The sequence below is a fragment of the Eptesicus fuscus genome, chromosome 9 (genome assembly GCF_027574615.1).
Source record: "Eptesicus fuscus isolate TK198812 chromosome 9, DD_ASM_mEF_20220401, whole genome shotgun sequence".
Taxonomy (NCBI): Eukaryota; Metazoa; Chordata; class Mammalia; order Chiroptera; family Vespertilionidae; genus Eptesicus; species Eptesicus fuscus.
The window spans coordinates 56,992,953-57,065,041 of NC_072481.1; the positions used below are offsets into that span (position 1 = coordinate 56,992,953).

Genomic DNA, 72,089 nt, shown 5'->3' on the forward strand with positions numbered 1-72,089 from the left:
CTGGTTAGGGAGAAGAGGTATAAACCATTTGCTCTCAAGTGTCCTTGGTTAGGGAAGATAAAACCTTGCGATTCCCTAGCTGGCTGTAAGTTGTTCAAATTGTTTGGCCTTGTTTAATTATCTTGTCCCAGTTTCCTCATTCCACTTGTCCAGGAATTTTCCCAGCTTCTTACTATCCTGACACATTGAGAAGGTACTCTTTCCTCTTCTTATTATGTTGCCAGCACTAATTCCTCATTGAACAGCTCAACTCTGGGTTATGCAAGCACACTTAATGCCTTATTTAGAAGGTAGACCACATTTAATAAGACTTTAGAAAGAGATCTAAAGAAGTTTAAAAAATTATGGTGGTGTTTTATTTCCTATAGGAATTCAGGATGTTAAAGGCTACATATGGAGGATAACAGGAGTCGCACAGTAAGTTGGACTATCTAATTACTCATTTCATCCTATCTAATAAAGAGAGAATATGCTAATTGACCCTCACATTGTTGCAAAGATGGCAGCGCCCACAGCCAATAAGGAGGGAAAATGCTAATTGACTGCCCCACCATTAAAGATGGTGGCACCTACAGTCAATAAGGAGGGAATAGGCTAATTGACTGCCATGCTCTCAGAGGTGGTGGTGCCCACAGCCACAAGATGGCAGTGCCCAGTCCCCTTAGCCCCCCAGCCACCCAAGGCCAGCCTGAGGTTCAGGCAAGCCTCAGATGGCAGCTGTCCAGCTGTGCAGGGCTCCTGAGGCCTAGGTAACCAGGGCCGGCCAAGGCTTGCGCTGACGACATTGGCAGCAGCAGAGGTGTGATGGGCATCACCTTCCCCTGATCGCCGGGTCACCTCCTGCCCCTGAGGGCTCACAGACTGTGAGAGGGTCAGGCCAGGCTGAGGGACCTCCCCTCCAATGCATGAATTTTTATGCACTGGGCCTCTAGTTTAGAATAATTGTATATATGGCACTACTAAAGAATTATCAAAATAAAAATCACTTGGAGTGATAAAAATGAATTATGATGTTATGGACATAATATGTTCAATGCAGTTTAGAACAATAACAACAAAAACAAAACGTGACCAATTGTAGGCAACTTTAAAAAGTTGATGACAATTTAACTTCAGGTTTTACTTTTGACCTATAATATTCAAAGTTTTCTAGACAAAGTATAGATGACTATTTTAGACAATGTCTCTGAAATTTTTTTATGTGAATAAAGTTTTTGGAGAATGTCAGTAAATTTTCAAAACCAAAGCATCTTTCCCCAATTATAGGTAAATATCTCTGCATTGCATATATTTTATTTTTATTTCTTTTTAATATAATATTATTACTGAAAATAATAATGCATTTTCACTGTTGTTGATATTTCTTATAGATGTATGTGGTCTAAAGCTAATAATTTGACAATGATTTGATTGCTGGTCAATGTTTAGTCAGATATAGACAAATGCATTTTCTTCAAGCACAAAGTACATAACCTAGACCATTCAAATCATATGATAGAAGATGTTAACATAAACATAATAACTAAGTAATTAAGACTTTTTTTAAATTGGAGTCAAGAAACTCTGGAAGAATTGTGCTGTTCTTTATGGAAGTTTGGCTGTTGTATTTAACCACCATATTTTAACAGGTACAGAAATGGGCTCCTAGCAGAGCTCAGAGCCTACAAACCCTATGCAGATTTGGTTTCAGAAATTAATATTCTCTTGCTGGGTCCAGTTGGGTCTGGAAAGTCCAGTTTTTTCAATTCAGTGAAGTCTGTTTTCCGAGGCCATGTGACTCGCCAAGCCGCAGTGGGGTCTGATGTCACTAGCATTACTGAACTGGTAAGTTATCTCTGAATTTCCTGAGGACTTTTATAAATTACAGTTATTAGGTTTGTTGATTTTTTTTCCCATTTTCTCTCAGACAAATAATCTCCTTTTAATCTACAAACATATAAATGCTAAATCAACTGTACCTCCATGAAGTTATATTATACAGCAAGGCTTTCCGTTTTTATGGATGCAAGAAGTAGTTATATGAAGAATGATTTTGGGGACTTGCACAAAACAGCAACAAAACTGTAAAAACTTTGTGTAAATCTTCAGTCATTATATTTAATGTGTATTTTTGCTCATGTCCTACCTGGCTTTATCTGGATTGAAATGATTTTCTCTTTTTATAAAAAATAAAATAAATGAGAATTATGTAATACAGAATTTCCCATTACATAACATCATTATATAAGAAATAATAATGAGCAACAAAATAGCAATTCCCTTTGGTGGGTCAACCTTCAAAGGGTAAATCTATAAATTTTCCTACAAACACCATCTTATTTATAAACAAATATGTTTAAGGAAATAAATACTAATACCATTTAAAAACTGTTACTCTAAAGATCTTCAAATTATGATGCAATATTTACTTAGAAACTCCCATTTTATGTTTGTCAAAATATTATCATACAATCAAACAAAGAATAATAAAAAAGAATAAATAGGAAATTTCATAACCAAGCTGTGTTCATCTATAATCACTACAACCTAATATTGTTATCTTCTGATCGCTTATATGCTCTGCACTGCCAGTGCAAAATTTATCATAAAACAGTAATGGCCCATTTCAGTGCCATATTTAATAACTGAAAGCATTTTCTAGGATTTTCAAGAATCACAATTTGTTTTTTGAAGTTGTCTAGATCCTATCCATGTGAGTGGTTTTATTTTATACTAGTGGCGGAGTGAATGAAATTCGTACACTTCGGGTATGGGTCCCTCAGCCTGGCCTGCGCCCTCTCATAGTCTGGGAGCCCCTCAATCTTGATCTCACCCCACAGAAGGAGGCCCCGCCCACCTTCCACAGCCTGCTGGTCGGTGGCCTGGGCCTCCCTTTGCAGGACAATCATATCATGGGGTGATGGCTGGGCCCCCGACCAATCACATTGTATCTGCCTTGGCTGACATGGTGCTAGTGGGTGTCATAGCGTGGTTGTTGGCATGGTTATTCCGCTGTTCAGCCCTTCGATCGATTTGCATATTACACTTTTATTATTATAGATATCAGCCTAGTAACAGAAGCTAGGGCATGATACTGCAAAAGCAATTGAATAAGTTAAATATTTGATTGAAATGTTTCTGTTTGCTAAATATGTATTATGTTGACAATAGAGACCTAAGTATAAATAATACTTAGTCCCTTTGCTAAAGGATCTTAGATGTAAGTAATAACAAGTAAGTATCATTCAATATAAAAATGCTCTAAAAGAGGTACTCATCAGGACAGAATTTCTCTCCCTTTTATGTTGAAAACTCCAAAGGCATTGCTTTAAATTAAAGCATAGATCCTGAACTCCAAATGAAGTGCAAATACTATATAAACTGAAGGAATACAGGACAGAATGTTTGTAAATAATATTTTATTGCTAAGAGACCCTTCTCTTTGAAGAATTGAAGTTCCCAGTAAAAATCAAGGAAACAAATTAATGGTCAATGAAACCATGAATGTGCATATTGATCTTAAAATACAGATGTACTTAAATACGTAACTCTAATGGTTTGTGTAATTCTTTTCACGTTGAGATACCAGTAAGTTCCATTCACTTAGAACAAAATTCCAATGGGACCACTCCTAGAGATTTATTGACCTATTGGAGTTCTTGATTTTGTCACGCTTTGCAATAGGTCATAGAAGGGTTCTAAATTTCCTGGTTTGAAATGGGAGAATTGTAATCAAAGTGTATCTGGTGTCTTTAAGACCCCCTTTTGCTCTTTCCATTGGGAATAATTCTTCCCCAAGCTTCCATAGTTGTGTCTATATTAGAAATGCATTTGACCAGTAAATAAATTTTTTCAGAGTGCTATTGAAAAATTCTTTTGGGTACATTTTACCAGAATATAGTGCTCTTCAAAATGAGGTTTGTGGACCCCTGAGGGTTCCTGAGACCCTTTTAGAGGATCTGTGAGTTTAAAACTATTTTGATAACAAAAGATACCTTTTGCCTTTTTCTAGTGTGTTGATAATTGAACTGACCATACAATCTTAGTTTTATTAATTGGCACCTTAGCACTAATCAAGTAATGGCGCCAAACACTGCTAGCAGTCACTGTATTCTTCCTTACTACTGAGCTCGCATTAAAAACAAACAGAATGTGTTTCACACAAGAATAAGATTATCCTTAATAAATCAGTAACAATTTTTATTTCGTTTAAACTTAATTTTTAAGTATATGTCATCTTAATACTTTGTGTAATGAAATGAGAAGTATATATAAAGCTCTTCCAATGCATATTAAAGTATGGTGGTTGTTGGGCAAAGGCATGGGTGTGATTGAGTTGTGAGCTGAAATTTTCTCATGTAACAAATTTTTAATCAAAAAGAAACTGAAAGACTTGCTTGTTCACACTGTATACTTGGTAGTTTTTTTTTTTTTATTTGTTTGTTTTTGGAAAATGCACAAAGCAAGCCTATCACTTCAAGGAAACCAACAGTGCTTGTTTCCAATGATAACCTTTTAGGTGTAAACAAAAATATTAGAACTTTAAGAAACGTATATCCACCACTCTGAGCTTGATAACTTTCTAACAGTTACCTGATCAGATTAATAGTGGTTTTAAGAGATATGATGTTTTAATATTGTACAATGAAATGTGCTAATATTTGGAAAATCTAGGTAAGCCAGCCAGTGAACTGATATTTTAAATGACCAATGCATCAGGTTACAAAATTATCTGTGGATAAAATATATTTCACAGTGTAAGGTCAGTGAATTTAATGTAACAGAGTATGAAAATGTCACAAATTCCATATTGCAGCTAATCTTTGAGAACTTACCACTTGTTGAACTTTCATGTATATGAATGAGGAATATACAAAATTCTCTGAAAGATGTTAAATTAAATACTCCTTCTCTTTCCTACTACATGTGTATGAGGTGTGATTTTTATATACTTCAACCAAAACAATATATTACAACAGATTGAATGCAGAGGTAGATATGAAAATCCAACTACCTTTTATTAATCCAAACACTAAAAGAATTGCAAAAAATAAATCAATCCCACTCTTTATAATAATATTTTTTGAAAGTAATTTTATTTTTTTCATAGAAATCTTGTTTAGGTTAACATGTTATAAGTTAATAATTACATTTTAAAATTGTTTAAGAAATATTTAAAATTCTTTCAGTTTTAATTTATGTCAAGTATTAATAAATATAACTCATATAAATTATCTGTGGAATTCTCAATAATTTTTAAGAGTCTAAGGTAATTCTGAGACCAAAATGTTTGAGGACAGCAGTGTTCAAATAATCAGTCTCTGGTCTTTCTACTGTCATGAATTCTAGTTGAAGAATGCAATTTTACACCTGCCCCTTTTTTTGCAGTATAGGATATATTCTATTAAAGATGGAAATGATGGAAAATCTCTGCCATTTATGTTGTGTGACACCATGGGGCTGGATGAGAAAGAGGGAGTAGGATTGCATATGGATGACATACCCCAGATCTTAAAAGGCTGTGTGCCGGACAGATATCACGTAAGAACTCTTTAGTATTCTAAAACATTTCAAATAATTTTATTATGCTTTTTGTTGAATTTTTACTCCATAAGGAATTTTTAACTACCATAAGGTGATTTCAACATTAAACAACACTTCTGTACTTTAAATGAGTAAGTATTCATATAAGTGGAGTTACTGCTCTTCTTTTCTTTAGTATTATGAGATATATGCAAAAGGCAGGGTTCTACTTCCAGTAAAAGGTCAGGAGGATATTGTGTTTATATCACTCTTTATTATGACATGTATTTATAGTAAAGTGCCACATCCTTTTATGGCTAGGGTTCAGGATTTGAAGAAGGGGCCGCACACAAATGAAAACACTGACAAGAAATATGAATTTAGAAGGCATGGGGGCCAGGTGGTAACCTCTCTCTTGGAGAGGCACACCAACTTCTGGCTGGTCTGCTTTTTATTCACTTTTTAGATACACATCTTGCCACAGGTAGCAGACAGACCGTGTCAAAGTAAACATTTACTTTGAGGCTATCAGGTCAGGAAATTGCTTCGAGCCACCACTATCTCAACACACCCCTGCTAAGTCCAAGGTCCGTTGGCCTTCCATGTTCCTTGGTGCACTCTTATGACAGTATTGGGAAAGCGGTGGCTTCCCACAGTAAAGCAGTAGTTTAATCTCACATTTTTTTGATCACTTAGACAAAACATTGGAACAACTAAATTTTTTTTTGTTGAAGCATGATGTTATACAATAAATACTTAGTATTCATTACTTAAATACTATTTAAATACCCAAATCTAAAGGTTGGCTTTGCCACTAACTAGATGTGTACTCATAAGCACGTCATATACTTGACTCTGTAAGTCTTAGTTTTTTCATGTGTGAAATGTATTGTAGGTAATAATAATAATGCCCATCTCATAGGGTGGCTGAAAGGATAAATGAGATGATGTACTCTAAATTGTCAAAAAGTTAACCATCATTATCATCTTTCTTTTAGGTATTGGGTGTAATACAATTAGCCTCAATTTCTAAACAGTGATTTCTTTTGCCTCTCAATTGCACTTGATTGAAAACCGTAACCATGTACTCAGATAGGGTATCCCCAAAAATGTATGCAAACACTTTGAATAATTATAAAGGCAGTGTTTATTAAAATACATTTCATTTTCAAAATTGAGGTATCAGCTGTTAATGCGTATGTATATATTTGGGACACACTATTTTAAAAACTATTTATTTAAAACCTAAGTTGTGTCAGACACTATGCTAGTTACTAGAAACATACACTTGAATAAGAACATAATTCTTATCTTCATGGAGATCACAATTTAAGAAGACATAAAGACATAGGGAGGAAGAACAGAGCAGAAAAAAAAAAATCATGAGCATACTAATACCTTCATTTTTACGGGGGAGAAAAATGAACCAATTCAGTCCAACAATGAAACATATAGTTAAAGCTATGTGTAGAGGGGCAGAAGGGACCAATGGAGAGAAAAAGGGAGACATCTGTAATACTTTCAGCAATAAAGATAAATTTAAAACATAATGAATCAATCTTTTACTATGTTTTGTCATCTATTTTCCTAATCCTAGAAAGATTATTGTCTTATGGTAAGGCAATATTAACATTAATTTGAAATTTGGTATTTCTTCTGTTTTACTATAGATTTTTTTCCTTCTGGAAAATGAAAAGAAATGATAATATTTTACTTTTAATGGGATTTTCAGTGTATTTTCTCTCTCCTTTTCTCTCTATTCATTAGTAAATATGTAAAATGCTTAGAGAGGAGTCTTAAATGGTGTTTAACATTAATAATGGTAGTTTCTCTGGATAATGTGAATTATGGATAATTATAATTTTTTTACCAAAATAACAAAGTGTTTTTTTATAACAAAGATAGAATGCGTTATGCACTCAGTGGAAAGGAAATATGGAAGAGGCAACATTAATAAATCTGGGGGAGGAGGAGCTGTGGGGAGGGAAAATTACGGGTTGGAGGTTAATGGTGGTCACATTTGGAACATGAATTTTGTCTTAAAGAATTCAGCAGAGACTCTCTAAATGTTACATTATGTTCCTCTAACAGTTTAGACCCCAGCAACCAATTACCTCCAGACATCCTACCTTCATCACCTCTCCATCACTGAAGGACAGGATTCACTGTGTGGCTTATGTTTTAGATATCAACTGTATCAACAGTCTCTCCTCTGAAATGGTGGAAAAATTCAAACAAGTTCACAAAATAGTGTTAAACTGTGGTGAGTCTCATTTCACTTAAGATTTTTTATTTTGAAATAATTATAGATTGATATAGGCAGTTGCAAAGGTAATACAGAGAGCTTCCATGTACGCTTCATCCATTTCCTAAGCCATGGGTTGATTGGTGCACACCCTTGACTGAAGGAAAGGCCCTAAATCCTACTCTTCAATCCTGAAAGACTAAAATGGCCATAGCTTTTTGTCTTGTGTGGTTTTCCTGTGGCTTGATAGGGGAATCATCTCACCACATTATGTGACTATACCAGGATGATCAAAACCAGAAAATTGACATTGTTTTAATTTGTGTATATAGCTCTATGCTGTTTTATCACGTGTAGATTCATGTGACCTAGTACTACAATCAAGATACAGAAAATCCCCCTTACGATACCTCCTAATCACCATAAAAATCCCCCTTACGATACCTCCTAATCCCCCGCCATCCCTAATTCTTGACAATCACCAATCTCTTCTCTCATTCCATAATTTTGTTATTTAAGAATATTATATAAATTGAATTATACAGTATGTCACTTTTGACAATTTTTTTCACCCAGTCTCATGTTCTTTGAGGTCCATGAGAAATTGTTGCGTATATCTATTGTTCATTTCTTTTTATTGTTTAGTAGCATTCCATGGTATAGATATACCACAGTTCAAACATTCTCTATCAAAGGATATTTTGATTACTTCTAGTATTTGGCTATTGGAAATAAAGCTTCAATGAACATTAGTATATGAGTTTTTTTATAGTTGTTCTTTATTAAGATGAGGAAGTTCTTTATTTCTAATTCTCTGCGTTTTGATTTTTATCATGAATGGGTGTTGAAATAGTTTTTTTTCCATAGGTTGACATAATGATGGGATGTTTTTTTCTTCTTTAGCCTGATAATATGTTGGATCATATTGATTGATTTTGAACCTTAAGTCAGCCTGGTTTCCTTAGAATAAAACCCATGTATTCATGGCATATAATTCTTTTTATATATTGATGAATCCTATTTGATAATATTTTATTAAAAATTTTTACATTTATATTCATAAGGGATATTGGTCTGTAGTTTCTTTTTTGGTTTTGTCAGGCTTTGATATCAGGGTAATACCGGCCTTATAAAATGAGTTGGAAAGTGTTCCTTCCTCTTCTATTTCTGAAAGAGATTGTGTAGCATTGGTGTTAATTTCTCTTTAAATATTTAGGAGGATTCTCTAATGAAACTATCTGGGCCTGGAGATTTCTTTTTCAGGAGTTTTAAAATTGAAAATTCAATTTAAAAATAGTTATAGAGCTACTAGAATGATCTACTTTATATTAGGCGAGTTGTGGTAGTTGTTGGGAACTTAGATGACTGATTATGGACTTTTCCTGTTTTCAACTCCAAGCATTGAGTGCTAAATATTTTCCTACCAACACTTGTTTAGTAATGTCCCACAAATTTTGGTATGTTATATTTTAAATTATCATCCTATTTAATACATTTTTAAATTTTCCTTGGGACATCCTCTTGACTCTTGAATTACTTAGAGTATATTGCTTAGCTTTCAAGTGCTTGGAGTTTTTCCTGTTACCCTTCTGTTACTGACTTTGAGATTGATTCCATTTTGTTTAAAGGACATACTCAGATTTAAATTGTTTAAAATTTTTTGAAGTTTGATTTATGTCTCAGGATATAGTATATCTTGATAAATGTTCCATAGGTGCTTAAACATAATGTGTATGCTGCTGATTTTTGGCATGTCCTACAAATGTCAATCAGATTAGATTTTCTTCTTTTTGGTATAAGTAATTCTTGATTACATCATGGATGTTTTGGGTACTGTACTATGAGACTCTGGATCTTGTTTAAATCTTGTGTTTTAGCACAACTCTCCTGACCTTGTGCTTGTAGGAGTGAAAGTACAGGCTTCCTACTAAGCTTTGTCTGACACCTTTAAGGAGGAAGAACATTTTTATATTGATCCCATATGGCTTACACTTATACCACAGGAGGATAGGAGTCTCATTAAGGCTGGGTAAATGAATGGTGGTTAAAGTTTCAGTTTCTTTTATTTATTTATTTATTTATTTATTTATTTATTTATTTATTTATTTATTTATTTTCAGTCTTCTCAGCTCAATTTTTATTTTTCAGAACACAAAAATTGCCTAAGAGGGAGATGGGGTCAAACCTGCCCATTACCTTTTTTTTTTAATGTCTTTATTGATTAAGGTATTACATATGTGTCCTTATCCCCCCATTACCTCCCCGATCCCCCACTCATGCCCTCAGTCCATTGGTTAGGCTTATATGTATGCATACAAGTTCTTTGGTTGATCTCTCCCCCCTTTCCCCACCCTCCCCTACCTCCCTCTGAGGTTTGACGGTCTGATCGATGCTTCTCTGTCTCTGGATCTGTTTTTGTTCATCAGTTTATGTTGTTCATTATATTCTCACTTGGCTTCCTCTGACACTGGTACTTTGGTTTAGGTGGAAGTCCTGGATTCCCAAGTAGCCTCCATTGAAACCATTAAGGGGAACCTAGTACGTGGTCTTCTTCTATGATACTACCCTAGCAGAGGGTGGAGGGTTTACAAGGGAGGAGATGCTTCCATGGATGGGACTGAAGTTACTTTCTGTGGTGTTTCACTGGGATAGTGTAGCTGTTGTCTGAAAGTTTTATGTCTTGCTAAGTTGTGCCTTTTCTCATGCTTTGGCTAGAAAGAACAGACTTCCCTTCCCTCCCCTCCTACTTTTCTCCTCCCCTTTCCTCTATTTTTTTTCTTTTCTTTTGCCAGCTCCAATTGGCATTTTCTAGTTGCAAGCTTCTCCAGCAGTTAATATGGGATACATGAAGTAGAAAGAAAGACTGGAGAGCTCACCACCACATTGTTCCTTGGATCCCAAGGTGCCTAGCGAGTCTGTCTTCTTCTCTCCACCTTTCCATCTTTGCATTCAACTTACATATAATCCAGTGCTTTTAGCTGTACTTAGTGGAAAGAATTGTTTGTCTTTTCTATTTGGTCCAGAACTGGATGGAAGTATTCTCACTGAACTTTCCAAAAATTTTAGTGTAAAGACTTTTGTTTGAGCACTTATACTCCAAAGCCTCACTATTTAGTATATCAATAAAAAGATGACATATTTAGGTTCTGAAAAATAAATCTGTGCAATTTAATGTACTACCATAGTCTTAGTGGCTAATTAAACCTAGATTTTTTTAAACAGTCAGAATTTTTTATCTTTGGAAAGTTAACTCAAGTGCACTGAATTTATAGTCTCTCTTCGGTAAAATGGGAATGGTAAATTCTGCATTTACAGATTGTAGTAAACATTAAATATACTCAATGTAAATATGTAAACATTTAACAGATCTAAAAGCATAGTGGATTTGGAATAAGACTGAGTTACAGAAGTGTTAAGATTTGAAATTAGATTTTTAAGGGCCTATAGCAGCATACCATGTTGGGTGGCAATACTTAATGCATGTAACTGTGCTGACTTACAGTCTCTAAGAAGATACTGCATTAATTTGGAAAAAGAAGAATTGCATTGTAACAGAAGTTGGAAAAAATTTATACCTGTAAATTGAGTCCTGCTCTCTATTAGAGGCCAGGTTTTAATTAGCCAACTTTACTAGTTATTCATCAGGGACATGAATGAAGAGAAGATAGTAAAGACCTTCATTTTATAATAAGAAATTATAAACTCAAGGTTTCTATAAGGAGGAAATTCTAAAAAGCTCTACAAAAGCAGTATCAGAGGCAGCCTGGAAATCTCAATTTTATAATATTTTTTTTTTCTGGGGAAGCAATTGTTACTAAAGGAGAGCTTTGATTAGGTTATGAGATTTACTAATCTCTGTGGTATGAGGGAGAGGGCAAGAGGTCCTTAGAAATATGAAAACAGTGTATTTTGCTTTTATAAATGTAGGCATACAACCCTCCTCACTTTATCTCTTTCTTGGGTTCCTTTTAGTTGTCAAGGTCCATCAGCCACTCCCCCCAAAACACTTTAAAATACACTATTTGAATGGAACAGTAGATGATTACAACATAGTGTAAATTTAGTTGCATTTAAAAATGATTTCTCATGTTGGAAGAAAACTATTATTTCTCCTAATAAAAAAATTCAGGTCCCATATTGAGATGTATAGGGGATAATTCATTCTCCAAATCTTTTTTTTTAAATTGTCTTAAGTTTTACATATGTCTCCTTTTTTCCCAATTGACTCCACACCCCCAACCATTCCCCCCCGGGAAAGCCCCCACAACCTCAGTGTCTGTGTCCATTGGTTATGCTAATATGCATGCATACAAGTCCTTTGATTGCTCTCTAACCCCCCCTTCCCTGCCATTTGTCTCTGGATCTATTTTTGTTCATCAAATTATGTTGATCATTATATCCCACATATGAGTGAGATCATGTGATATTTATCTTTCTCTGGCTTATTTAGTTTAGCATAATGCTCTCCAGTTCCATCCATGCTGTTGCAAATAGTAAAAGTTCTTTCTTTTTTATAGCAGCGTAGTATTCCATTGTGTAGATGTACCACCGTTTTTTAATCTACTCATCTGCTGATGGTCACTTAGGTTGTTTTCAAATCTTAACTATTGTAAATTGTGCTGCTATGAACATGGGGGTGCATATATCCTTTCTGATTGGTGTTTCTGATTTCTTGGGATATAGTCTTAGAAGTGGGATTACTGGGTCAAATGGGTGTTCCATTTTTAACTTTTTGAGAAAACTCCATACTGTCTTCCATAGTGTCTGCACCAGTCTGCATTCCCACCAGCAGTGCACAAGGATTCCTTTTTCTCCACATCCTCACCAGAACTAGTCGTTTAGTTCTCCAAATCTTAAAACCATCCTACAGAGAACTGATTTTATACATATTTAATTACTTTGTTGACACATTACTGATTATGATATAAAATAACTGATTTATCTACTTGATCTAGGTATACAACAGGTAGCCTTGCTGACTAAAGTGAAAAATTACCATGGAGTTCTTCAAAAAGACTTTTTAAACATGAATAATTCTATGACTTCTCAAAGCCAGGTAAAGAACATGGTTTGTAACCAGCTATTGTCATAATAATATTATACTTTGTGTGTGTGTGTGTGTGTGTGTGTTTGTGTGTGCTCACACTACATATTCACAGGTAAGTAAAGAAATGATCAATTCCCTGGTTAAATCTCATTTTAAAACTATAATTATCTGAATTATAATTATATTCTGAAGATAATTTATTAAGTCATTGTTTTTTTTTTTGTTTTTTGAATTACATTTAAATTCAGTCAAATTTTAGATGTAAGACTGATCCTTATAAAATAATTTTTCCATAGATAATGAAAATCCAAAAAATGCTAAAAATTCCTATTTCTAAAATTCTGATGGTTGAAAATTATGCTCCGGAGTGGGAGCAGGACCCTTTAAAGGACATTCTGATCCTCTCTGCACTGAGGCAGATGTTACGAGCTGCAGATGACTACTTAGAGGATTTGCCTCTTGGAGTAACAGGTAATCTGGCCCCATTCATGCTCCTCTCATTAAACCCTGATTCTTTTTGAAAAACCCTAAGCTATACCTCAGTTAGATGGCTGTTGTCCTTCTGCCTGCCCTAGTACTAACATGTGTGCTTTGTTTGGACTCTTTTTTGTTTTGTTTTCAGATGAAGTTGCAGGAATGTCCCAGCTCGACATGTGCGATCAGTTGCCTTGTTTCTGACACTTGTCCCAGGCCTGGATTGGCCTGCCTCACTTAGAGTCAGTCTCCGCGGACAGCCTCCTTGGGACTTTGTGTTCATCGTACTTTTCCTTCTGTCCCTGACAGCATCTAACTGATGGTTCATTCGAGGATCAGTCAGACCTCAAGCTCTAAGGCCAACTCTGAGCAGTGGTGGACAAAGATATCCCTACTGCAAACCACCCTTCATATTTCTGCACCACTTACAATTTAATTTTTGTGACATGTTCCTAAACCTCCCCAGCAAAACTATTCTCTTATCTATTCATCTATAACACTTCATTTAAAACTTCATGTGCATGGTAATCATATTGAATAATAATTATACAATGACTACTGCTTCCCTAAATAAACAGTGAATTCTTTAAAAAGCCAGGTTTGGATTTTACTTATCTTGTATTTGCAGAGCTTAACACAGTGTCTGGCAGGAAGCAAGCATACCCATCATTATGCATCTCTTTCAACCTCTCCCGAGTGATAGCATTTGCTTAAATTTTTTTCTCATTATAAAAGGAAAGACTATAAAAGAATGAAACACCAGAAAGAAGAAATGGAAATAAAACAGGGAGAATATTTCACTTACCTCTGAATGACAATATGAATTTCAATTAATTGAAAAAAGCAAATATTTTTTAAGGACTTTTTCTTTCTGTGAAAAAAATAAAACTTCTTCCTCTAAAGGATCCATGCCTGATATTCACTAATTGAGTCCTGCAAACCACTCTAACCATGTCTCCAAAGCAGAGCATTAAAATAAGATTACTAGTGCAAGTCAATAAGAGGTTTGTATTATACAAGTGCTCCCAAATGATTCTGACATCCTTCAGGCAGCTGTAGAAGTTAGGACTATAGATAAGTAAATTAAATAACTTAAAAATATATGTTTCAATTTTTTTACCCCTAAAGCCTTCTTCACTATTTCCTCCAAATTTCTTAGCCTTTTCAAATGAATATGCTTTGCTTCAGTAGTTATTTATATTAAAGCAGATTAATTTATGTTTACTCAGAATTATTTTCTTCTTTGAGAAGTCCTGGGTATTATAAAGGCAAGAATTCCTTAGAGATGTTATGGAAAAATATTTTTTCCTAAAGTAAAACTACAGGTGAAGCTGTGCTCAAATGAATGTCAAGGAGCCATGATTCAATGGAAAAGGTAAAGGGGGTCTTCAGATATAGAAATAGAGTCATCACAGATATTGAGGAGTAGAGCCAGAAGTAGATATTAGGAATGAAAGTAAAGTATCAGGATGGTTATAACATGGATCTAGGAAGCAACAGATCAATAAATAAGGTATGTTTGTCTCCATAAAATTCAGAGGAAAATAGCCAAAACCATTGTTCTTTGGGAAAGATTGAAGAGCCACCATTCTTCTCACCAATTATGGGGTCATAATTAATCCATTTCCAGAGTAGATTCAGCAAAAATCTTGGCAGAGGAAAATTTTGCTAGATGCAAAATTTGATTCAAGGTGGAATTTCTTATTTGAAGGGGTAACATACAGTAACATTATGAAGAAGATGAAGATTCTGAAAAAAGGAGTAATGAAAAGATCAATAGACAAAGAATAAGGGACTGACCAGGTGAATCAACATTGAGGTTACCAAGAGTTTCCTTTTTTAGTACTAAAATGTACAGTGTTAGACAAATGATATCACAATTTCTAATCCTATGGCTGTGTACATTGGGAATATTTAAAAATCCAGTGGAATTAAATGTATATTTGGAATTTTGGTTGGAAAAGATGCCTGGAGGGTAGTCTCAAAAAGGGAGAAAATAAATAAGTGGGACTATGTCATATTAAAAAGCTTCTGCACAGCAAAGGAAACCATCAACAAAATGAAAGGGAAACCTACTGAATAGGAGAAAATACTTGCAAATCATATATCTGATAAGGGACTAATACACAAAATATATAAAGAACTCATGCATCTCAATAGCAGAAAAACAATCTGATTTAAAAATGAGCGGGGCAGCTCATTATTGATGTATAAAAATGTCACCAATTTATTAATATTTTGTATCCTGCTACTTCACTGAATTCATTTATCAGTTCTAGTAGTTTTTTAGTGGGATCTTTAGTGTTTTCTATATACTAGAGGCCTGGTGCACGAAATTCGTGCACAAAATTCACCCGGCCTGCATCCTCTCCAATCTGGGACATCCCTCTCACAATGCAGGACTGCTGGCTCCCAATCACTCACCTGCCTGCCTGCCTGATTGCCCCTAACTGCTTCTGCCTGTCAGCCTGATCACCCCCTAACCACTCCTCTGACAGCCTGATCGATGCCTAACTGCTCCCCTGCTGGCCTGATTGCCCCCAACTGCCCTCCCCTGCCAGCCTGGTTGCCCCCAACTGCCCTCCCATGCAGGCCAGGTTGCCTCTAACTGTCCTCCCCTGCAGGCCTGGTCACCCCAACTGCCCTCCCCTGCAGGCCTGGTCCCCCCAAACTGCCCTCCCCTGCAGGACTGGTCCCCCCACAACTGCCCTCCCCTGCAGGCCTGGTAACCTCCAACTTCCCTCCCCTGCTGGCCCGGTCACACGCAACTGGCCTCCCTTGCCAGCCTGGTTGCCCCTAACTGCTCTCCCCTGCTGGTCTGGTTGCCCCCAACTGCCTTCCCCTGCAGGCCGTGTCACCCGTAACTGTCCTCACCTGCAGGCCTGGTTGCCCTCAACTGCCCTCCCCTGCTGGCTTGGTTCCCCCCAACTGCCCACCTCTGCAGGCCCAGTCACCCTTAACTGCCCTGCCCTGCTGGCCTGGTCGCCCTTAACTGTTCTCCCTGCTGGCCTGGTGACCCCCAACTGCCATCCCCTGCTGGCCTGGTGCCCCCAACTGCCCTCCCCTGCAGGCCTGGTCCTCCCAAACTGCCCTCCCCTGTAGGTCTGGTCCCCCAACAACTTCCCTCCACTGCAGGCCTGGTCACCTCCAACTGCCCTCCCCTGCTGGCCCAGTCACTCCCAACTGCCCTCCCCTGCAGGCCTAGTTGCCTCTAACTGCCCTCCCCTGCAGGCCCTGGGTTCTCTTCAACTGACTTCCCCTGCAGGCCTAATTGCCCCGAACTGCCCTCCTCTACCAGCCTGTTCACCCCTAACTGCCCTCCCCTGCTGGCCTGGTGCCCCCCAACTGCCCTCCCCTGCAGGCCTGGTCACCCCTAACTGCCCTCCCCTGCAGGCCTGGTCACCCCCAACAGCCCTCCCCTGCTGGCCCAGTCACCCCTAACTTCCCTCCCTTGCCAGCCTGGTCACCCCTAACTGCCCTCCCTGCAGGCCTGATCGCCCCCAACTGCCCTCCCTTTCAGGCTTGGTCGCTCCCAACTGCCTCCGCTGCTGGCCATCTTGTGGCGGCCATCTTGTGTCCATATGGGGGCGACCATCTTGTGTGTTGGAGTGATGATCAATTTGCATATTACCTCTTTATTATATAGAATGGTAGCATGTCATCTGCAAATAATGACAGTTTTACTTCTTCCTTTCCAATTTGGATGTCTTTTATTTCTTCTTGTCTGATTGCTGAGGCTAGAACTTTTAGTACTATATTGAATAAGAGTAGCGAAAGCAGACTTCCTGTATTGTTCTTGATCTTAAGAGGAGCACCATATCACATGATTTCACTAATATGTGGAATCTAATGAACAAAATAAACAAAATAGAAACAGACTAATAGAAACAGAGAACAGACTGACAGCTGTGGGGAATGTGGTTGGGGGCTGGGTAAAGTAAGGGAAAGGATTGATACTTATAATTTTTTTTCTTAATCCTTTCCCTTACTTTACCCAACCCCCAACCACATTCCCCACAGCTGTCAGTCTGTTCTCTGTTTCTATTAGTCTGTTTCTATTTTGTTTATTTTGTTCATTAGATTCCACATATTAGTGAAATCATGTGATATGGTGCTCCTCTTAAGATCAAGAACAATACAGGAAGTCTGCTTTCACTACTCTTATTCAATACTAGCATTCCCATTGCAGGAAAAATCCTGCAATAGGGTTTTCTGCTGCACTCTACCCCGCCCTGCCTGCTCTCCTCCTTTGTCCCCTGCCCCGCCTTCTCCGCCAGCCCGCCCACTCTTCTTCCTTCTCCCCTGGCCCCGCCTCCGCTCCTCCCTTCTCCTCCGGCCCTGCCTGCGCTCCTCCCTTCTCCCACCGCCCGCCTTCTCCGCCAGCCCACCTGCTGTTCCCTTCTCCCCCGGCCCCGCCTCTGCTCCTCCCTTCTCCTCCGCCCCCGCCTCCGCTCCTCCCTTCTCCTCCTCCCCCCTCCGCCCCGCCCCCCCCTCCCCCTCCCCCCCCGCTTGCTTGTTTCTCTGCAGCTTTGCTCCCTTCTGCAGCTCTTGGCTTCTTTCTACGCTGTCTTGATATATAAATTATCCGCCATCTTTGTTGGGGTAATTTGCATACTTGTCCTGATTGGTTGGTGGACGTGGCTTGGATGGTGGGCGTAGCTTGGGCGTAGCGAAGGTGTGGTCAATTTGTACATTTTTCTATTATTAGGTAGGATAGTACTAAAAGTTCTAGCCACAGCAATCAGACAAGAAGAAATAAAAGACATCCAAATTGGAAAGGAAGAAATAAAACTGTCATTATTTGCAGATGACATGCTACCATTCTATATAATAAAGAGGCACATAAGGAACTGTTTGACATTGAAATTGGGTCTCAAAAGAACTGTTGGCCCAGAAAGAAGCTCACTACAGACTAATTCATTTGCCTTTCAGCATAACCATTATTGCTTGTCTCATTTTCGTTTCTTATAAGTGTATTTCTAGTAGCACATGATCTCACTCATCTAGAGGAAATGATGAACAACATAGACTGATGAAGAAGAACAGACCCAGAAACAAGGAGGAATGGATCAGACTGTCGGGCCTCAGAGGGAGTGTAGGGGAGGGTGGGGATATAGGGGAGAGATCAACCAAAGGACTTGTGTGCATGCATATGAGCCTAACCAGTGGTTAAGGACAACAGGGGGTTGGGGGCATGTGTGGGGAGGGGTGTGGGATGGGAATGGGGTGATGAGGACAAATATGTGATACCTTAATAAATAAAGAATTAAAAAAAATAAAAATAAGTATCAGTATGGTGATTATCAGAGGGAAGAGGGGTAGGGGCAGGTAGAAGAGGGTAAAGGAGGGATAAATGGGGATGGAATAAGACTTGGCTTTTGGTGATGAACACACAATACAATATACAGATGATGTATTTTAGAACTGTACACCTGAAACTTACATAATTTTATTAACCAATGTCACCCCAATAAATTCAATAAAAATATATGTTAAAAATGATCGGGAGATCTGAACAGATATTTCTCTAAAGAAGGCATACAAATGGACAACAAATATATGAAAAGATGCTTTACATCATTAATCATAAGGAAAATGCAAATCAAAACCATGATACCACCTCATACCTGTTAGAATGGTTAATATCAAAAAGACAAAAACTAAGTGTTGGTGAGGATTAAGAGAAAAGGGAACCATTGTCTACTCTTAGTGGGAATACAAATTGCTATATAGCCACAGTGGAAAACAATATGGTGGTTCTTCAAAAATAAAAAATAGGGGTACCATATAATCCAGCAATTCCGCTTTGGGGCATTTAATGTGAAAATAAAAGAAAATACAAATTCAAAAATATATATGTATTCCCAATTCACAATAATATTCATGGCAGCATTATTTATAGTAGCCAATAAATGGAAACAATCTAAGTGTCCATTGAATAGATAAAGAATATGAGATACATGTGCATACATACAAATGGAATTTGTATTCAACCATAAAAAGGAATGGAATCTTTCCATTTGTGACAACATAAATGGACCTGACAACATCCTGCTAAGTGAAGTAAGCTCAAAAACACATTTTAAAACTTTTCCTCTCGACAACCATCTCACTTCAGTGTGAAATAGCAGAGCATCGTTCGGCGCATCCAACTTGTTGAACAGTTGTGAAAACAGTCGACTGTTTAAAGTGCTCGCCTTTACAAAATTGACAGAACTTATGACGCTTTTCATTACTTCTTGTAACTCTTGTGGCAGCGTCTTCATTGCTAATATTTGCCGATGAATCATACAGTGAGTCCAGATGACTTTTGGTGACTCATTCAGTACCAAACGTTGAAATCCAGATCGACATCCTAGCATAGCTGGAGCACCATCTGTGCAAACACCACAAACCTTTTCCCAAGAGATCTTATGCTCTTTCAGAAATGAACCAAAACTGTGTCAAATACATCACGTGCAGTACTTGTCGTTTCAAGAGATTTGCAAAAAAGAAACTCATCTTTAAAGTCGCCATCATTAATATACCTCACGTAAACCAGTAACTGTGAATGGTTTGCAACGTCTGTAGATTCATCAAGCTGGATACTAAATATTAGAAGTGGAGCAGATTTAATTTCCTGGATTACCTGATCAAGAATATCAGCAGACATGTCATCTATTCTTCTGCAGACAGTGTCGTTAGATAAGGAAATTGCACTCAATTTCGTAACAAATTCGTCTCCGATCATAACTCGAACAATGTCTTTGGCCACTGGCAACAGTAAATCCTCAGCAATGGTGTGAGGATTCATAACTCTGGTGATTCTGAGTGCCACCAAATATGAAGCTTCAACGGCTGCTACGTTTTTTTTGTGGTACTTGCCACCAGTGTCAAGTCTGTCTTTCTTGAGTCCATCAGCTTTGCTTCTAAAATAGTTGGTATCCTTGCCGGCAAAGCTCAGATGCTTGCTATCAAAATGGCTTTTTAGTTTGTTTGGCTTCATAGATTTGGCTGATAGAACTTCACAACAAATAACACATTACGGTTTCTCAATTTCTGCTGTAATTATTGAGGTAAAACCATACTGTAAAAAATCCTCACTATATTTTCTTTTCTTAACATTCTTCTCTACACGATCCATTGTCATGGGATGGTTTGCTAATGAAAATAATATATAACAATAGCTTTAATAATACAAAAGATGATGCATGGCATAGTTCAGTCAATACAGTTCATTAAAGTTTCCTATGATTTACCATTCCCTGTGTTGTTGTTTTTTTTTTTTACATACCTGTTACTATCACAAGGGGGCAGTATTCACATCAACCACAGCTGAATATAAAAAGATGGATCAGCATCCAGATTAAGTTCCCATGGTACAGATTTTTTTTTTTTGCAGTAGTTGATGATTTTACAGTACATAATTTTACACTTACCCAGTAATTATAATTCATGAAGTGTCGTTTTTACCTCCAATACTGCTGCTTTCAACACAGTAGCTGCTTTTAACAGAGTAGCTGCTTTCAACACAGCAGCTGCTTTCTACACAGTAGCTGCTCTCTACACGTGTATGACTGGTCCGCATAAGTACATTATGGCGCCAACCCTGTCACATACACCTATATTTGTACGAGGTGTATGTGATGGGGTTGGCGCGATGATGTCATCATCCCGGGTACTCATATGTGGGCGTATCTGCATGTGGGCGGACTTGCCTGGAAACGGATAGAGGAGCGGTGTCTCGGTTCCTAAGACCATCGGAAATATGCATTTTCCGATAGTCTTAGGCTCGTGAGTCACATGTGGCTCTTTGGCCCCTTAAGTGTGGGCTCTTCCACAAAATACCACGGCCTGGGCGAGTCTATTTTGAAGAAGTGGCGCTAGAAGTTTAAGTTTAAAAAATTTGGCTCTCAAAAGAAATTTCAGTCGTTGTACTATTGATATTTGGCTCTGTTGACTAATGAGTTTGCCGACCACTGTCTTAGGCGACCCCTGTGAAAGGGTCATTTGACCCCCAAAGGGGTTGTGACCCATAGGTTGAGAACCCCTGAGTTAGAGAAAGACAAATATCATATGATCTCATTTATATGTAGAATTTACAAAAGGTGAACTCATAGAAACAGAGAGTAGAATGGTTGTTTTCAGGGCCTGGGGGGGTGGGGGGGAAGGGAAGATGTTGGTCAAAGCATGCAAATTTGCAGTTTTAAGCTGAATAAGTTCTGGGATCTAATATACAGCATGGTGACTATACTTAACACTGTATTATATTGAAAGTTGCTAAGAAAGTAGATCTTCAATGTTCTCAACACACATATAAAAAAGGTAATTATTTCAGGTGATGTATGTGTTAACTTACCTTATTATGGTAATGATTTCACAATGTATATATGAATCAAATCATCATGCTGAAAATTTTAAACTGCATGATGTTATATATCAATTATCTTAATATATAAAAACCCAGGGTCCATAACAACTGACCGAAGGCTTGACCAAACACTGGAAGTCAGACTGCCAAGGGGACTGCAGATCAGGCCCAGAGAGTGGCCTGGAGAGAGAGGCAGGGTCTTATCTTCAGCCTCCATGGCAGCTGTTGATCAGCTGTTGCCTCTATCTTTCTTTCCTGGCTTCACCAGTAGCCGCGCCTGTTTCTCTCTGGACCTCCTCGGGGGCTGCTGATCTGCCCCACCTCTCTGATCAGGCCCGGAGATAGGCCCGGAGATGCTGACTGGCATAGAAACCAACCAATCAGAACCAAATTGGCTTGCAGGAGAGGGCAGTTGGGGGCGAGATCAGGCCTGCAGAGGAGGGCAGTTGGGAGTGAGATCAGGCTGGCAGGGGAGGGCTGTTGGGGGCGAGATCAGGTCAGCAGGGAAGGGCAGTTGGGGGCAACCAGGCCAGCAGGGGAGGGCAGTTGGGGTGAGATCAGGCCAGCAGGGGAGGGCAGTTGGGGGCAAGATCAGGCCAGCAGGGGAGGGCAGTTAGGGGCAACCAGGCTGGCAGGGGAGGGCAGTTAGGGGTGAGATCAGGCCAGCAGGGGCAGGCCATTGGTGGTGAGATCAGGCCAGCAGGGGAGGGCAGTTGGGGGCGAGATCAGGCTGGCAGGGGAGGGCCATTGGGGGCGAGATCAGGTCGGCACGGTAGGGCAGTTAGGGGCGGTCAGGCAGGCAGAGGCAGTTAGGGGGGATCAGGCTGGCAGGGGAGAGCAGTTAGGAGTGAGATCAGGCCAGCAGGGGAGGGCAGTTGGGGACGAGATCAGGCTGGCAGGGGAGGGCAGTTAAGGTTGATCAGGCAGGCAGGCAGAGAGGTTAGGAGCAATCAGGCAGGCAGGTAGAGGCAGTTAGGGGCAATCAGGCAGGCAGGCAGGTGAGCAGTTAGGAGCCAGCAGTGACAGATTGCAAGAGGGCTGTCTGACTGCCAGTTTAGGCCTGATCCCACTGGCAGTCGGACATCCCCAAGGGGTCCCTGATTGAAGAGGGTGCAGGCTGGGCTGAGGGAAACCCCCACTCCGTTCATGAATTTCATACACCAGGCCACTAGTATCTTAATAAAGCCGGAAAAAAGTTAAAAAAAAAAAACAAAACAAAAACAAACCATAAGTGGCTGTTTCTGACAGAAGTTTATAGCATTTTACAAATTCACCCAGCATCCACCTTAATGAAATATCAAGATGAATAGTTATGGTGGGTGATGTGTCTTCTTTAAAAAAACAACCCAAAATTAATTTAAAATTATGTTGCTTCTTCATAAAAAAGGCAAGTTCATAACTAAAATGACAAAATTGATTGGAGGGCTCAAGTAAGTCCCAGATGCTTTAGAGACTAGCTGATGAGTAATCATCTTATAGGGACAAAACTCAATCTTATGTTAAAGTAGCCACTTCATAGCAAGACTGATAGAAACCTAAAAGCTGTGGGAATTCCCATCCTTAATGTGAAGAGTCTCTGGGCCAATTTATGGAGGATAGTAGACTGTTGATCTGCTTTTTGCTATCAACATAAGCAAGATGAAAACGTACACACCAGTTGTAAACCCCTGCAAAATCTTTCTCTGGTTTTGAAGAAAATGCAGGGCACTGAGAGAGCCAGACTATAGAGTTAGGATTATAGCCAATATACAGCTACATGGCCCCACAAATAGATTTAAGATGTTCCAGGCACTGAGATAGAAATGACATTGTAAGCAAAACTTCAAGTAGAGATTGCAGGAATGGGAGTGTGGGTGGGGGAGAAAGCTAACAAGCTATGCTTAACACTGGTGCGTAAATAATTATAATATTTTTTAGCTTTTTAAACAATTAATTTCTTTTACACATTTAATAATGCTTATCTGACATTAATTAAAAATGCAAGGAAACATATATTTAACATATATTTAAGCCATTGAACTCATTTGTCTTTCATTTGGTGTTGTGTTGTGGAGGTAATTCAAATGTGGGTGAATTACTACTATTTAAATAAGCATCTACCTAATAAAAGAGTAGCATGCTAATTGACTGCACCTTTGCAATGCCCACCAGCCAATCAGGAGTGAGTATGCAAATTAACCCAACAAAGATGGTGGGCTAATTTGCATACACAGATACCCAGCAGCTGGGGGCGGGGCAGGATGCTTGCATCATAGCCATGGCAATGATGCAGGCATTCCACACCACTCAGCTGCTCTGGGCCTCTGGGCAGCGTTGGAAGGCAGAAAGGCGGCTCCAGGCCGGAGCAGAAAGGTGGCTCCTGTCAGAGTAAAGGGGCTGCCCGTAGCCAGGGGAAGGAAGGCCCATTCTTGCACGAATCTTTGTGCATCGAGCCTCTAGTACTGATATATATGCTTATGTGGTATTCAAAGATATGAGACCCTGTTCTTCCTGGTATATAATCAGTAGTTCTATTCTCAGTGTTAGATTTATAGAGAGGAGATTCTCAAAATCCCCATGACTGAGGAGTACAGGGAAAAAGAAAAGGTAATTCATCTGCATGGTATGATTTCATATATTTCAAATGGACACTGAATATAGCTAGACAATTTCTTAAAATAGTAACTTTTATATTTTTTCTGTACTTCTTTGTATACAGTTCTTTCATCATTTCCCAGTCAGTCACATTATCCTCATAGAATTAGATTGTTTAAACCAGAGAATTATATATATTATTATGACCACCTGACCTTTGTAGGCAAGTTAGCCATACACTGCATCGTATGGGATATGGAAGCCAAAGGTCTGTTTGAACACCTTTGCTGTCTGCAGTTACCAAGATAAAACGTCTCCAATTCGCACAGGAACACAGGGATTGGACAGTCGAGCATTGGAAAAAAGTCATGTGGTCCAATGAATCACGTTTCCAATTGCATCATGCAGATGGCAGAGTGAGAATTTCGCAGAAATAGCCTGAAAGCATGTACCCCACATGCATGAGTACAACCCTTCAAGCTGGTGGGGGCAGTGTTATGGTTTTGGGAATGTTTTCCTGGCATGATTTGGGCCCTTTAATTCATGTGGAACAACGTCTGAATAGCACAACATACCTAAATATCGTTGCTGATCAAGTTCATCCTTATCTTGTTGATGGCGTATCCCAATGGAGGTGGCTTTTTCCAACAAGATAATGTACCATGCTACATTGCTCGTATTGTGCAGGAGTGGTTTCAAGAACATGAGGGAGACTTTGCCTTGCTTAGATGGCCCCCACAATCACCAGATCTCAATCCAATTGAGCATTTGTGGGACGAAGTTAAAAGAGCCATCAGGCAGCTGGTTCCACAACCATCAAATCTCACAGAACTGGACAGTTCTATTCATCAGGCATGGTGTCAGATTTCTTGCATCACCTGACATCTCGTGGAATCAATGCCAAGAAGAATCGCCTCAGTATTGAAGGCAAAAGGTGGACCAACGAAGTACTGATGGGGTGGTCATAATAATCTGGCCACTCAGTATGTATATATAAATATATAAAAATATATATATTCTAAAACAATGTTCAGATGTTTTAATTTTCATAGCAGACCAGGCCATGAATGAATCTGAGCATAGAAATTATAGAATTACTATGGCTCAAAAAGGTAATAGAGGGAAAGCTGTGTACCATTCCTGTTTCTATAAAAACTATAAGACTGTAATCCATGCTGGGAAGAAAGAGGGAAGAGAAATTGGACCTAACTGGTAGAAGTATGAGAGAGGAACAGAAGGGGGAACCAAATAGCTGGGTATGGTTAGCATAGGGGGAATTCTGAGTACTATCTGAGGGGGTCAGAGCTAGGACAAGCAATATGCCCAAAGTCTTCATCCCCTTTTGAGGAAGCCCACACCTCACATGGTAGAAAAAAAAATGTTATCTGTCAGTCTTGTCAATGTGACATGTGGGTCTTTCATTAATAATGGCCTATCATCTATAAATTATCCAGAAGAATACTCTGCTTTGAAATTTAGCTCAGACTGTCTGAATAGTTGGAGCATACCCTCTTTATACTGACCTGAGATACTCGGAATACTCCCAAAATACAGAATGGTCTTTGACATTCCAGTAGAAGTATAGAAGGGGAAAGCCAACACAGGACTTTAATGGGACTTATCACACCTGTAACTCACAGAAAGCAGCTGTCTTCCAAAGGCTCAAGGGAAGGAGAGTTGGGAAATAATCAAGTTCTCGAATGTGCTGCTTCATCCAAATGACTACCTAAATTGTTGGATTATTGTGTGTTTTGGGGGGCAGTGGGAGACAGGTTTGAAACTGTGTCTCAATAAATGCCAACTCTACAGTATCTTTTGAAAGGATTTGAGGTAAGTCCAGACTTCCAAATCACTGCTCTTCCCATTTCCGTGTCTTGTTTCTTTGTTATTAAGGAGCTAAGCCTTGCTTATTTTGGTTCAGTTGATGATACAGGGAATTTATCAGATATTAACCTAAGATGCACAGCCTTATCAATGCACTGAGAGCTATCTGCTAGACTATGCTAGACCTCCCTGCTCCTGTCTGAGTTCTGAGGCAATCTTTAAAATGAAAAAGGGAGGGTCACCTGCTCTTTTGGGCCTCTCATGGTCTGACCATAGAAGGTGTTCAGATGGTGGTGACCTTTTGCTTTACACTTGGGAATATCTGAAAGCCGTACGTATCACCCAGTGTCCTCTGTCTGAGATTGCTTCTCCTCTATCACAGCTCTTCAGAAATCTCATGATTCTCTGCTGGGTTCAGCTTCAAGGTTTGCCTTACCAACAGCAGCCTATAAAGCAGCAGGCCCTGATGAGAAAAACAAAAGGCAATTTGTTTGGCAAGAGGTTCTCCCCACTGAGCATGAAAATAAGGGAATGGAACTGCTCACCCTTGAAGATTCATGTGGCCTGAAGAGAAGGTGACCCTCAGGTGGCTTGCTAGCAACAGAGCACAGTGTGTAACTTAGCTTTGTGGAGACTTTTCAGCGGTTTTACTTCTTTCTTTTTCTCTTTGCAGTAGAGTTGTATTCTCACATCTAGCACTTCCCAGTATTTCCATCACAGGGGGTTATTACCACTACCCAAATGCCTGCTCCCTGTGGTGAGACAAGACCATTTCTCAAATTCTAAGCTTCTTAGAAAGAGAGTGATAGATACAGACAGATCTTGTAGCATAGAAACTCACACCTGAAACCTATATGTTCGTGTTGGTCAATGTCACCCCAATCGATTTAATAAATAAAATATCCAAAACCTTTTTTAAAAAATGAAAGAGAGTCTTTCCAGACATATAAATGGTGGAGATTTTGAAGGAAAGAGTTCCATCATTTGATGTAACTGACCACTTCCTCCTTCTTCATTTGGCTCCTGGAGTAATTCATTCTTCTGGCCTTTCTCTACTTTTCTGGTCATACCTTCTTAGTCATCTTGGATATACAATTTTAATAATTATGACTTCCAAATGTTTTGGGGAGGGGCTAGGAGTGGTCCATAGGACTGTTCTTATTAATTAAAACTCACACTTAGCTTTAAGTATATCTATATGTTGATGATTTTCAAATTTAATCTCTGATCCTGACCCTTTTCCTGTTTGTTTGTTTGTTTTTTGTCTCATCTACCCAACTACCTGTATTATATATGCACTTACAGATTTCAAGGAAGACAGAATACTTGGTTTCCTTTCAAGAAATCTTCATTCAGTATACTTATTTCAATAAATAGCTCCACCAATGCTCAAACCAAAAATTATTGAAGTTACACTAAATTTTCTCTTTTCTTTTATCCTTGTCCCCGACCCCAAGTCCAGAAATAGGTTCTCTTGAATTTCTTTTATCCTTAAAGACATCCTGAATCTGACCACTTTTGAACTGCTTCCACTACTGTCACTCTGGTCTGCAAGACGTTAATCTCCCACTTGATATTGTAACAGCCTTTTAGTTGTTCTATACCCTTTTCTTTACCAGGGTGATCACTGATTTAATTCTCCTCCAAACCTACTTCAGCTATTGCAACAAAGGGCCACCCAATGTTGTTGGTATTTATCCCTCTCTGCCTATGATAGTCTTCCCCTAGATATTTCCATGACACTCTCCCTCATTCCATTCGAGTCTCCCTTCCAATGTCATGTCATTTGAGGGACCTTCCATGATCATATGATCTAAAGTGGCAGACACTTTCCCTTATCACTTCTTTTTTCTCTTATTCTCATTTATTTTCCTTATGGCACTTTTTTCTAGATGACATTTGTGTTGACTGCCTGCCTTTCAGAGAAGTATACTGTATATTGTCATGAGGACAAGAACTAAGTCTGTCTTGTTTATTGCTATATTGCTAGTCTCCAAAACAGTGAAGGCACATAGTGGGTATTCATTTTTTACTGAAAAAAACAAATGAATGAAAGAACCATAGTTAGCAACACCAATTGGAGACATTGGAGTTAACAGATAATTAATGACTTTTGGGAAGGAGCTTCTATTCAAGTGGAAGTTCAGTGATCTCTTAGCTGTTACTCTCATATTAATGGAATACACTACTTAAACATATTTATGAATGCCATTTCCCTAAAACTGTGGCCAGTTTAATGTTATTACAAACTTCCTTACAATACAGAAAAAAACCATGTCATTTGGAAAGTTTGAAATATTAAAAAAAAACCCAATTATAATAAAGTATAATTGAGATCATTGAAATATTGAGTTGCACATGTTGAAAGTGTGTAATTTTATTAGTTTTAACAAGTGTATATACATACAAATCCATCATTCCTCTGTTTTCACTTAGATTAGAGTTCAATCTTAGCTCTGCAGTTCAATAGAAGAGTGATCTTTGGCAAATAATTTAACTCCAAAATTCTGTTTGTTTATCTGAAAGCTGGCTATAATATTAATATTAAGATACATTTAAAGTGTTTGGCAAATAAAAAGCATATTATTACTTCTAGTGTTTTTTTTTTTTTTTTTACCTAAGTAAATAATACCCAAAAGCTGCTTAAAATATTTTAAATTGATGTTGCTGTTGATTTTTAATAAACTCAAAACTTATATTTTTTTCTGGGCCAGGTGGGGAATTTAAATTTGTCAGAAACAGGAATAGGGGATTTGTGAAGACAATGGGCAACTAGAGAGTAGATGCTCAATGATATAAAAGCTTTCAAATTTAAAAGTTAAGAAAAGAAGAAAAGAAATTATGATGGCCCTGCAAAACAAATCCACAGGATGTATTTAGCCATAGAACATAAGTTTTTGACTCCAAACATTGTGAAGTTAGGGAAGAAGCTTCAGTTAGAGATTGACATGATTTAGTTTATACTTTACAGACAAATTTAATTCTGGCTGTTCTCAGAAGAATAGATGGGAAGGGGGCAAGCAGAAAAAGCAATGGAACCAATTAGGAAGCTATTATAACAATAACAATTTACATAAGGAAATATGCTGGTTTAGAATAAATGGATAGCGCAGATTGAGAGAAGTGGATGAATTTGAGATGTGTTCTGAAGTTAGAATAGACATTTCTTTCTATGTCCACATTAAAAATTGATTGAATTTTCTTAAGTCTTTAAAAAGTCACTTATAAAGGTAGTGATTTTTTTATTTGACATTGATTCTTTGATTCTTCCAGTTATCCTATATCCATGGTCGGCAAACTGCGGCTCGCGAGCCACATGCAGGCTCTTTGGCCCCTTGAGTGTGGCTCTTCCACAAAATACCATGGCCTGGGCAAATCTATTTTGAAGAAGTGGCGTTAGAAGTAGTTTAAGTTTAAAAAATTTGGCTCTCAAAAGAAATTTCAATCGTTGTACTGTTGATATTTGGCTCTGTTGACTAATGAGTTTGCGGACCACTGTCCTATATAATAAAGAGGTAATATGCAAATTGACCATCACTCCAACACACATGATGGCCACCACAAGATGGCCAGCAGGGGAGAGCAGTTGGGAGGGATCAGGCCTGCAAGGGAGGGCAGTTGGGGGTGATCAGGCCTTCAGGGGAGGAAGTTAGGGGCAACCAGGCTGGCAGGGGAGGGTAGTTAGGGGCAATTGGGCTGGTAGGGGAGCAGTTAGGCATCTATCAGGCAGGCAGGGGAGTGGCTAGGGGGTGATCAGGCTGCAGGCAGAAGCAGTTGGGGGCAATCAGGCAGGCAGGCAGGCGAGCTGTTGGGAGCCAGCAGTCCTGGATTGTTAGAGGGACCCTAGATAGGAGAGGGTGCAGGCTGGACTGAGGGACACCGCCCCCCCCGCCCCCCATGCATGAATTTCATGCACCAGGCCTCTAGTGTTTTTATTTGAATGTATTATCTAAAATAAGCTGGATGAGTTTATGCTATCTCACAGAGGGAAGTTGGTACACTGCCAACTGGGCTGGGCCCCATTGACTTTCAGTTTCCTTTTCTCTGAGTCTCTGATGCCTCTGCTATTTTTTTATGCCTGCCTCGCTGTCCAGAGAGCAACTACTCTCAGCCTCAGCCCCCGTACGGATTCTACAAACAGGTAAAAGACCCGCTGCTTTCCACTTTTCCTAGCCACTTGTAAACTATTGCCTTTAAAAAAAATCTTTCTAAAAATAATAATTTAGAATGTTTTTTTTCTTGCTATCTGTCCACCCTCATTTACACATTCCATGTGAAATGTAGAGTAAATAAGAGGCATAAATGCAAGCTTTGTGACAGTACATATTATCTGTTTTTCAATATTTATGGAAAATATGTTTGCTTTCCCACTAGGTTGAGAAATATGGCAACTCGTTTGACATGGCTGCAAGAAAAGGAACTGCAAAACTGGTTGGGAGGGAAGCAGTTTAGCCTTCTCTATAGGGCTAGTGTCTGTGGATTTTCTGATACAAACTTGTTTTCAAAATGCTATTGTCAAGGACCCATTCTAATAGTGATTTACAGTTCTGATCATGTTTTTGGGATATATATACCCCAGAATGAAAAAAATAAAACCGGAGTTTCCTGCTTCCTTTTTACCTTTGAAGGGACTGAAATTTTAGGATGTAAAATAAGACCAGGGATTTTGGAGGATTTTATTTATCGCTATCCTACACAGAAAGAATTAAAGATCGATCTACCAAATAAAAAAGTGAATATGAGCTTAGATACAATTGAAAAATTAAAACTATCTCAACATCAGACAATGTCCTTTGAAGAATGTGAAGTTTTTCGATGTGAAGGTAAGTTTGACTACATAATCTTAGAGTTCTCTTCTGCATGCTGACCTACTGTATTTCTTTAAGGAAAAATGACCTTTCACTTGTCCTTATTTCTAAGTGACTCAGACTGAAACCTGGCCACAAATTGATGGCTAAGACACAATCATAGTCCAAAGTAGCATATGCAGAGTTTTTTGAAATGTGTTTGTGGGGAGGAGGAGGAAATGTGAAAGGAGGAGAGAGAGAGAGAAACAAACATAAAGATTGTGAGATTCTCTGGGGAAAAAAACAACACAAAAAAACAGAGCTTGAGCTTCTGTTGATTAGTACTCAATCCTTTCTGATGCAGTTCCCCATTATATCAAAAGACCAAAATTTATTTACCTTTTTTCTACTTAAGAACATTTAAATTGTTTCCAACATTTGCTGCTATAAACAATGCTCCTGTGATATCTTTATGCATATAGCTGTGGACAAAAATACTTTAGGGTAACTTTCTGGAACTGGAATTGTTGTTTAAGAGTTATTTACATTTAAATTTTGATAGACTTTTCAAAAGCTTCAGTTGTCTATGGTATCCCTAAGAGTGTTAAGAAATGCCTATTTTCCTGCATCCTTTGCCAAACTTTAGAAAATTTGCCAATTTGATGGTCAAAAGATGGTATTTCTCTCTCTCTCCCATTAACCTTCATCATTAACAAGTCTATGTGTATTGTTCCTTTTGGATGTTAAAATTATTTGAGAGAATGCTTTTTAAATTTCCAAGAGTTTGCTTTTTTGTTTGTTTAGCCTGTTATTTTCTAGTTTTACTATATTGTAGTCACTGAGTGCAATCTTTACTATTTCCACTTCTTGTAATTTAAAGAGGTTTTCTTTATAACCATACATATAGCTATATTTATAAATGTCCCACACAGTATGCTTATTTTTTAGAGGATTGCATCATTACACCTAATTATTTCAGTTTTAAATCCACCACAAAAGAGTCTCCCTTTTAGGCACCAAAAGAATTCTTGGCCTGAGTCTCATTGGTACAAATGAAGGCCTCAGCCCACCCCTGAGTCTCTCACTGTGCTCTGCTTGAATAGGCATGAGTCCCACATACTCTTCCTCCTCCTCCTCCTCCTCCTCCTCCTCCTCCTCCTTTTCTTCTTCTTCTTCTTCTTCTTCTTCTTCTTCTTCTTCTTCTTCTTCTTCTTCTTCTTCTTCTTCTTCTTCTCCTCCTCCTCCTCCTCTTCCTCCTCCTTCTCCTCCTCCTCCTCCTCGTCCTCCTCCTCCTCCTCCTCCTCCTGCTCCTCCTCCTCCTCCTCCTCCTCCTCCTCCTCCTCCTCCTCCTCCTTCTCCTCCTCCTCCTTCTTCTTTGGGGTGTGTGTGGGTGTACATTTTATTTATTTATTTATTTTTATTTTTTTCATTTTTTATTGACTAAGGTATTACATATGTACATATTTTCCCATTGCCCCCCCACCCCACTCCCATACATGCCCCTACCTCCCAGTGTCTTGCGTTCATTGGTTATGCTTATATGCATGCATAGAAGTCCTTCAGTTGATCTCTTATCTCCCCCACCCCTCCCCAACCTTCCTGCTGTAATTTGACAGTCCGTTTGATGCTCTACTGCCTCTGTATCTATCTTTTTGTTCATCAGTTTATAATGTTCTTTATTATCCATAAATGAGTGAGATCATGTGGTATTTTTCTTTCATTTGCTTGCTTGTTTCACTTAGCATAATGCTCTCCAGTTCCATCCAGGCTGCTGCAAATGGTAAGAATTTCTTCTTTTTTATAGCAGCACAGTATTCCATTGTGTAGGTGCACCATAGTTTTCCTGTCAGAATGGCAATCATCAACAAACGACAAGAGTTGGCAAGAATGCGAAAAAAAAGGAACCCTCGTGCACTGCTGGTGGGAATGCAGACTGGTGCAGCCACTGTGGAGAACAGTATGGAGTTTCCTCAAAAAACTAAAAATGGAACTCCCATTTGACCCAGTAATCTCACCCCTAAGAATATATCCTAAGAAACTAGAAACACCAATCAGAAAGGATATATGCACCCCTATGTTCATAGCAGCACAATTTACAATAGCTAAGATTTGGAAACAGCCTAGGTGCCTATCAGCAGATGACTGGATCAGAAAACCACATACTCTTCTAAAGTCAGGAATAAAATTATAAATTCCAGAAGTCCCGTTATTGACAGAAACTTTTGGAAAAAAATCTTGTGCCTGTTTTCTGTATTTTTTTTTCGTGTGTGTGTCTGTACATTATCCCTTTCAGATATTGGACTATGGAGGAGAAAGTAGAGTATTCCCAGTCTTTTCTTGTCTGTCCACGCTTCTAGGCCTTGCTTCTCTGATTCAAAAAGAATCCCCACGCTCACCTCCCATGTGGGAGTGGGCCACACACGATTGCTGAGTAATTGGGTAAGAAACAATCTGCAGACATCATAGTCTTGCAGTGCTCACCTTGCCTCTCACCTCTTCAAATGAGGTGATGTTCAGGATATTTGCCATAATTTTCTTCAAGTGCTTTTCACTATAGTGTACTGTTCTCACAAAAAGACTATTTTGGTATTTTTTTTCCTAGTGAATTAATTGGCATTCATTCAGTCAGCCAACCATTCAACAACTTGTAACTTTCATTATTCTTTATTTCCTCAGATTTATTGGACACAAGGAAGATGAAAGGGGTTGCTGAGTAAGTCAGTGTTTTTAAAGTTCCATTATTCTGTTCATTATCTTAAACTTATTATATTATAGGTTCTGTTAATAAAATTAGTAGCACAAATTATGACAGATAACTTGTGGATCACTGTCAACAAGAATAAACTATATAATTATAAATCCATTTGATAATACTAATGTGAAAACAAAAAGAACACCACCAGAGGGAATGCATTCCTAATTTTTGATATACCTGAAGGAAAATAATTATTTGGCTGTATATATGCATTTTTTCCCCCTAAGAATTCTTGCAGTTGCATTTTCAACTCTTTTAGGTACTTGCTATAGAAGGGGTGGTTGGTAGATGGGGAAATATCTATTATGAATTTCAGGAACATGGTAGGAATGGTCTCCTTCCATAAACTTCAAAAGTCATATATTATGTTGTGGTTTTGAGTTTTATTATTGACTAGAGGCCCAGTGCACGAAATTCGTGCACAGGTAAGGTCCCTAGCCTTGGTTGGCAATCAGGGCTAATTGGGGCCTTCCGGCTGCTGGCTGGGGCCTCCCTTCCCTAGCTGCTGGCTGTGGCTGGGGCCTCCCTTCATTCCACATTGCCCCCTGGTGGTCATCTCATGTCATAGTGAGTGATCGAACTCCCGGTCTCCTGGTTGAACTCCCAAGGGGAAACTTTGCATATTTCCTTTTATATATATAGACTAGAGGACTGGCACATGAAATTCTTGCACAGGTAGTGTTCCTAGGCCTAGCCTGCAATCAAGCCCAATCTTCCCTGGCTGTTGGCAGCCAGTTCCACTCCCCACTGCCACCGCCGATCTTCCTCTGTGTGTGGGGTAACCGATTGGGCAATCAGTGCCCTGGCGTCACCCACATCCACTGCCACCCACCCTTGGTTCCCAATTTCCCATTGGGTGATTGGAGCCTGCTGGCCAGGGAGGAGGGACTGAGAGGTTGGCCATTTCCACCCATTTGCCGGCCCCGCCCCCCACCACTGCCAGTTGCCCTCTGAGTGTGGGGCAACTGGCAAGGTGATCAGAGCCCCAGCGCTGCCTGTGTCCACCACCACCCACCCCCAGTTCCTGGTTCCCCATCAGGTGATTGGAGCCTGCTGGCCAGGGGGGTGGACCAAGAGGTTGGCCATTCCTGCCCGCTTGCCGGCCCTGCCCCCTGCTACCACCAGTCACCCTCTGTGTGTGGGGCAACCGGTGGAGCAATCAGGGCCCTGATGCCACCTGCATCTACCACCACCAACTCCTGGTTCCGGTTCCCCATAGGGCGATCAGAGCCTACCAGCTAGGGGGAAGGATGGGGAAGGGGCCTGCAGGCTGGGGGTAGCTCTAGTGTTGAGCATCTGCTCCCTGGTGGTCAGTGCGCATCATAGCCAATCGGTCATTCTGCCGTCAGGTTGATTTGCATATTATGCTTTTATATATATACTAGAGGCCCGGTGCACGAAATTCATGCACGGGGGGGTGGAGGGGCGTCCCTCAGCCTAACCTGCACCCTCTTCAATCTGGGACCCCTCGAGGGATGTCCGACTGCCCAGTGGGATCAGGCCTAAACGGGCAGTCGGACATCCTTCTCACAATCCAGGACTGCTGGCTCCCAACCGCTCACCTGCCTGCCTTTCTGATTGCTCCTAATCGCTTCTGCCTGCCAGCCTGATCACCCCCTAACCACTCCCCTACCAGCCTGATTGATGCCTAACTGATCCCCTGCCAGCCTGTTTGCCCCTAACTGCCCTCCCCTGTAGGCCTGGTCACCCCTAACTGCCCTCCCCTGCAGGCCTGCCCCCCCCCCCAACTGCTCTCCCCTGCAGGCCTGGGTCCCTCCCCACTGCCCTTTCCTGCAGGCCTGATCACCCCCAACTTCCTTCCTCTGCCGGCTTGGTCACCCCTAATTGCCCTCCCCTGCAGGCTTGATCACCTGCAACTGCCCTCCCTTGCAGGCCTGGTCCCTCCCAACTGCCCTCCCCTGCTGGCCATCTTGTGACGGCCATCTTGTGTCCACATGGGGGCAGGATCTTTGACCACATGGGGGCAGCCATCTTGTGTGTTGGAGTGATGGTCCATCTGCATATTACTCTTTTAATAGATAGGATAGAAGCCTGGTGCATGGGTGGGGGCCAGCTGGTTTGCCCTGAAGGGTGTCCCAGATCAGGGTGGGGGTTCCTTTGGGGAGTGGGGCGACCCAAGCGGAGGCCCTGGTATCTGGGGTTTATTCATCTTCTACAATTGAAACTTTGTAGCCTGGAGTGGAGCCAAGCCTTCTGTTTGCTCCGTGGTGGCAGCCATTTCTGTTGGGATTTATGTATCTTCTATCATTGAAACTTTGTAGCCTTGAGTGGAGGCCTAAGCAGGCAAAGGCAGGCGGAAAGCTTGGCTTCCTCCATTGCCAGGGAAACCCAAGCCTCCCTCCTGCTCTCTGTGGCCGTAGCCATCTTGGTTGGGTTTATTTGCATATTTGCTCCTGATTGGCTTTTGGGCGTGGCTTGTGGGTGTAGTGGAGTGATTGTTAATTTGCATATTCCTCTTTTATTAGATAGGATCGATAATTTATTTTCATGTTTAACATAGTTGATATTGAATTCTAAGTTTATATGGTCTGGTTGCTTAAATCTGAAAGATTTTATGTCTGAATGGCCTTAGTTAAAAGTGTAATTTTTGCTTATTTTTCTTTTACAATAGGATTTAAGGTAGGATAGTTTTATGTCTTCTTATATAAGAAGGCAAATTGATAATCAAAAATAAATAATAATGTAAAAGAAAAGAAAATAAATTCAAGATAAATTTATGGTAAAGTCATGTGATCTAATCTCAATCAACTGTTAAAATGGTCTTATCTAAACAGGCTCAAGGAGAACTTATTGTCTTCAATAAGAACTTACAAACCATCTAGGGACCTGGTTCACCAAATACGAATTCTGCTCCTGGGTCCAATTGGAACAGGGAAGTCTAGTTTTTTCAATGCAGTAAAGTCTGTTTTCCAAGGTCATGTAACACACCAGGCTTTGGTTGGCTCTGACATAACTGGGATATCTAAGCAGGTGAGTCCATTGTAGGTCACTCAGCCTTTGTTACTTTGTTCAAGTTAGATTTGAAAAGTTTTGTTTTTTTTCCTGATCAACTTCATTACATATATATATATATATATATATATATATATATATATATATATATACATACTAGAGGCCCAGTGCATAAAATTCGTACATGGAGGGCAGGAGTCCCCTCAACCCAGCCTGAACCCTCTCTAATCCGGAATCCCTCTCACAATCCAGGACCTCTGGCTCCTAACTGCTCACCGGCCTGCCAGCCTGATCGCCCCTAACTGCCCCCCCCCCTGCTGGCCTGGTGGCCCCTAACTGCCTCCCCCACTGGCCTGGTCGCCCCTCATCACCTCCCCTGCCGGCCTGGTCACCCCACACAGCCTGCTGTTCAGTTGTTTGGTTGTCCCTCACTAACCCCCCTACCAGCCTGGTCACCCGACACAGCCTGCAGTTTGGTCGTTACTATGAGGGCATCCTGACCAATTTGCATATTACCCTTTTATTAATATACTAGAGGCCCAGTGCACGAAATTCATGCATGGGGGAGGGGCAGTTGAACATCCCTCTCTCAATCCAGGACTGCTGGCTCCCAACTGCTCGCCTGCCTGCCTTCCTGATTGCCTCTATCCACTTCTGCCTGCCAGCCTGTTCACCCCCTAACCACTCCCCTGCCAGCCTGATTGATGCCTAACTGCTCCCCTGCCAGCCTGTTTGCCCCCAACTTCCCTCCTCTGCCGACCTGGTCACCCCTAACTGCCCTCCCCTGCAGGGTTGATCACCCCCAACTGCCCTCCCTTGCAGGCCTGGTTCCTCCCAACTGCTCTCCACTGCAGGCCTGGGTCCCCCCCATCTGCCCTTCCCTGCATGCCCGGTCACCCCCATCTTCCCTCCTCTGCCAGCCTGATCCCTCCCAACTGCCCTCTCTTGCTGGCAATCTTGTGGTGGTCATCTTGTGTCCACATGGGGCCAGCAATCTTGTGTGTTGGAGTGATGGTCAATCTGCATATTATTCTTTAATTAGATAGGATAGAGGCCTGGTGCACGGGTGGGGGCCGGCTGGTTTGCCCTGAAGGATGTCCTGGATCAGGGTGGGGGTCCCCTTGGGGAGTGGGGTGGCCTGGGTGAGGGGCCTGTGGTGTTTTGCAGGCCGGGCACACCCCCTAGCAACCCAAGCAGAAGCCCTGGTATCTGGGGTTTATGTATCTTCTACAATTGAAACCTTGTAGCCTTGAGTGGAGCCAAGCCTTCTGCTTGCTCCGTGGCAGCAGCCATTTCTGTTGGAATTTATAATTGAAACTTTGTAGCTTTAAGCGGAGCCCTGAGCTGGCCAGGGTGTGCCAAAAGCTTGGCTTCCTCCATTGCCGGGGGCAACCCTCTCCTCCTGCTCTTTCCAGCTCTGTGGCTGCCGCCATTTCTGTTTGGATTTGTTTACCTTCTATAATTGAAACTTTGTAGCCTTGAGTGTAGGCCTAGGCTGGCAAGGGCAGGCAGAAAACTTGGCTTCCTCCATTGCCTGGGAAACCCAAGCCTCCCTCCTGCTCTCTGCAGCTGTAGCCATCTTGGTTGAGTTTATTTGCATATTTGATCCTGATTGGCTGGTGGGCGTGGTTGGTGGGCATGGCTTGTGGGTGTAGCAGAGTTATGGTCAATTTGCATATTACTCTTTTATTAGATAGAATATATATATATATTGAACTCCTAAAGTTCCTTTCTTCCTCCTTTGCAGTACAGGACATATTCCATTAAGGATGGGAAGAATGGCAAGTCCTTGCCATTTATTCTGTGTGACTCAATGGGCCTGAGTGAGGAAGAAGGACTGTGCATGGATGACATACCCTACATCTTAAAAGGCCATGTTCCTGACAGATATCAGGTATAATTTGGCTAATTATTGAGGAGCTATAATTTATATTTAAAATGTTTTGCCCACTATTAGGACATAAGACTCTAGACTAGTTAGTGCATTAGCATTTATTTTCTTAAACTATAGTTGTTCAAGATCCTTTGTTTCTTTTTGATATTTTATTTTACAAGGAATTAAAACATCCAAAAGTCTCTTCTATCATAGCTGTCATAACAATTCTGAACGTTGTTACACACTCAATTGTTTTTGGATATTCAACTTACATAGGTAATTTTTGTTATGTAGCAGGAAGTCTGGATGTAGGTAGCTTTGTGCCAGTGTGTCAGCTCTTCGAGATTATTATTTTCAAGGTCCTTCTGACTTTCTGTTCTGAGATCCTCAGCATAGAGTGCTATGGATTGAATGTGTTTCTTCAAAATTCATATGTTGGAGCCCTACTCCACAATGTGATTATATTTGGAGGTGAGCCTTTGGAAGATGATTAAATCATGGAGTAAAGCCCTCATGAATGGAATTAGTGTCCTTATATAAGAAGACACACAAGAGAGATGTTCTCTCTCTCTCTCAGCCACATGAGGACACAGTAAGAAGGTGGCTGTCTACCAACTAGGAAGGGAGCTCTCATTAGACATAAATCTGTCAGCAAATCCTTGATCTCCAGAACTATGAAAAATGAGTATTTGTTGCTTAAGCCACACAATATCATAATTTGTTATAGCAGACCAAGATGGCTAAAACATGGGACTTTTTTTCTTTTAAAAATATGTTTTTATTGATTTTAGAGAGAGAGATAGTGAAATAGAAACATCAATTGCCTGCCTCCTGCATACCCGCTACTGGGGACTGAGCCCACAGCCAGGGAATTGGTGACCTCTTGGTTCATACGTTGATGCTCAATCACTGAGCCACACCAGCTGGGCACTGACATGTGACTTTTATCCTATTGCTCTCAAGATGCTCATGCTGAGCACTGTTAGTGTTCCAGGCAAGAGGAAAGGGGAGATTAAAGAGAAGAAGTAGTCTGTCTCTTAAAAAAACTTTCCAATTCTTTTTGTAAATGTTTAGATCTTGAGTTATTCATTAACTTACCTTATTCCAAATGAATAGTCAGTTGTGGCAATATCTTTCATTGAACACTTTTGCATCTTTTTCCTACCAAAAATAGGGATTGGTTTTTGTATCCTGTAGTTTGTTCTATTGATGTATTTATACATTTCTTTATTATGTTCATTACCATATTATTTAATTGTTTTAATTACTGTAGCAACCCATTATATCTTAATAACTCACTGGACAATACTCAATATTTATTTCTCACATTTGTTTTTCTTGACCATTTTCACAGATATCCTTTCCCAAATGAGCTTGTTTGTCATTTTATTTTATTGTTTGTGTTTTATTTGTTAGTGCTTTGAGTGAAATTGCATTAAAATTTCATACTCAAAGTTCTTTCGCATCTTCACATATCCAGTGTTTCTATCCAGAAACACAGTATATTTGATTTTACATTAATTTTATTTTTATATTCAATTATACAGTATTATATTCATTTTATTTTATATTATTTTATTCTTTAGCATAGAGCTAAATGAATATCTATATATACACACAAATATATATATGGACATGTATATCTTTTTTTTCACGACATACAAATCACAGATTTTTATTACTAAAGTCCACACATATTATTAAACACTAGAAGCCCGGTGCACGAAATTCGTGCATAGCGGGGGGTTGTCCCTCAGCCCAGCCTGTACCCTCTCCAATCTGGGACTCCTGGAGGGATGTCCGACTGCCCGTTTAGGCCCGATCCTGGTTCGGGCCTAAACGGGCAGTCGGACATCCCTCTCACAATCCAGGACTGCTGGCTCCCAACTGCTTGCCTGCCTGCCTTCCTGATTGCCCCTAACTGCTTCTGCTTGCCAGCCTGATCACGCCCTAACCACTCTGCTGCCAGCCTGATTGATGCCTAACTGCTCCGTTGTCAGCCTGGTCACCCCTAACTGCCCTCTCCTGCAGGGTTGATCACCTCCAACTGCCCTCCCTTGCAGGCCTGGTCCCTCACAACTGCCCTCCCTTGCAGGCCGGGTGCCTCCCAACTGCCCTCTCCTGCTGGCCATCTTGTGGTGGCCATCTTGTGTCCACATGGGGGCAGGATCTTTGACTACATGGGGGCACCTATATTGTGTGTTGCAGTGATGATCAATCTGTATATTACTCTTTTATTAGATAGGATAGAGGCCTGGTACAGGGGTGGGGGCCAGCTGGTTTGCCCTGAAGGGTGTCACAGATAAGGGTGGGGGTTCCCTTGGGGCGTGGGGCAGCCTGAGCGAGGGGCCTGTGGTGGTTTGCAGGCCAGCCACGCCCCCTGGCGACCCAAGGGGAGGCCCTGGGATCTGGAATTTATTTTCCTTCTACAATTGAAACTTTGTAGCCTGGGGCGGAGCCAAGCCTGCTGCTCCCTCTGGGGTGGCAGCCATTTCTGTGGCAGTTAATTCACCTTCTACAATTGAAACTTTGTAGCTTTAAGCGGGTGAGCCCAGCCAGGGTTTGCAGAAAGCTTTGCTTCCCCTGTTGCCGCCAGCAATCCTGGCCTGCTCTCTCAAGCTCCATTCTGCCGCCATTTGTTTGAATTTGTTTACCTTCTGTAATTGAAACTTTGTAGCTTGAGTGGAGGCTTAGACCTGCAATGGCTATGGAAAGCTTGGCTTCCTCTGTTACCTGGGAAACCTTGCTCTCTCTGGCTGTAGCCATCTTGGATTGGGGTTAATTTGCATACTCGCCCTGATTGGCTGGTGGACGTGGCTTGGCTGGTGGGTGTGGCTTATGTAGCGGAGTGATGGTTAATTTGCATATTACCATTTTATTAGAGAGGATAACTGTAATACCCTTATCACATCTGGGTTATTCCTTAATTTTTCCTTAAATAATTATCAAATATCACCCAAATTGGCCAAATTTCTAATTTTCTTATAAGTACCATATTATGCATCTTTTAAAACAGTTTTTAAAAAATGATTAAAAAAACTGATTCAGCCTGTTTTAATTGCACATTTTGCCTCTATCTCTTTTGGCATTTTTACTTGCAATTTGATTTTTAAGAAATCTGTTTGGTTATTCTATAGACATATACTTCCCCATAGTCTGAAATGTGCTGTTTTCATCACTTGATTTAGTTTTAGTTTTTATGTATCCTGAAAATTGATAGATGAATGTAGACACACGTTCAGATTCAGGTCTGCTTCACAAGGTGGTGTTGTGCTCTTCCATGAAAGCCACACAATTTTGAACTTTCTCACTTTTGTAATATAGGTTTCATTAGCATTCAACATTTAGATACCTTTATTTATTAGGGTATAAAAATAGTGATATTCTATCTCTATCATTGCTTCTTCATTTCACATGTGAAAGACAACTTCCCCTCATCCACTATTTGATTACTTAGTGGTACAGTTAATACCTTTAATATAGGATGGTCAGGATATCTGCTTGATTTTTTTTATAAGTTTCTGAAATAGTAAGTTGGTTTCTTTACATCTGCCAATATTGACCAGTGATTATTTTATTATCATTATGAACTCATGAATTGAACATACTTGATGTGTTTCAATGCACTGTAGTTTATCTACATAAAGATGTTAAATGTAACATCTTTGACCACTAGGAGCTGCTACAATTTGCATTCTGAGTGCCGTTGACATAAAAATCTGCTGTATCCCTTGAATTCTTGTATGACTATAAATATAAACCATATTTTGTATATTTACAGTCCAGATTTTGAAGCAGTTGTTTCTCTAAGACGTATTGGTTTGGTTTGGTTTGGATCATTAGAACTCTTCATTGCTACTTAGTGGATTGTTGGTTCTTGATATTTTAGTGGATAAATCTAAAAATATCTGTATCTATCTATCTATCTATCTATCTATCTATCTATCTATCTATATTCAGATACAGAACTATATAGTTTTTACTTAATCTCTTTTATCTTGCATCAGTATCTGCTTTATCTGAACAGAAGATCTCTAGTCTCAAGGATACAAAGTATGACAAAATATGTCACAACTCATTTGCTTTATATCACATAATATTCACTGTAACCTCAGAAATAATTATCTAACACTACCATGAATGATCTAATCATAAGTATATTTTATATCAATAGAATAAAAATAGCCTATAAAAATTGGAAACAATTTTAAAATTTTAGCAGATTTTTTTTATATTGTGTTTAACACATATCATGTAGTGGGAGCATACAAATTACTGTGTTTTAAAGTCAGTCAGACATAGTTTCTTTCTGTGTAGATATGACCCCAGTTGTATGCAAAAGTTCACTCATTTAATTCAATTTAGAGATTGCTTTTTAAATTTAATGTAATTTTGTTTTATATTTATATATATGTTTATAATTTATATGGTTCTAAAGTCAAAACTACAAAATAAGGTATATTCAGAGAATCCATCTTCCTTCTCCATCAGTTAAAATGCATTTCTCCCTGCTTCCTATAAGTATCCATATAAAAATTTATGATTTACTTCAATTTTTTAATATACTAGAAAAAATAGATTTGTGGTTTCCTCTTTTTTAGAGAAGTGATAGAATGGTATATGTTATTGATGTAACATAACTTTGCTGCTACAAATAGTCCTGAAGTTATTAGCCTTGTACATACATTTGTGGGACAGAGGATTTCTAGTTTAAGAGTCAATGCATCTCTTAAACTTTCCCCCTTGCACTCTTCCCGATGATACCAATTCCACCTTTGTCCACATTGCTTCTTCTATCTAGGATACTTTCTGTCATATTCTTATTCCCTTATTCAGATTAACTCAACTGTGTGTTTTTGTTGTTTTTATTTTTACTTTCATATGACATGTCCCTTCTTCACAGAAGCTTTTCCTATGTGAAAGGACTGCTAGCTACTTGCATAATGACTGTCTTCTCTACCAGATTGTTAGCTTCATACTATTAAAGACTTGTTTGTTATGTTCACTGTTTTATTCACTTGCACAGTGACTGGTACATAGTATGTGCTTATAAATATTTGATGAATTAATATGTACCTTTATGTTTACCATACAGTTTAATTTCATGAAACCAATCACACCAGCTCATAGTAACTATATTGACTTCCCAATGCTGGAGGACAGAATCCATTGTGTGGCATTTGTGTTTGATGCCAACTCTATTGAGCAACTCTCTGATGAGATGGTAGCAAAGGTCAAAAGAGCTCGAAAGGAGATGACAAAGTGTGGTGAGTCTTATTCCACTGTACTTCTAAGGCTAACTGATTAGACTACTGTATATTGTAGAATGGATTTGAACAGGATGAAGAACTTATGAAAAATGCATATTTAAATATTCCCTGGCCCATCAGTGTGGTTCATTCAAATCAAGCCCTCACTAGCTGTATGTCTTTGTGCAAGTGATTTAAACTTCCTATGCCAGAGTGTCTTAATCTATAAAATTAGTGTAACAATGGAGGTTTTATTGTAAGGATTAAACAAATTAATATATATGTAGAGTTTAGTACAGTCCTTACAGTCCTCACTGCATCCTAGCATGCATTTATTTACCAAGAGTCCTAAACTTCCTCTTGGGCCTTAAAGAATTAGAAAGAAGAAAAAACAGTTTAGTAAGAAAAAGAGAGGAAAATAAGATGCTTAGTAAAGAGAGGTAGCATAAAGGCTTTGGAGAAGGTAAGCAGGATTAGGGAGTTAAAGTGCCCCACACTGCCTTTTCTTTTGTAATATATTTTTATTGATTTCAGAGAGGAAGGGAGAGAGAGAGCAAGAGATAGAAACATTAGTGATGAGAGAGAATAATTGATTGGTTGACTCCTGCACACACCCTACTGGGGATGGAGCCTGCAACCTGGGCATGTGCCTTGACTGGGAATCAAACCATGACCTTCTGATTCAGATGGAGGCTCAACCACTGAGCCACGCAGGCCAGGCCACACTGGCTTTTCTTGGCCTTATTATTCATTCTGTTTGGGAAAGAGTCAGTTTATCACAACTTTGATAATGTTAGAATCAGGGAGTGATTGACTTACTTGCTCACTGAAATTTAAAATCTTGAAAGGGTGGTGTGCAGAGATGTGCCTGCTACCGTTGTGATATAGGAGAAGTATTTTGCAATATTTCGACATATTCTGTTTCCTTGAGGCCTCTTCTCCATATTGTTTATTAGAGCCCTTTGGCCTTTTCTATAGTTTTCATAAAAACACAACTGTTGGATAAGATATAAAATCAATCAGCAATACTGTAGCATACATTTTAGTTACCTCTTCCAAGGAGTGGTTTCATTTGAAGCCTGACTTCTTACCATGGGAGGCAATGAAGGGACTTGCTATGTTAGGAAAATTCCAGGTGCCAGTAAGTAGTTCAGAGGGATTTTTTTTGTGTCTGTGTGTGTGTGTGTGTGTGGGTGGGGGGGGGGGGTAGGGAACCTTCCCAAATTTCTGAAATTGTCAGTCTATTGCATAATTGATAGCTGATTAACTGAAAAAAAAATACTGATGCTTCCTATAATAATAAAAACAATACCTATCTATCTGGCATAGGTGTCGCACCTGTGGTTTTACTCACTTGTGTTGATAGCATGGATCTGATTACGAAAGGAGACCTTATAGACATATACAAATGTATGCCTGTGAAGCTCAAGGTAATGAATGATGTCATTTGTAAACAGATTTTTCTGGTTTTTCATTATAATCACATGATATTACTTTGTATAAAAATTAAAATAGATACATATGAGTTTTAAAATATTTGAAACAATTGCTTGGATAATTCAGACTTATTTTTTAAGTTTTAAATATTAAGTACTTATCTTTCTGCTGACAGATAACTTATATTTATTATAATTTAATTCAATTAGGTTCAATTCAACAAATATTTGTTGATTATCTGCAATGATTGAGCCAGTGTGATAGTCTCTAATCAGATACACAGATAATTGAAATAATTCCCCTGTGCTAAAAACCTTGCAGCTTTATAGGTGAAGGTGAATGGATGGGGGAATTAGAGAAGAAAAAGTTGACAAAAGAATATGACATGATATGATTGAGTATAATAAATACCATGATATAATGAAAAATAAAATGCGGTGAAAGTTTAGATGAGGAAAATATTGAGCTAAAGGGCGGGGGGGCGGGGGAGGGGAGATTTTGTTACTGGGGTGGCACTAGGAAATGGCTTTTAAGTTGGAGGAGTATTTTAGGGGGAAAACCTCAGGCCCAGGGAATAGCATTAGTGAATTCATCAATGCAGGAAAAAGTAGCATTTCAGGAGGCATAGAGTGTTCAGTTTAGTGCCTCCACTAAACTGGATCATTGTAGGGAAAGATAAAGTGAGAAAGAAACATTTGCATGAGGTGATTTTTCTTAATCAGGTGCATGATAGGGAAGCATAGCAACTTTTTGAAATAGTAGTGATGTGAACAAAGTCAGCTTCACATTTAATCTGACACCTATGTGAAGAATAGATTAGAGTCAAAAGGAACATGAAGGTGGGAACACCAGTTGGGAGAATATAGTGATAGCTAATATTTGTTAAGAACTGATTAAGTGATCAGTCTTCTTATTCAGTATTTAAAACAAGCTGATGAGATGGGTGTTGTCATCACCATATCTGGTAGAGGAGAAAACACAAGTGCACAGAGAAAAGCATTTGCTGATGCTGATTGACAGTGCTAAGAGGCGACAGAGGCCTATACTGATCCCAGGCAATCTGGTTGCACAGATAAACTAGTCTAATTAAACATCAGCACTGTACACTTGAAACTAATATAAAAATTATCGAATGTCAGCTGCAATCCTACTTAATAAAAGGGCAATATGCAAATTGACCGCACCTTCGCTACGCATAAGCCACGCCCACCAGCCAATCAGGGCGAGTATGCAAATTAACCCAAACCATGATGGTGGCTAATTTGCATACATGGAGGGAGGGAGGAGTGAAGACTGAAGACACCATAGAAGGAAGAGGGAGGGAAAGTAGAAAGCAAGGCGGCTGCTGGAGGGAAAGCGCGGGTGGCGCGTGCGGCCACAGAGGCGGGCAGGTGGCGGCGGCAGGCATGGCGGGTCGGGGGAGTGGGGGGCGGGGCGCACCGTGGAGGCAGCGGTGGCAGCGGTGCACGTGGCTGTGGAGGTGGCGGAAGTGGTGGCCGTGGGAGTGGGGCGCGCAGTGGCGGCAGCCGTGGCAGTGGCGGCAGGGTGGGCGGGGCACGCCCCGCCCATCCCGCCCCACCCCGCCCGCCACAGCGGGAGAGGTGGGAGGTTGGGAGAGGTGCCAGTGGCGAGAGGGAAGCCCACAGGAAGTCTTGCAGGAATCTTCCTGCAAAACGGGCCCCTAGTTGAAAAATAAAATAAAAAAATAAATTGAATATCACCATTAAACTAGTAAAATCACCTTATCTTAACTTTTAAAAGAAAAATAACTCTTTAAAGAAAACAGGGAAATTATGGACTTTAATGTAAGTATATTAAAATGCTTCAATTTCAAATTAGTTTATATAGAACCATGTTACCTTTATATTTTAATTCATATTGAATCTGTTATATGTTATACGTATTCTAAGTGACAATTAGCAGTGATGTTAGAGCTTGACTTGTGAAGTTCTGTAGTACAAGTACTTTATGGGCCAGATCTCTATCTCCGTTTCTCACAGTAGGAAAAATATTGCCAAGCGCCTACTTTTGTTATTGCTTTCATAATTTATATTGACATTAAGTGGTGTTTTTCACTGTTTTGAGATTTCTGGGTTTTAATTTCTGTATTTCAGCAAGAGGAAGTCCACAAAAAACTTGGGTTTGCTCTTTCTGACATCTTGGTGGTCAGTAATTATACCTCAGAATGGGATCTGGACCCTATTAAGGACGTTCTGAACCTCTCCGCACTGAGACAGATGCTGTGGGCAGCAGATGACTTCTTAGAGGATCTGCCTCTTGAGGAAACAGGTAAATGCATTTGGTGGTATAGAAACTTGAAGATGTCAGTTTTGTGGCTACTTCCTGCTTGGATCTATTGGGCACATGACAATTCTGTGTCTCTGTGAGTTGCTGTCCTGTGAGTAATCCTGCCTTTAACCCATTGGTGGGATGTGTTTTTCCCCCTCACATTTCTTGATCCTTCCACCCCCACGCAAGGTACAACTTAGAGGATTTGCACTACTTTTCCTCCCCTGGTCTTATTTGAAAATTTTTTGAAATGATGCAGCTCTATCATGCCCACTGTCTAAACATCCCAAACTGTGTCTTTGCCCTCATCTATCAAAATATGCTTCTTTGCTTTGGACCTAGATTTGGATTCGATCAGCATTGTTCCTCATCAGATGTGATCTTTGATCATTTGGCCTTTCCTTGAGATATGTTTCTGTCTCTTTGACTTGACTCGAAAACTCTCCCTCCTTTGAGGCCTCTCAATGCAGTGTGGCTGGTGCTAGGTAGGGGGAAGTGCCTTTCATATGCATGCCTCAGATTTTAGCATTATTTGTAGTCTCTATTATCAATCTGTGCACAATACGCACTATACTGTTCCAATCAAAGTTGAGATAGAGTTTTAGTTTATTCTCAAATATTATTTTAGTTGTGAGAAATCAAATTAGAATATCATATCCTCTCTAATTCTCTTATTCACAAACTACTGGGAAACCCCCAAACTAACTTTGCTGTCCTGACTCTGTGCCATCTTGGTTTTTCCATTTCTTCTCTCCTCATTGTGCATGCACTCCCAAAGTCAGGATTGGCTTAGACCTCTAGTAGGCCAATGTTCCTCTTCCTTCTGGTTGCATTTTCTAAATAATGTATTAATATTTTGTTTCTCTTTTCTCAGGTATCAGAGAAAAGCACTTACCAAGTGTGCAAGAGAAAAAATAAATATGTGATCCCATTCACATATTAAAACTTATCAGAGAAGAGCAACCATGTAGAAGTGAGGAAACAGGAAAAAGACAAGTAGATGAAGCTAAAGGGGTGTATTTTACTTATTGCTTGAATGAAGATGCACAAAAAATTCATAATACATATTAATAACTTGAAAGAGCTGAATATGCATATATGCATAACCCAAGGACACAGACAGTGGGTGGTGAAGGCTTGTGGGGGAGAAAAGTGGAAGAGGGCAATGGGGGAAAAAAGGGACATATGTAAAACTTTCACCGATAAAGATTTATTTATATATAAAAAAATAAGCTGAAGATGTGCAGATAGACCCCATGGATGCTTGTTATATCTACATCAAAATACATGTCTAAAATTGTTTGTAGTAGCCTTGTTCATAATAATCCAAAATTGAAAACAATCCACATGCCCATAAATAGTAGAATAGTTAATAAAATTGTGGTAAATTACATAGAGTATTTCATTTCATGTAGCAATACAAATTAAAGAGTTATAACTGTATAAAATTATAGATAAACATTAAAAATATAATAATGACAAAAGAAGAAAGTCATGAATGAATCTATATGCTTTGAATAGATTTATGTGAATCTCACAGAGTTCTAAATAAAAGAAAGGAATGATGACTATACAAATGAAGATGATAATTACTTTTCAAGGAGAAGGGATTGTGAAGAGTGAGCAGTTCCCCTGGTGCTTCTGAAGGAGCTAAAAGTGTCCCCTTTTTTGAACAGGGTGGTGGTGAAGTAGATATTTGCTACACAATTATATTTAAGTTGTACATTTGTATATTATGGACTTCTCTGCATGTGCTTTATATTTCATAATTAAAACAGAAAAAAATGAGAGTCATATCATACAAAAACTTTGGAGCTATAAAAAGTGGGTCTGAATCTCTCTCTACTCTGTCACACAATTTGTGGTTTTTTGAAATTTCTAACTTCTTCATTTTATGGATGAGGATGATAGCTCTTAATTCATAGGTATGTTGTAAGAATTAAATTAGATAGTATACATAACTAGATTATCAGTGTATATACTTAGATACATAGAGTCAGGTTCTGATAAACATTGTTAATCCTATATAACAGCAAACTGAAAACTTACTAAATCTTTGTAAATTTAATTTTATTGTAGTTGATAACAAAGATAAGACCTGGACTTGGTAGCTCATAAAAAAACAAAATAAGCTGAAAGTTAAATTATCAAAGTTTAATTTTGCTTGTTGTGATATTCACTTTTAAAGAAAAATACACCTTTTACTTCAAGATCATACTGTAGCTCAAATTCAAAATTTAAATTGAGGCATATTAAATGGCGTGGTCACATCTGCCCCCTAGTGGCGAATGCTCTACTAAATGGAGAGAATGCTGAAGGTTAAAACTTGGAAGCTGGAGTAAAAGCTGCTAAGGCTTCTGATTCTTAAAAGAGAAATCAGAACAGAAAACTTTAAAAATGCATAATTTTGTAAAAGGTATGCCATATTTAAATGGTAAGTAATTTACTCTTTGTGTTGATTATGTGATAGTATTTGGAAATGCTGTGTTCTCTGTTACATTTTAATAATCTTATTCCTGGCATTATATTCATGCCTATTCGCATTTCAAGCTAACATGAGTTCATGTTATGGTAGCATGTTTGTCAACTTTCAGAATAGGAATTTGAATGTATTATAACCAAGGTGTATGGTGATCAGTGAACACATAAAATGAATACGTTTGCCTTTTGCTTTTTATAAATGTGATCCCCAATTACATTACTTCTGAATTATGAAATTTTGAACCTACTTATAGGTAAATTAATTTATACAGCCAAAATGACAACCTGTGAAATAAGAGAAAAATTTTTCTTATAGTGTAACACCTCTTCTATTTTAATTTATATTTGATTTAGGATTATTTTCTAAGAGCCAAGAGTTTGCAAACTAATTACTATAGTAAATTAGTATAAAATCATGACTTGGTGTTTCCTTCACAGAGATTTAAAATAGATTCCTTTCAGCTACTTAACATTAAGTCAAAACTTCTTAGGATGGTTTTCCTAATTTGGAATATAGTTGATCTCAAACAATAAAACAAGAACTCCACTGAGTGACGTCCTCTTCCTATTTTATGCATCCTCCCGTCTTCATACTTTTTCTCATACTTTGGGGCAGTTACTTTCTATTTACCTTGTTTTCTCATCTGGATAATGGGGATAATTAGAGTACCTGCCTCAGAGAGTTGTTCTGAGGATTAAATGAGAGAGTATATGTAATGCACTTAAAAAAAGTGTGGGAAACACTGTAAGCACTAAATAAATGCCTATTGTCATTATTTATCTTTCCCAGATCTTCCTTCTATAATATTCCTCCCCCTACACCCCTTTACTAACTGCCAATCAAGAATTGCTTTCTCTGGTGTTTGTATTCTGTTGACTCCCTGTAGATAACTGTCAAGCATTATCATACTGTATGTCAATTCTTTAGCTACATGGCCATGTGTATGGCACACTGCTTTATGTGGGCAGGAGTTCAATTAGTATAGTTTCTGCATGTAATAGATGTTCAATAATGTTTGGGGAAATTAAATAAAGTGATTAGAAAACATATGAAGGCTGATAGGATGTCAACCTGATTCATTAAAAGCCAATTGAGAGCAACAAAACCAGCTGTTTTTACATGTAGAGGATAGAGGAGGAAAAGGCAAAGAAAGGTGAAGCGGAAGCCTGACTCCTTTCATTAGTCCCTTTTAATGGCCACCTGCACCCATCAGACTACAGGCAGGAAACAGGAGCAAATCCAGGTCTTTTAAGCGAGCGATTTAATGTAGAAATCTGGCTACACAAGTTATGGGAAAACTGAGACGTCAAATGAAGGGTAGAGAAGCAAGCCAAATGTTAGCCATGGAGGGGAAGCAAAACTTTACCTCTGCCAACCCTCAACTTTCACCTGGGGCTCTTTAACAAAAAGAAAGGTTAACAAAAGAAAAATGGTTTATTAAATGTACAGCACAGATCACGTGGGGGCAACACCTCAGCAAAAAGGAACTGGAAGCTGTGGCTTAGCACTCCAGCTCATACAGCATCTTCAACAAGGAGCAATGAATTTGTAGAGAAATGTTTGCACAGAGGAAAACAGTTTTAGGCTCCCAAGGATGGCAAACTGTGGGAAGGTAAATGTGCGGAAGGGAACTAATGGAGTAAGGTTTGTTTGTGGATTGCTCTGGTGCTGTCTCTGGGCTAAGAATCTGTCTCCAGCAAAGGGAGAATTTACATCCTGCCTTTAGGCCGCAAAGGAGAGGGTAGAGAAAGCTTTTCCTGCTGCTTCGTTACCCTTAGCTCAAAAAAATTTTTATGTCAAAGAGGCATACAGAATTGTGGGTGACATATTCTGATTTCCTTCAACTGAAATGGGAAGCCACTACCACCTATAGGACAGAGAGAACATGAAGAGATGGTGTTATCAGTACCAAGAAGCCAAAGCTCTTTGGATGAAACTCTAACCTTAGTGGGGGCTTCCTAGTGAGAAGTGAAACTGCACAGGTGGGGCCGTCTGTGGAGGCTGGAGCCACGAGAAAGACCCAGTTGCTGCTAGAGGTCATGCTCAAGAGTGAGAGAGGAGCCAACGCCGCAGGATCTCCGCGCCCCTGCCCTCCAGTCCCAGGCTGGCATCTCCTGCTGGCCAACTTAAAGCAGCTGAGGTGCGGGCCCGGGGAAAGCAGTCTACAGGATAGGGCTGCTCTGTGATAGGGAATGGAATTGGGTGCCTCTCTGAAGAACAGATCTGGAGGCAAAAGTTCAGCTGACCGTCCTATAACCCCTTTTTCTGCCCCCAAATGTGCATTCCAATCTCTGGCCTTCTCTCCATTCCTAAACACAGGATAAATGTTCATGCTTCCTGCTCCTGCAGCACAGGACACAATCTCTGTATGTTGTTGTTGTTTTCCTATTAGAATTCAACAAATTGTTCAAAGCTCAATTTGAGTACCACACCATTAGATAACTTTCCTCACACTATCGATTAAATGAAGAATTCCATCAATGCTTTAAAATATTTTATATGTCTCATAGTAGTAATTTTTGCTTTACAGTATAATGGTGTATGTATATGTCTTCTCCTAATAATAAAAACATTTTCGGCTGTCGCTTGACTAAAAATCCCCAAAGATTCAACACTTGTTTTGGTGCCAAAATGTGTGGACTATGAATTGCTCCCACAGGGCATTACCTGAGGTGTTCTGCCTCCACTCAGCCCAGGGCTCAAGACATACAGTCTCTCTGTCTGGACACCAGGGAGCACTCCTATTAACCCGGAGATGTGGTATGAAGAGGACTTTCTCCCGGAGGCACCGGCAGGTTGGAGCTGCAAATGGATGTCAGGATTTTACTCTTTTTGGAGAACCCACCACTGCTGCCATGGGTGTAATTTATTTTAAAAATTAAGTGCATTGAATTTTTTTTTTAAAAGATACTTTTCTTCTTCCAAATTCAGAGAAGATTTCCATCTTCTTTTCAAGATAAGGCTGCAGATGGTGAGAAAGTTATGAGTAGTATGCTTTTCCTTTACAGCTGGCATGGAAGCTGATTCATGAACACGAATGGTAGGGTTGGTCATTATCTGCAGTATCCATAGCTTCAGACTACCTATTTCCCCGTGTATCAAATGGCAGATTGAGTGCATAGAAAATGTAGCCCAGGTGAATGCCAGTATCTTTGGAAAAGATAATTCACCTGTTCAACAACATCCTTTATTGAGCATTCATGTGCCATGAACTGTTCAAGTGTTTTAGGAAGGTCACATTTGCACAAAGTTTGATCCTAGTGATTGCTGGGATGGCTAGGCAGTTCTTTGCAAGGATGTGGATTGGGGTTATTGAGGACCCAACTTGGATTAAAGTGATACATTCTAACCACGCCATAGCAATGTCAAGGACAGGCATGGGAAGCCACTACCACCGGCATGTAGCCACTACTATATGCCTCAGTCATTCCAAGATCCCAGTATCTAGAAACTTGCCACTATTCTTTCTGGGACCTCCACAAAGTTGGGGTATTCTTCAAGAGTCTCAGACGGTGGGTTTTTGAGATTCACTCCTTTACTGTTCTAATTTTGCTCCTTTCCAGGCATATTTTGTTTTTAAAACATTTGGTACTCATCTGGGCTACATTTTCTATGCATTAAATATGCATGTAAAATATGTTTACATTGAACACCATGTGAATTTTAAGTTACAGGAATGGACTCCTGCTTGTATTCAAGAGATTCGATTCCTTTCATCCTCCATGATCATTCTCCATATGAATCCCCACTGCGCAGGGTATTGTGCTAGATTCTAGGGACTGAAGGGGTAGCATTACAATGGGACTCTGGAGGCATAGAGTCAGCATTTTGCAGGATTGTTAAATAGCTTTGTGATCCGAAGTTAATTTCTTTTCTTCTGTAACATTTAAACATTTATATTAGTAAAATTGAGAGCTTGAAGTTCACAAGAGTAATTCCAAGCTCCTTTCCAGGTCTAAAATTCTATAATAATATACCTACAAAAATCTCAATGTAAACATTTGCATATATAGGCCAGGAAGTTAAAATTCCATAAAATATCTATCTCATACACATCCTATCTAATAAAAGGGTAATATGCAAATTAACCATCACTCCATCACAAAAGATGGTGGCGCCCATAGCCACAAGATGGCGGTGTGCAGTCCTCTCAGCCCCGCTGGAGTCCTTCAGTTCCAGCGGGGGGCGACCACTGAGAGCGGGCAGCATGAGCAGCCTGGTGGAATGCTTGCTTTGTTGCCCTGGTGATGAGGCAAGCGTTCCGTGCCCGGCCGCAGGTGGGCCTCTGGCCAGGCCAGGGCACAGAATGCTTGCATCATGGAGAGCCTCTGGGCAGCAGGCATGGAGCGGCCAGGCCTCACAGAGAGCTACTGGCACATGGATTCGTGCGCAGGGCTACTAGTGAGGTTATAAGTGATATAATTTGATTTTAAAAGCATATTTGATGAGCAAGTGGTGGGAAAAGTACTGACATAAAGACATTGGCACCTGTAAGTTACAAACTGTCTTTCTGTGACTTTTACCTCACCTTTCCCTCATTTTCTATTCAAAACAAATTTTGTCACCATTTGCAGTTTAGTAGAATCAAAGTGGGATATAAGATTCAGTCCAATTCTGTTTCCCTACATCATTTAAAATTACCAAATGGTGTACAAATATCTCTAATTGGTTCCAGTTTGTTATTTGTGGGCTCAAATGACAAGACTGAATGTCCAGAGAAGTGAGAATATTTCATTACTTTAACCAGGTTAAGTCTGTGCAACCAAGAAGAGACACGATCATAATCGGCAATGAGACCTGGGCAGGGGAGGAGAATGACAGTCCAAGCAGGTCGTAAGACACAGGAAGGGCAGTGGGAGAGGGGACTGGAGATCCAGGAACACAACTGCACTGAGAGGGAGTCATCTCCATGCAGGCCTGTGAGCTTCAACATTGATCAGAATGATGGCTAGGTGGCTCTGTTTAGCTGCTAATTTCACATTTCCTCTTTTTATGCTGTTAGTCACAAAATGAATTGGTTGCATTAAGAACCAGTATAAAGTCATAAAACCACAATACATTAATTATGTTGAACAACATTTATTATTGCTATTTTCCCTTAATTCCAGTTATTATAAATATGTTGCAGAAATTTAGAATAATATACAGGACTAGTAGCCCATTTGCAGGAAGAATCCTGCAAGTGGTCGCTGCGGCCGCGTGTGCTGCCACTGCCGCCACTGTTGCGGCCGCAGCGCCTGCACCCGTGCGCTTCTGCCGCCCGCCCCACTCCGCCCCCCCCGCCCCGCCCCGCCCCACCCCGCCCGGGTTTTCCCTCTGGCAGCCACCTTGCTTTCCGCTTTTTCTTCCTCTTCCTTCTAAGTTGTCTTCAGTCTTCACTCCTCCCTCCCTCAGCGTATGCAAATTAATTGCCATCTTTGTTGGATAATTTGCATACTCACCCTGATTGGCTGGTGGGCGTGGCTTTTGGTTGGTGGGCGTGGCTTGGGCATAGCGAAGGTGCGGTCAATTTGCATATTACTAGTTTATTAGGTAGGATTATAAGACAATGACTCACAAAGGCTAATTGTAAACCACACACTCTTTTACATAATAATTTATGAATTTATATGACACTTCTGGGTAATCAAATCTCTTCACCAAAATCAAAGATAAAGAAAGACATCAATGCACAGTAAAACTAAGTTTAAAATATCTTTAAAAAATATGTTGTGCCCAGCAGGCATAGCTCAATGGTTAAGCATAGATCTATGAACCAGGAAGTCACAACTGGATTCCTGGTCAGGGCATATGCCTGGGTTGCGAGCTGGATTTCCAGTGTGGGGTGTGCAGGAGGCAGCCAGTCAAAGATTCTCTCTCATCATTGATATTTCTATCTCTCTCTCTCTGCCTCTCCTTTCCCCTCTGAAATCAATAAAAATATATTTTAAAAATATGCTATTTACTTTATTCTTCCCAGATGCCTACCAAAAGGTACTTGGATATGCAAACAGGTGGAGAATCAGGTACACTCTCAGCTATGCCAAGTCACCAAGAAAACTGCCTCCATCTCTAAGGGACTTTCCTAAAAATGAGTCATTAAGAGAGGTTCCGCCTAAGCTCAAATAGGTGACCTGCTGTTTTAATGTGACCCTTCCTTGCTGGAGCCATAAAAATGCATCAGAAAAGGCACTTAAATGTTCAATGAATTTTTCAAAGTTCCAACATCGTTCAATGGGAAAAGACAGTCTTTCAAAACAAAGCTGGAACAAATAGGTAAATACATGTGGGGATAAAGAAAGTATCTTAGCCCTGACTGGTTTGGCTCAGTGGATAGAGTGTCGGCCTGTGGACTGAAGGGTCCCAGGTTCAATTCCGGTGAAGAGCATGTACCTTGGTTGCAGGCGCATCCCCAGTAGGGGGTGTGCGGGAGGCAGCTGATTGATGTTTCTCTTTCATCTATGTTTCTAACTCTCTATCCCTCTCCCTTCCTCTCTGTAAAAAATCAATAAAATATATTTTTTAAAAAAAGAAAGTGTCTTACTTTATATACAAAATTAACCCAAAATGGGTCATAAAATTAAATATAAGTGCTGAAATTATTAAATGTCTAGAAGAAAGCTTAAAAGAAAATCCTTTATGATATTGGATCAGGCAAAGACTTCTTAAACAGGACACAAAAATCATGTAAACTTTTAAAAAAATTAAAAATGGATTAGATAAAAATTAAAAAATGTTTTCTGTTTTGAAATACTTATATCAATAAAGGTCTGGAATCCAGAAAAATAAACACAGACCTTATTCAGAGCATATAAATGACTTGCACTTAAAGATTCCAGAGGTAAGCTAGATCATATGGTATTTGTCTTTCTCTGTCTGACTTATTTCACTTAAGCAAATATCTCAAGGTCCATCCATGCTGCCGCAAATTGCAAGATTACATTCTATTTTATGGCTGAGTAATATTCAAATATACATATATATCACAATTTCTGTACCCATTCATCCATCAATAGACACTTAGAATGTTTCCATGTCTTGAATATCTATCCTAATAAAATAGAAACATGCAAATTGACCATACCTCTGCTACGCCCACAAGCCATGCCCACCAGCCAATCAGGAGCAAGTATGCAAATTAACCCAACTAAGACGGCGGTGGCCATGGAACTGGAGGCTTGGGTTGCCCCTGGGGATGGAGGAAGCCAAGCTTCCCACCCGCCTTGACCTGCCCTGGCCTCCACTCAAGGCTACAAACTTTCAATTATAGAAGGTAAATAAACACCTGCTTTTAGCCGGCTATGGCAAGGAGGCACTGAAAACAAAAAGGAAAAAAGGAGGGGCTGGGAGCTTGGGTCACTAGGGGGCATGGCCAGCCTGCAGACAGCCCTCAGGCCCTCACCAGGCTGGCCAGGCATCCCAGCGGGACCCCCCAACCCTGAAGGGGCTGTGGCCAGCTTGAAAACAGCCCTCAGCTCCTCACCCAGGCTGACCATGCACCTCCAGTGGGAACTGTCACCCCATGGGGGCATAGCTGGCCTGCAAACACCACAGGCTCCTTGCTCAGGCTGCCCCATGCCCCAAGGGAACTCCCACCCTGGTCCAGGACACTTCAGAGCAAACCAGTCGGCCCCCACCCATGCACCAGGCCTCTATCTATACTAATAAATGGGTAATATGCTAATTAGATTGGGAGACTTTCCAGATGTTCTTCTGGACAAAATCATGGTGATAGGGCTGAGGTAGAGGTGGTTAGAGGCCAAGAGGGGAGGGCAGTTGTGGGTGATCAGGCTGGTGGGGGGTGGAGCCATTAGGGGTAAGCAGACCAGCAGGGGGGCCAGTTGGGGGTGAGCAGGCAGTCAGTGGGGGTCAGTTGGAGGTGAACAGGACAGTGAGGGGGGCAGTTTAGGTGAGCAGGCCAACAAGGGGGCAGTTGGGGGCAAGCAGGCCAGTGGGTAGGGGAGGTAGGGATGAGCAGACCAGCAAGGGAGGCAGTTGGGGGTGATCAGGCTGGCAGGGGGGGCATTTGGGGGTGAGCAGGCCAGTGATGGGGGCAGTTGGGGGCGAGCAGGCTGACAGGCAGAGTGGTTAGGGGCAATCAAGCAGGCAGGTGAGCAGTTAGGAGCCAGCAGTCCCGGATTGCGAGAGGGATGTCTGACTACCAGTTTAGACCCGATCCGCAGTAGGACATCCTTTGAGGGGTCCCAGATTGGAGAGGGTGCAGGCTGGGCTGAGGAACATCCCTCCCTCCCCCTGCACAAATTTCGTGCACTGGGCCACTAGTTTTAAATAATGCTGCAATGAACATGGGGCATTGCCTTTTTGAATTAGTGTTTCTGTTTTCTTCAGATAAATAACCAGAAGTTAAAATACTGGATCATGTATTATAGGCATAACTTAGAGATATTGCAGGTTTGATTCCAGCCTACCACAATAGAGCAAATGTTGCAATAAAGCAAGTCACACAATTTTTTTGGTTTCCCAGTGCATATAAAAAGGATATTTACACTATACTTTAATTATTAAGTATGCAATAATGTCTAAAAAATGTACATACCTTAATTAAACATACCTTTTTCCTAAAGAAAAGCTAACCTGTCGGAAAAATGGCATCAATAGACTTAATGGATGTAGGATTGCTACAAATCTTTAATTTGTAAAAACAAAACAAAATTCAATAAAGCTAAGTCCAATAAAATAAATATGCTTGCAGTTTCATTTTCTTTTTTTTGAAGAACCTCTATACTTAGTGGTTGCGCCAATTTACATTTCCACTGACAATAGATAAGCTTCCCCCTTTCTCTACATCCTTTCTAATACTTGTTATCTCCAGTCTTTTTGATAATTGTCATTCTAACAGGTTTGAGTGGTTTTGATTTGCATTTCCCAGATGATTAATGATGTATAGCATCTTTTCATGTACTTTTTGGCCATCTGCATGTCTTCTTCAGAAAAAAAGTCTATTCAGATCTTCTGCCTTTTTTTAAAATTAGATTTTTTTTGGCTATTGAGTTCTATATACATTTTGTATATTAGACCCTTATCAGATAAATGATTTGCAAGTATTTTCTCCCATTTAGTTCGTTGCCTTTTCATTTTGTTGATGGTTTCTTTTGTGGTGCAGATGCTTTTTAGTCTGATGTAGTTTCACACAGTAAGGGGACCTCAAGATTCTTGAAACCAGCATGTGATGATGAAAGGATTACATGTATGAAGAAGAAAGAGCAATGAATTTTGAGAGGGGAGGGGTTGAATGCATTGGTTCTCACGTTTTCCCTGGAAATCCATTCATTGATGTCTCAGGCTCTAGACTCTGTCCATGACTTCATAGCACCTCAACTCTCTTTAACCAGTTTTGACCTTAGGGCAGGAGTCAGCAAATGTTTTCTGTAGAGGCCAGTTAGAAAATATTTTCAACTTTTTTGGGCCACAAAGTCTCTATTGTGATTACTCAACTCTGCTGCTGCAATATGACAGCGGTCAGAGACAAAATGCAAATAAATGGAAATGTCTGTGTTCCAATTAATTTTTTTATGGCCACTAACATTTAACTTTTCTATAATTTTCATGCATTATGAAATTTTATTATTTTTATTTTTTTCTCATTGATTATTAAAAATGTAAAAAGGCTTTCTTTGTTCACAAACTGTACAAAAACAGGTGGCAGGTGAATTTGTCCTAAGATTGTACCATATAGTTGTAAGATCCCTGTCTTAGGAGCTCAAGTCCTCCCTGATTTAATTTCCTTTCCAGGTAGCAATAGCACTGTGGTCATACTGGATTTGGAAATATTCTGAGGACCATATTCAGCTGGGAACTTTCTACAGCTGCTTAGTAGCCACATCTTTAAGGAAGAGAAGGTGGTTTGTCAGGTTAGTGCTTATTCTCATTGTTTGCTTCAGAAATAATTTGCTTGATGTTTTTTGGCTTTCAGAGTAGCAGACACTAAACATGAATAAGAAATGATTCAATATGACACACTGTTCTGTCAAGAAGGGAATGTGGAATGAGACAGGATTTTTGTTGTAGAAATTTTACATTGGTTAATGAATGACTGTTGTTTATGAACAGTTAGAAGATTTGACTAGACTCTGCACATGTACAGGGGGAACATCAGTAATGAAGTAAGTGACTGGCTATCTGGCTGAAACAGCATTAAAAATACTGACATTTATCTTCTCTTGATAAGTTGAGCCAGAGAATATAGTCTGATAAGTGAGGAAATTAAAAAAGAAAGACAGAGGAAATGGCAATAAGATAATAAGGATATATGATAATACACATCCAATTGTGAATAAGATTGTTATAGTACAGAAATTTACATTAAAGGTAAAAAAAAAGAAACCCTAGAAATCTATCCCCAAGATTATAAACAGTTTATGAAAATTTCAGAAATTCAAATGAGAAAGTATTTTAAATGCATTTTAGGTAGATATAAGGACACCTCGTTCCAAAGCAAGTTTTCAGCTTTAGAAAAGGAAACTCAAAGCTAGTGTATATAGCAAATTTGCTTATGTCAGAAACTGCATCCACTTTTTCCCTGAAAGAGTGTCTCTAAACAAAGGAGTTAATTCTGCAGATTTTAACTAAGAAACAAACAAACAAAAAAAGCTTAAGAAAGAACTTGCCAGTATGGGGGCAAAAGGTTGCTTCAGAGAAGATATCTTTAGGTAGAAATGGAGTATTTGAGTGAAGAGACTCAGTACTGGCTCCCAAATAACTCTAATGCTGTCCCCATCAAGCAACAAGCGAGAGTTTTGCAAAGGCGGTTAATTGAAAAGGCCAGTAGATGGCATAAATAAGTCAGGATAGACTCAGAGGCTCAAGGAAAGAAAAAGGACAATTTGGCAGCTCCTTCCTTTTATGTCTCCTCCTTCTGTCTAAGCTTGCACTAGTTGCCTTTCTGATCCTAGCACTCTGCAATGTTAGTCCACACTCAAGAAGGGTCCTCTGAGCACATCCTGAGGGCCTTAGGACCAAACTCTCAATGAAATGATGAGGTTAGAAGAGAGTTGTATTTACCGTCATTCTATTACTACTTCCACCTCCATGCTCCTTTCTCTCCCTCCCTCTTTTCCTTCCAGTTTATACACATAAACTCAGGTGCAGTATTTGAGCCACTTATACACTGCTTACCATCATCACTGGTTGCAAACCCTTCTCTTATTTACAATTTTTTTTCCCTGAACTTCCAAATCAATCTCCCCCTTAGGCATTCATGCACATGTACTTGATAGTTCATCTTGACATTGTCTGTACATTTGTAAAATACATAGTGTTTTGTGAATGTACACATTTTTAATTTTCATATAGTATTATATTATTGATTTCTGATTTCTTATTTTTTTCACTCAACACTAGGTTTCTAAGAAATATTCAATTTGTTGTTACTCCTAACTGCTATTATTATTCCACTAGAGGCCTGGTGCATGAAATTTGTGCACGGGGGCACGGGGGGGTGTCCCTCAGCCCAGTCTGCACCCTCTCCAATCTGGGACCCCTGTGGGATCGGGCCTAAACCAGCAGTCGGACATCCCTCTCACAGTCTGGGACTGCTGCCTTCCTAACCACTCACCTACCTGCCTGATTGCCCCTAACCACTCTGCCTGCCAGCCTGATAACCCCCTAACAGCTCCCCTGCCAGCCTGATTGATGCCTAACTGCTCCCCTGCCGGCCCAATTGCCTCCAACTGCCCTCCCCTGCCAGCCCCATTGCCCCCAACTGCCTTCCCCTGTGGGGCTGAGGGGACTGGGGGACTCTGGCTGGTTGAGATGGGGCTGAGGGGCCTGGGAAACTGAGGCTGGACTGAGGGGACTGGGGGACTGAGGCTGGATGAGCGGGGCTGAGGGGACTGGGCACTGCCATCTTGTGGTTTTGGGCGCCACCATCTTTGTGAGGGCATGGCAGTTAATTAGCATATTCCCTCTTTATTGGCTGTGGGCACCACCATCTTGTGAGGGTGTGATGGTCAATTAGCATATTCCCTCTTTATTAGATAGGATAGTAAGAATCTACTACATTTTAATTGGCTATTTCTTTAGTTATGGACAAAACTAGACCTGGATAATTTGGGGCTAATCTACTTTTTTCTTTCATTTTTTTAGGGCATAGTCAGACTTTAGAAAACAAACTCATTTTGTAAAATGACTTCTAAAAATGTAACAAACAGTGAATAAAACAGAAAACAGGTATGTGTGTATTGGAAAAAGTATTCTTAGTCCTCACTAAAGAGCTGCTTTGTTCCTTTCAGGCTTCTGGAAGGGCTTTCTGATTCCATTATTACCTATCTTTACATTTTACCATGCACAAACATGAAAATCAGTCTACTCTTAGATTTTTTTCTCTGTTCTAACAATGTATTTTAAAGAGAGAACAAAAGTATAAACATTACAAAATTAAAGTAACTGGGTGCTGTTTTTTAAAAATATATATTTTTATTGATTTCAGAGAGGAAGTGAGATCAAAAGATCAATAATGAAAGAGAATAATTGATCAGCTGCCTCCTGCATGCCCCCTATTAGGGGTTGATCCTGAAATCTGGGCATGACCTCTCAGTTCAAGGGTGAACTCAACCACTGAGCCACACCAGCTGGGCCTGGGTGCTGTTTTATAACAAAAATCATGGTTATCTCTCATCTGACTCATCTCCACATACATAATAATTTTTAGGAAAAATGAACATTAAACACCAGTAAAATATCTGGGCCAGATAGATGGACAATTTTTATTTTAAGAATAAAAATACCATATTCTTTGGTATAAATCAGGAGTGGTGAACTTTTTTCTACAAAGGCTGCTGCTATGGACTAAAATGTGCTTCTTTAAAATTCATGTTGAAGACCTAACTCCCTGTGTGACTGTATGGGAAGCAGGGCATTTAATGAGGTGATTAAAGTGAAATGAGGTTATGTGGACAGTTCTCTGATTCCATAGAACTGGTGCCATTAGAAGAGGAAGAGACACCAGAGCTCTCTTTCTACTTTGTGAGAACACAAGCCCAGAAGAGAGCTCTAACCAGAATCTGACTATGCTTGCACCCTGATGTCAGACTTACAGCCTCCAGAACTGTGAGAAAATAAATGTCTGTTGTTTAAGCCACCCAAACCATGATATTTTGTTATGGCAGCCTGAGCTGACTAATGCAAATGCCCAGAGAATAAATGGATCAGGACCAGCATTAACAGGCTTATTCTGGAATGTCTTCCTAAGAAGATGATGATTGGCTGAGAAATCAAGCACAGGTCAGATCCAATTATGCAAAACTCAAGGTGTTGTTGGCAGAGTGAAGAGTAAGCTCAAAAGCCTTAAATGGTGAGGCTTCCAGCTTATGGCGGCAAGAGAGAAGGGGAGATGCTCAGAGCAATAGACCCAGTGTCTGGTTTAGAGTGAGGGTGAGGCATAAGGAAGGGGACTGAGAAAGGTGAGGTAAAGGTGAGGATATGAAAAGGAATTTTGATTTTATACTAAAGATTGTGGGAAAGATTTTTGAATGTGTGTGACTTTTTATTTTCATGGAGCACTTTAAATCATGGAAATAACTTGATCTGATTATGTGTGTGTGTGTTTTTTGTGTGTTTTTTTTTTTTTGGGGGGGGGTCTTTTTAAAAAAAAAATCACTTATGTTACCAAATAGAGTAAAAGCTGGGAGCCCAGGCAGGAGGCAATTGTAAACCTAGAACAGTGATGCTGAAAAGAAAAATGGGTAGATTTCAGATATTATTTAGATTCAGAATCACCAGGATTTGTTGATGAATTGTAAATGGAAGGCAAGAGGAAGACTGGGATAACACATCATTTTTGGTTTTCAATGACTATAAGAGGGATAGTACAATTCACTAAGATGGGAAAACAGGGAAATAATAAAGTTTTTTTCTGAGGACAGGGAAGCAAGTGTTTATTTGTGGAATGCTGCATATAAGATGTTTATTAGAAATCTATGAAATTATTGATTAGGTAGTTATATGTATAGGTCCCCATCTCAGTAGAGAATGTGGGTTGGTGTCTGGTCTTCAGCACAGAGATGGGAAGAAAAAGCCTTGGGACTGAATAGGAGCCCCCAGGGCAGGAGTGAGCAGATAGGAGAAAAGAAGAGAGCCCAAGATTGAGCCTTGTGACTTTTAGAGGCTGAGTGGAGAAAGGGGAGGAGGAAGAGGAGGAAGAGGAGGCTAAGGAAGAGGAGGAAGAGGAGAAGGAGGAGGGGCCATCAAAGGACACCAGGGAGATAGGAAGAACACTTATCTCAGGATAATAGTAATTATGACAATGAAGATCGGAGACAATTCCCCCCCCCCCACTAAAAAAGTGGCTGGGGGGGGGGCGGGGTGTGGCAATTACTTTGAGGCTGCTGAGAGTTGTGAAGGATGGAAATGGAGCCATGACTGACAGAGTGGGCCATGGAGGTTGCGATGGACCTGACAAGAGCAGTTTTGGATGGAAACTCCTATGAACAGTTTTGAGAGAAAAAGCGTATGAATTTGGAGGTTAAGAAGGACTACTGGATGAGCACTGAAGTTGTCTCGTAAGACCTGAGACTGAAGTTGGTCTCTGCCACTTACGAACTGACCCATCTGGGAAAAATCACTTAATTTCTTTGAACCTCATTTTGCTTCTCTGTAAATGGAGAATAAAATACCACTCATAAGGGTTGTTAGGAGAATTAAATAAAGTAATGTAGGTAAAGTGCATCATGAACATCATGGACACTTTACAAGTATCATTTACTTTTTCCTTTCACATTCTTTTCAAACAATACACACCCCTCCTCCTGTTAATGACTATTTTCAATGTAAAGAGCCACAGGTGGCCTGTCCAAGGGCTAGGAAACTGGTGTTCTGAGTATAAAAATTGCTAAAAAAAGACTTTGCTGTTTTAGTTTCTTTACCTATGAACCATGAGTAGTAAGCAGTAAGCATAAAAACCTATATCTTGGTCTCTGGAGGCCACTGACACAGATAAGAAAAGGATATTTGCAACGTATCCTGAAAACACCCCTTGGGATCTATGATCTCAGGTCCGTCCACCTCTAAGGTGTACAAGCCTACAGACTGAGTGACAGTAAAACACATATAAGGCAAGGATGACACACTTTCACCCAGAAAAGTACAATTGGCATCGTCAAGGAGGTGCTGAGAAGTTCTAGAAGCCCTGTAGTGTGTTCGTGTTTGCTTTGCATATGCATTTATGTCCATAATAGGAAAATGGGTTGCTAGAAGCCAGTGAATGGCCTTCCCTGCGTCTCCTACAGTGTTGTTTCCCCCAGAAGCTTCTGTGTCATCGCTGGCCACACTGGTGCCCACCATCAAAGAAAAGGGAGCTATTCCAATTGTGAGAGCTGCCACATTCAATTTTCCGTCTTTGAAGCATGTCTACTTATTTCTCTCTCCTTCCCCACCCCTGCGCCTGTCACTAGGAAAATATAGTCTCTTTAAGTTCATAATTAAAAATGCTTTACTGATTAAAATAGTTGTTTATGTAATAACAACAATAATAACTAATTACAATCCAGCCTGATGAGTTGTATATCGCTTTTCAGCAAGGAAGGACTCAAAACAGCTGAGCTATTAAATCCTGATAAGTGATAATGGAAAAGACTGCTCAGCCTTAACTATAGCGATGTTACCAGCGGTGCTATAATTATAATTTCCTCTTTCATTAAGGAGCATAATTTGCCATTGATTTTTATGTAAAACCCCATTGACTTCCATGGGAATTCCTTATGTTTAGCAAGGAAAATATGGCCTTTGATATTTTCCTTGAATGTTTTTGAAACATTTAAACTTGTATTCTTTACAGTATGCTTGGGTACTATATCACCCAAATTTTTATCCTTCTTTACATTTTATTTTCTGCTAGAAAACATACATAAAGTCATTGCAATTCTGCTTAGAATGTTTATTATTTTTGGAAAAAATTGTTATAGAATCATATTCCCAAGACAACTGCAGCACAGATTGTGTCTGTTTGAAGATAGATTTAAGTTCAAGAGAACAATCTGTATGGAATGCACAGAATTCCTTTCCTCACGTTTCATGCCACATCTGCACAGTTTTATTGTAGTTTTATTTATTTGTGTCTGTGTGTGTTTTCATAATGTCTGCAGTCTGTGTACCCTCTGGAATCTGTTCACATGGGACATGAGATGCTAGAAAGGAGGCAAATTCCATTCTCCTCCCAACTATCCACTCGCCATTCCAGCCACATGTCCTTCCACACTCTGCACCCCCCTCTCCCCTTACAAACAGATCTTTACACCTAGATGCCTTCTATCACACGGGCACAATGACAATTATTATTAGGAAAGCATGGTACCAAAAATACCATAATGACCATCATGCTTTTGCTCTGTTTACTGCCATCAAAGCAGCTGAGCTAGAGAATGGTATACTTCTTAGATCTCTTGTCAATATTCCTTATTTCTTCCCCCTTCCCTCCCTCCTTCTTTCTCTGCCTCTCTCTCTCTCTCTCTCTCTCTCTCTCTCTCTCTCTCTCTAGTTATCCTCTTCCTCTTCCTCCTCCTTCTCCTTCTCTTCCCTCTTTGTCATCTTCTTTCTTTCCTCCCTCCCTCTTTCCTTCCTTCCTTCCTTCCTTCCTTCCTTCCTTCCTTCCTTCCTTCCTTCCTTCTTTCTTCTCTCCCTCCCTTCTTCCCTCCCTCCCTCCCTCCCTCTTTTCTTCCCTCCTTCCTTCCTTCCTTCCTTCCTTCCTTCCTTCCTTCCTTCCTTCCTTCCTTTTCCTTCCTTCCTTCCTTCCTTCCTTCCTTCCTTCCTTCCTTCCTTCCTTCCTTCCTTCCTTTTCCTTCCTTCCTTCCTTCCTCCCTCCCTCCCTCCCTCCCTCCCTCCCTCCCTCCCTCGCTTCCTTTCTTTCTTTCTTTCTTTCTTTCTTTCTTTCTTTCTTTCTTTCTTTCTTTCTTTCTTTCTTTCTCTTTCCTTTCTCTTCCTCCTCCTCCTCCTCCTCCTCCTCCTCCTCCTCCTCCTCCTCCTCCTCCTCCTTCTTCTCTTTTTCTTCTTCTTTTTCCACTAAGGGATTGATGCTCACTATTTAGAGGATTGAACATTCCCATCTTGTTAATTAAAGCAAAGGCATGAGTAATCTTTACTGTGGGAGGGAGCACCCCAACCCAAACACTTACTGAGCATTGTGTAAGAAAGTCCTGGGAATTATGGTTGGCTGTGGATTCCACCTTTAGGAGTGGAGCTGGCTCCAGGCCCCTATACAGTGTTCAGGGAAAATGAAACATGGTTCTCCCTTGCTGATGATTTTATAAAGCAAAGCACGCCCAAGCAGTTCAAGGTAAATGTGATTTCATGAGCATGCGTCCATCTGTGTGTGCATGGGAAGTTCAGCTCCTCCGCTTTCACCCGGTGCACGTGCACAAGCTATCTATCCTCTCCGGGCAAAGTTACTATTTCAAGTTGAGAGTTAAGGATCAGGTCACACTAAGGTCCTATATCATCAGTTATTGATGCTTACAAAATCAACCCAAAATTTAGGTGGCAAACAACAATTTATTCCTGCCTATGTGCCCATGGTGGCCTGGGATGAAGAGGTCGAGGGTGAGAGCATCTGGGTGGCTCTGCTTCAAATGGCGGTCTAGCTGGAACTGGCTCCTTGAGACTTGAGCTCAGATCTGCTCCACGTGTGTGTATTCTGGTCTAGGCCGACCAATCTGCAGGAGCTCTTCTTACGGTGTTATCATAGGCACAAGAGAGCCAAGCACCTGCCAAGCTTTATTTTTGTGTCACATCTGCTAGCATTCTGTTGGTCAAAACAAGCAGCGTGACTGATCCTGAGCTCATGGTGGAGGTGGGGCAGGGAAGAAGAGTCACTCTGCGAATAATTAAGATTAAATGCAGAATTTATTTTTTTCTAGATATTTGTTTCCATTTTATATGTTGGTACCTACAGAAAGGAGGGCTTCAACAAAATACATTTTTGGGGGAAGTTTTTAAAATTGTGCTGATGAGGTGCTAGGGGTAAAGGAAAAACAAAGTTTTCAAAGTATTAATTAAATAAATGCTATGGAAAATTTTCCTATTTTTTTTTACTTTTAAAAAATTTCATTAATTGATTTGAAAATATTTGTGGAAGAGTGCTGTTGGGGTCCAGAGAAGATAAATGCATGCAAGAACGTTGGAGTAGAATCTCTGAGCCAAACAATGCCATTACATTTTATGTAATGTTGTCTTATTAGAAATAGAAGATACTAATTTTCACCAACTGTATAATCATTTGGTGAAAAGTAACTTATTTTTCCTATAACTTACCTTAATTTTTATTTCAAGCCAATATTGCCAACTGAAGGCAGGAAAGGTGCTTATTTTCCCTCTTACACTTTTAGGTAAATTCAGGAATTTGTTTTGTGGGGGAGAGAGATCATTTCAAGTTTAAACTAAATGGAAATCAAGATGTCCCTTCTCTTCATTCTTCTCTTTGATCCTGGGACAATGACCCACTGCTGTGGTGCCAGTGAACAGAGGGACCTGCCCTGTGCTTGCATACACTGAGGTGTTCAACCTTCAGATAATGTTATCCCTTTATGGCGTCTGAGTTTGGAACTCAATCGTACAGTATTGGTACGTACATAAATTGTCTCATCTCAACTCTGAGGATCCTTAGAGTGGTGCAGCTCATTTCCACAAGGTCATGCCATACCGGAGAAAAGAAAAGCAATCCAGACAGTGTTTGGTAATTCTCAGCATCCTGCTGGGGCCTGCCGGAGCTCTGTAAGAATGCCTAAGGTGTTCTTGTCCTTTCTCTGTAGCTGCTCTCTCTACAGGCCCATGACTCCAGAAGGGTAATGAGGCCCATACCTCTTGTGTCCATAACTTCCCCCAATTTATCCTCCCCAGGGACTCTGAGGCTAAAGGCGGGGCATAAGCCACCTGGAACAGTGATTAAGGCCCTTTCTTATCCAATTCTTCTTTCTTCCAAATTTGGATGATCTTTATGAAGTGGGGCATAAAAGCAGAGGAAAAAGTGTGTCCCATATTATTTTAAATACTTACACTCTTACCCCTGGATTTACCAAAGGACTGGGCTTTTTGACTTATAAAGCCAAGAATTTAACATCTTTCTTCTTTAGTACCACTTCCCCTTGTGATGAGCTACTCTAAGGAAAATGACCACGGAGCAAAAAGGAAGGAAAAGAAAAATATGCCAGTTAATATCTCACCATATCTTCCTATCTCAGCAGTTTTAGGAAATGAGGAAATCATACTTTAAGAACAATAAGGGTTTACAATGGTAAGCCTCCTCAGTGTTCTCAAGTATTTTCACAGCATCATCTCATTTAATTCTTACAATGGCCATCTGGGATTGAGCTCCTTTGCAGCTGTGGAAGTATGGATATATTTTATCACTTAATGAGCTATGTCTCCTGGAATATTTTGGCAGGGTTAGGAAATACAGGTATCCATGCAGCTGGAGACACCTGGGGAAAATGCTGCACCTTTTCAAGAATAATTGTTTGTTTTATTTGTAAATTTGCCAATGCTAAATAGCAGTAGATACTTATGAAGGCTTTGCCAGATGTACAGAAGGAAGCTTCTAGTCATGATATTTAGCCTACCAGAAAACTTCAAAGGTTCATCATAAAAGGCACTGCTATTTAAGTTTGTAAGGATACCACCTTGTCGTCTTTACTTAATGCTTGCCCACCATCATATTAGCTTATAAAGTGTGGTGTCCCAGCTGAGCCTAAATCTGTATTTGGAATTACTGGTTAGCTGACATGCTGGCCCATACCGCTTGGCTCTGTTGTGCATGAGTTAATATGGGGTAGAGCAGGCAGATCCGAGAAAGAAATTCCTTAAAACCTGGAGGTAGGAGAAGCAGAGACTGAAAAATAGAATAGGATAAAGGATCAATTACAAAGTAGTATGTCTAACACTTGGCCCTGACTCTTTGACTAATTCTAAGTCAGGATTTTTTAAGGTAAATTTCAGAAGAGATATGATATAAATTATATCCACTTATTAACGTGTTTGGACTTTAGTTTAATTGGGATAAATGGTACTCTTAGTTTTAATTTATGTAAGTACACGAATAATAAAAAATAACATACAAATGATCTTGTTATATCATAATTTGGCATTAATTCAAATTTTGGTACTTAAATACTGGGTAACCTTGGTAAAGTTACTTAACTTTTCTGCTTAAATTTGTCACAAAAATAAAGAGATTGATTTAGATGGTCACAAAAGTCAAATTAATTTCAGAAATCTCTTGTCCATGTTTTATTTATATATATTTTTTAAAATAACAACTCCATAATACAGGACAGGTAATGCCTGTGGCCCAGTGGGGTTATATGATTCATCCAGTGAGTAAGTGGCAGACTCTGAGGCAAAATAAGATTTTAGGACTGCAAGACCAGTGTGCTTTCTACCTCATAGGGTCTTCATCTGAGAGACTCTAGGAATAGAAAACATAGCTCATTAGAGGTGGGGAAACACATTCCTTTAAAAAATCAAAGGAAGCCATGGATTACTCACTGTATTAGCAGCATTTTGCTTGCTTCATTTTTCCCAAGATCAGAACTACTAGTATTATAGCTGTTTTATTGTTGACTAGAGGCCTGGTGCATGAAATTCGTGCATGGGGGGGGGCGTGTCCCTCAGCCCAGCCTGCACCCTCTCCAATCTGGGACCCCTCATTGCAGACATGTATTTGTGTGGTCGTGTTTTATTTGTCTGGCCTAAACGGACAGTCAGACATCCCTCTCACAACCCAGGACTGCTGGCTCCCAGCTGCTCACCTCTCTGCCTTCCTGATTGCCCCAACCGATTCTGCCTGCCTGCCTGATCACCCCCTAACCACTCCCCTGCCAGACTGATTGATGCCTAACTGCTCCCCTGCCAGCCTGTTTTCCCCTAACTACCCTCCCCTGCAGGCCTGGGTCCTCCACAACTGCCCTTCCCTGACAACCTGGTCACCCCTAACTGCCCTCCCCTGCACGCTTGATCGCCCCCAACTGCCCTCCCTTGCAGGCCTGGTCCCTCTCAACTGCCCTCCCCTGCTGGCCTGTTCACCCACAACTGCACTCCCTTGCAGACCTGGTCCCTCCCAACTGCCCTCCCCTCCTGGCCATCTTGTGGTGGCCATCTTGTGTCTACATGGGGGCAGCCACTTTGTGTGTTGGAGTGACAGTCAATTTGCATATTATTCTTTTATTAGATAGGATTAGATAGGATAGAGGCCTGGTGCACAGGTGGGGGTGGGCTGGTTTGCCCTGAAGGGTGTCCCGGATCAGGGTGGGGGTTCCCTTGGGGTATGGGGTGGCCTGGGTGAGGGGCCTGTGGTGGTTGGCAGGCTGGCCATGCCCCCCGGCGACCCAAGGGGAGGCCCTGGTATCTGGGATTTATTTATCTTCTATAATTGAAACTTTGTAGCCTTGAGTGTAGCCAAGCTTCCTGCTTGCTCAATGGCCGCAGCCATTTCTGTTGGGATTTATTTATCTTCTATAATTGAAACTTTGTAGCCTTAAGCAGAGGCCAAGGCAGACTAGGGCAGGTGGAAAGCTTGGCTTCCTCCATTGCTGGGGAAACCCAAGCCTCCTGCTCTCTCCGTGGCCACAGCCATCTTGGTTGGGTTAATTTACATACTTGCTCCTGATTGGCTTGTGGGTGTGGCTTGTGGGTGTAGTGGAGGTACAGTTAATTTGCATATTACTCTTTTATTATATAAGAAGATAAGGTCATTTTCATCATTTTGATTATTATTGCTTTGTAGGATAATTTGAAGTCCAGGGGTATGATATCTCTGGATTTACTTAACTTCCATTTAACTTTACTTTTGACAGTTTGTGACCTCGATAAAGACACCATGTGACTAATCTTTTTGGAAGGGGAAGTCGAAGACTATAGAAATTAAATGCCTTTGACACTGTCACCCAAGAGACCAGTGCTTCGCCACTGATGAGATGGTAAGTCTCTGCGCTTGCTCCTGTGTACATCCTTAAACCTTTGCTAATGACCTTCTGCTGAGCATGCTTCTTGTCTGGTCTTGGTGCTCTAGTTGCAAAACATTACACGGTTAACTGCTTCTTTTTTTTTTTTTTTCTTTTGCTTTCTCTGAAGGTCATATATGCAACAGTGCGGCACTCCTATTACTGGGAAGACAAGAATCTAGCTGTGTTTTCAAATGCTCATGGTCTTGGCTCTCATTTTTCACAAAAGCAAATGAAGATCTAAATTTTAAGGCTTATGGGGGATGCACTTGGGTTTCATTATGGCCAGTGGACTGATGCAT

General features: G+C 40.2%; 2 protein-coding genes across 4 annotated transcripts in view; both read left to right on the forward strand.

The window, feature by feature from the left end:
* The window catches only part of IFI44L (interferon induced protein 44 like), a 17,202-nt gene extending 3,337 nt beyond the window's left edge, over positions 1–13,865 (forward strand). For 2 of the 3 annotated variants that reach the window (XM_008139462.3, XM_054720707.1), the window contains 7 exons: positions 369–417; positions 1,629–1,824; positions 5,368–5,520; positions 7,594–7,765; positions 12,703–12,803; positions 13,091–13,265; positions 13,417–13,865. In XM_008139462.3, the coding sequence (XP_008137684.3) occupies positions 369–417; positions 1,629–1,824; positions 5,368–5,520; positions 7,594–7,765; positions 12,703–12,803; positions 13,091–13,265; positions 13,417–13,472 (902 nt within the window). In that variant the 3' untranslated portion in view covers positions 13,473–13,865. The remainder of the gene's footprint in view (positions 1–368; positions 418–1,628; positions 1,825–5,367; positions 5,521–7,593; positions 7,766–12,702; positions 12,804–13,090; positions 13,266–13,416) is intronic. The other variant, XM_054720708.1, reaches the window with a different exon arrangement.
* Positions 13,866–30,074: 16,209 nt separating this feature from the next.
* IFI44 (interferon induced protein 44) lies at positions 30,075–48,806 on the forward strand. Its single transcript, XM_008139544.3, has 9 exons — positions 30,075–30,157; positions 30,391–30,839; positions 33,480–33,516; positions 36,354–36,549; positions 38,279–38,425; positions 43,503–43,674; positions 44,986–45,086; positions 47,208–47,382; positions 48,257–48,806. The coding sequence occupies exons 2-9, from the start codon at positions 30,401–30,403 to the stop codon at positions 48,298–48,300; spliced, it is 1,311 nt and encodes a 436-aa protein (XP_008137766.3). The 5' UTR covers positions 30,075–30,157; positions 30,391–30,400; the 3' UTR covers positions 48,301–48,806.
* The last annotated feature ends 23,283 nt before the right edge of the window (positions 48,807–72,089 follow it).

Coding starts and splice junctions, on each gene's coding strand:
- IFI44 (XM_008139544.3), top strand. CDS start 30,401: ATGGCAACTCGTTTGACATGGCTGCAAGAAAAGGAACTGCAAAACTGG. Junction 30,840..33,479: donor TGAAGTTTTTCGATGTGAAG/GTAAGTTTGACT, acceptor TTATTTCCTCAG/ATTTATTGGACACAAGGAAG. Junction 38,426..43,502: donor ATGTTCCTGACAGATATCAG/GTATAATTTGGC, acceptor TTTACCATACAG/TTTAATTTCATGAAACCAAT.